General features: G+C 43.3%; 6 protein-coding genes across 6 annotated transcripts; 1 reads left to right on the forward strand and 5 right to left on the reverse strand.

Moving 5' to 3' along the window:
- Positions 1-6357: 6357 nt before the first annotated feature.
- Positions 6358-8212, forward strand: LOC132581628 (olfactory receptor 13H1-like; the record flags this gene model as incomplete). The annotated part of the gene is made up of 2 exons (XM_060252975.1): positions 6358-7259; positions 8185-8212. Coding segments are annotated over exons 1-2 (930 nt in total), but the record flags the coding sequence as incomplete, so codon positions are not given.
- Positions 8213-17377: 9165 nt separating this feature from the next.
- Positions 17378-18307, reverse strand: LOC132581868 (olfactory receptor 13H1-like). The gene has a single exon (XM_060253287.1). The coding sequence runs from the start codon at positions 18305-18307 to the stop codon at positions 17378-17380; it is 930 nt and encodes a 309-aa protein (XP_060109270.1).
- An 8301-nt stretch (positions 18308-26608) lies between these two features.
- On the reverse strand, positions 26609-27541 carry LOC132581869 (olfactory receptor 13H1-like). Its single transcript, XM_060253289.1, has one exon. It carries the CDS (start codon positions 27533-27535, stop codon positions 26609-26611), a length of 927 nt encoding a protein of 308 aa, XP_060109272.1. The 5' UTR covers positions 27536-27541.
- A 5103-nt stretch (positions 27542-32644) lies between these two features.
- On the reverse strand, positions 32645-33574 carry LOC132581870 (olfactory receptor 13H1-like). The gene has a single exon (XM_060253290.1). The coding sequence runs from the start codon at positions 33572-33574 to the stop codon at positions 32645-32647; it is 930 nt and encodes a 309-aa protein (XP_060109273.1).
- Positions 33575-41470: 7896 nt separating this feature from the next.
- On the reverse strand, positions 41471-42403 carry LOC132581871 (olfactory receptor 13H1-like). Its single transcript, XM_060253291.1, has one exon. It carries the CDS (start codon positions 42401-42403, stop codon positions 41471-41473), a length of 933 nt encoding a protein of 310 aa, XP_060109274.1.
- Positions 42404-59285: 16882 nt separating this feature from the next.
- LOC132581872 (olfactory receptor 13H1-like) lies at positions 59286-60212 on the reverse strand. Its single transcript, XM_060253292.1, has one exon. It carries the CDS (start codon positions 60210-60212, stop codon positions 59286-59288), a length of 927 nt encoding a protein of 308 aa, XP_060109275.1.
- Between the last annotated feature and the right edge of the window lie 11612 nt (positions 60213-71824).

Here is a 71824-nt window from a genome sequence, read left to right on the forward strand (position 1 = left end):
TTAGAAATGCTTTGGGTTGAAATAGAGGGCCCAAAAGGAAATTTAACTATGGGAGTTTGTTATCGCCCACCAAATCAAAAGAGAGAGGTCGATTATAATATGATGGAAGGCTTAAAGATAGCTGCTAAATGTAAAAACTGTGTCGTAATAGGTGATTTTAACTACCCACAGATTGATTGGGTCAATATGTGTTCTGGTCGAAAGAAAGAGATTGAGTTTCTTGATGCTCTCAATGACTGTGCTATGGAGCTGATGGTCTCAGAACCTACCAGGGGTGGGGCGATCCTGAATTTGGTGCTAAGTAATGCCCAAGACTTGGTGAGAGATGTAAAAGTGATTGCGCCACTTGGGAGCAGTGACCATAATGTTATTGATTTCACCGTTTGTATAAATAGGGAGTTGCCCCAAAAGACCGCCACAACCACGTTTAACTTTAAAAGGGGTAAATACACTGAGATGAGGAGGCATGTGAGGAGGAAACTGAAAGGAAAGGTACATACGGTCAAAACCCTTGGGGAAGCTTGGACACTATTTAAAACTATAATCCTAGAAGCTCAGATAAAATACATACCACAAGTTAGGAAAGGCACAAACAGGCATAAGAAAAGGCTTGCATGGTTAACAAACAAAGTAATGGAAGCTGTAAAAGGTAAGAAGGACTCCTTTAAGCGGTGGAAAACCAGTCCAAGTGAGATTAGTAAAAGGGAACACAGGCTGTGGCAAATCAAATGCAAGACTGTGATCAGGCAGGCAAAAAGGGACTATAAGGAGCATATTGCAAAAAACAAAGACCAACAATAAAAATTTCTTCAAAAATATTAGAAGTAGGAAACCAGCCAGGGAGGCAGTGGGGCCCTTGGATGACCATGGGGTAAAAGGATTACTGAAGGAGGATAGGGAAATGGCTGAGAAGCTAAATGAATTTTTTGCCTCCGTCTTCACTGTGGAAGATGAGAACTTTTTGCCCGCCCCAGAACCACTAATTTTGGAAGGGGTGTTGAAAGACCTGAGTCAGATTGAGGTGACAAAAGAGGAGGTCCTACAACTGATAGACAAATTAAAAACTAATAAGTCACCGGGTCCGGATGGCATACATCCTAGAGTTCTGAAAGAACTCAAAGTTGAACTTGTGGATCTTCTAACAAAAATCTGTAATCTTTCATTGAAATCTGCCTCCGTTCCTGAGGACTGGAAGGTAGCAAATGTCACCCCCATCTTTAAAAAAGGTTCCAGAGGAGATCCGGGAAATTACAGGCCAGTCAGTCTGACTTCAATACCGGGAAAGTTGGTAGAAACCATTATCAAGGACAGAATAAGTAGGCACATTGATGAACACGGGTTATTGAGGAAGACTCAGCATGGGTTCTGCAAGGGAAGATCTTGCCTCACTAACCTGTTACATTTCTTTGAGGGGGTGAACAAACATGTGGACAAAGGAGACCCGATAGATGTTGTTTACCTTGACTTTCAGAAAGCTTTTGATAAAGTTCCTCATCAAAGGCTCCTTAGAAAGTTTGAGAGTCATGGAGTAAAAGGACAGGTCCTCCTTGTGGATCAAAAACTGGCTGAGTAATAGGAAGCAGAGAGTGAGTATAAATGGGCAGTCTTCGCAGTGGAGGACGGTAAGCAGTGGGGTGCCGCAGGGCTCGGTACTGGGTCCCATGCTCTTTAACTTGTTCATAAATGATTTAGAGTTGGGAGTGAGCAGTGAAGTGGCCAAGTTTGCGGATGACACTAAATTGTTCAGGGTGGTGAGAACCAGAGAGGATTGTGAGGAACTCCAAAGGGATCTGTTGAGGCTGGGTGAATGGGCGTCAACGTGGCAGATGCGGTTCAATGTGGCCAAGTGCAAAGTAATGCACATTGGGGCCAAGAATCCCAGCTACAAATACAAGTTGATGGGGTGTGAACTGGCAGAGACTGACCAAGAGAGAGATCTTGGGGTCATGGTAGATAACTCACTGAAAATGTCAAGACAGTGTGCGTTTGCAATAAGAAAGGCCAACGCCATGCTGGGAATTATTAGGAAGGGACTTGAAAACAAATCAGCCAGTATCATAATGCCCCTGTATAAATCGATGGTGCAGTCTCATTTGGAGTACTGTGTGCAGTTCTGGTCGCCGCACCTCAAAAAGGATATTATAGCATTGGAGAAAGTCCAGAAAAGGGCAACTAGAATGATTAAAGGGCTTGAGCACTTACCCTATGAAGAAAGGTTGAAACGCTTGGGACTCTTTAGCTTGGAGAAACGTCGACTGCGGGGTGACATGATAGAGGTTTACAAGATAATGCATGGGATGGAGAAAGTAGAGAAAGAGGTACTTTTCTCTTTTGCACAATACAAGAACTCGTGGGCATTCGATGAAATTGCTGAGCAGACAGTTAAAACGGATAAAAGGAAGTACTTCTTCACCCAAAGGGTGATTAACATGTGGAATTCACTGCCACAGGAGGTGGTGGCGGCCACAAGTATAGCCACCTTCAAGAGGGGTTTAGATAAAAATATGGAGCACAGGTCCATCAGTGGCTATTAGCCACGGTGTGTGTGTATATATAAAATTTTTTGCCACTGTGTGACACAGAGTGTTGGACTGGATGCGCCGTTGGCCTGATCCAACATGGCTTCCCTTATGTTCTTATGATTCCAGCTGGCTTCTCTGTGTATGCTCATAGACCAGAGGATTGAAGTCTACTATTTCTGTAAGTTTGATGCTTTATTAAAATCTCCTTGAAAGTAAACCTGGATCTTGCATATTATTTTCTTGGGATATCCACAATCTTTAGAGCTTCTGGCCAAGGCTCCAAAGAAAGAAATTTCCTCTTTGTGTGTGTGTGTGTGTGTGTGTGTTTGCTTGTTTGTTTGGAAATTGCTATGCCTGGGATCCTGCCTGAGGTGGCAAACAAAAATAAACTACAGTTAAAACAAGTAATTAACTTGTTACTACTCAGCATTCAAATCACAACCAGAGCATAAAATATCAAACATGGAGCTTCTTAAAATAACAAAAGAAGCCCCCAAGGTCAGTGGTAGATAACAGAATTAGATGTCTTCAATTATTAACCTGTCCTTACCCAAATGCTCACCAAAATAGGAACAAAGAAACATACAACTGGGAGGGGTCCCAAGGGTCATATAGTCCAACCCCTTGCACAATGCAGGGAATTCACTACTACTTCCCTTTCTAATTCTCCAGTGACCCTTGCTCTATGTCCAGAGGAAGGCAAAAAACCCCCAAAACCCTCCAGGATTCCTGAGCCAATTCAAATAGTCCCTTTCCTGACTACAAAGTGATGATTGGCATTACCCTGGGCATCTAAGAAAGGGCCACGAGAGCCAAGAATTTGCTTTTCCCTTCTTATCCTCCTCTTATTATCTGTCTAAATTCATACTCATAGAATAAGCATTGCTTTCAGATGGCCATCCAGCCTCTGCTTGAAAACCTCCAAAGATGGAAAGCCCACCACCTCCCAAGGAAGCTTATTCCACTGAGAAACCATATCAGGTTCTTCCTAATGTTTGGCCAAAAACTTCTGAAATGTAATTTCAATTTGTTGATTCTGATCCAGCCTTCTGGAGAACACTGTGATTATTTATGTATTGCTGAAGCAGAAATGCACTTTCCCACCTTACTCTTCTTCATTAATTGGTCTCCATGGGACTTCCCAAAGACCATGTGATCCTCAAGGATGAGATCAGGAACTTTGACATACAGATACAATATAAGTGCTAGAGTACAATCATGACTGGTTTTGCTGGAATCCTTGACTGTTGACAAGTGAAATGGTCATTTCTTCTTTCACAGATTCTGTAAGAACTGCCAAGACATTTATATCTGTTACTTTCAAATTTCAGATAGGTTTTTTTACTGTGTTATCTATAATAACCTTTTAAATGTTTTTGGTTATACTTCGCAATATTGACCTAAGTCATGTGTTGATTTTTATGTGTTACAACTTAATGAAGTTGCTCGATAGAGAATGTATGCTAGAAAATAGTGCTTGGAGATATATATCTATATCTATATATATATAGATATAGATATTTTAAATTAAGGTTGGAACTGTTTTACAGTGACAACAGGCATGAGGGACTTTTAAAAATGTTCTTCTTGTAGAGAACAGGAGATTATTCTTTGCTGACTCTCTGTCATAACATGAAGTCAGTAACTTTCAGATTTCACAACGATTTGATTTGGGTCTGGGTCTTTCTTCTATCTATCTTACTGCCTGTCTGTGTCAAGTGCCCTCAACTTGCTTCTGACTTAAGGTGATCCTATAAATTATTGACTTCTAAAAAGTTTTACTGTTTGCCTTGCTCTGGTCTTGCAAAATGAGGACTGGGGCTTCTTTGATTGAGTCAATCCATCTCATGTTGGATCTTCCTCTTTTCTTATTACTTTCAACTTTTCCAAGCATTATTTTCTTTTTCAGTTATTATTGTCTTTTTCATAATGTTCCCTAAGTACAATTTTATTTATTTATTTATTTATTTATTTATTTATTATTTGTATCCCGCCCTTCCCACAAGTGGCTCAGGGCGGCTCAGTTTAGTCATTTTAGCTTCTAGGGAGAGTTCAGGCTTGAATTGATCTAGAATCCACATTGTCTTTTGGGTAGTCCATGGTATTCATACAACTGTCCTGCAATACCACCTTTCAAAGGAATCAAATTTCTTCCTGTCAGCTTTCTTCACTATCCAACTTCCACGTTCATTCATAGTAATGAGGGACACTATAGCATGAATTGCCTTGATCTTGGTCATGCATCCTTCCACTTAAGAATATTTTCTAGCTATACCTCCCAGTCCCAATCTCCTTCTGATGTGCTTGTCTCAGTCTCCCTTTTGGTTGATGATGGAGCCAAGGAATAGAAAATCTTTTTTAAAAATTCAATTTCTTCATCATCAGCCTTACAGTTGTATAATATCCCAGTTGTCATGATTTTTGTCTTCTTGATATTCAGCTGTAATCCTGCTTTAGTAATTTCTGCTTTAACCTTCATTGGGAGTCATTTCAAGTCTTCACTGTTTTCTGTCAGTTATGTGGTGTCATCTACATATTTCAAATTGTTAATGTTCCTTCCACCAATTTGCACACCATCATCTAAATCTAATCCAACCTTCTTTAGATGTTCTGCATATAGACTAAGTGATGAAGAGAGAAAATATATCCTTCTCTGACACCTTGGCCAATTGGAAACCATTCTGTTTCTGCATATTCTGTCTACATATTCCTAACTTGTGGTATATATTTCATCTGAGCTTCTAGGATTGTAGTCCCTTTGAAAGAAGAGTGAATGGAGTGAATGAAGGTGTGAATGAAGGTGTATACTCTTGCCTAGGTGACTGGTAGCTTTTGGCAAGTGTTAGTTTTTAAATGCATCCCAATGTAGAAAGGAGAGAGATCAACCCCTCTCTGAAATAATGCAAGGGGGGCGGATATGAGGGAAGGGACAGAGGGCACAAAGCAAGGGATAAAGAGGGCAATGAGTTCTTCAAGGGCAATGAGTTCCACCAAATTTATTAGCTATCTGAAGCACATAGGCAAACATCTGTCAAAGATTATTTGGATTTTACAAACTTTGCTGCTGTCACGGCTGGGGCTGGGTCAGGCAAAGTCCAGGGGCAGTCGGAGGTCTGTAGCCAGTAAGCAGGAGGGTCCAAGGCGCCAAATCTGAATCACTGTACAAGTATCACAGGTCCGAGGTCCAGAAGCCAAGGTCAGGGAATCCAGAAGTCACAAGCCAAAGTCAGGGAGTCCAGAAACCAAAGTCAAGCCAGAGTGGCTGCTAGAACGTCAGGGCAATGACTAGTTACTTCCACAAAGCCTCCTCCCAAAGCCTACAGCTATATAGCCCTCTGCTGGCTGTTGCCCATTTGGGCTAACTGCTGGCTCAGAGAGGCAGCCAGGATCCTGTTGCAACTCAAGCATCCTCACTCCTAGAAGGGCCAGAATCCTCTCAAAACTCAGGGCTCAGGGAGCGTCTTGCTTGTGAGCGTGCCGCCCTCCTCTGATCCCTGAGGTCCTGACGGAGGCGGTCACGCACACGCGCCACCCGAGAGGGCGAGGCAGGGGGGCTGGGATCTTCTCCAGCAGGAGGCAGGGGCACTGGTGCAGGTGGCAGGGGCACAGTTTCTCCTGCAGGCTCAACTTCCTCTGCAGGATCCCCAGCACCCATGACAGCTGCAGTGCAGGCGAATGCAACCTACACAACGCAAGTCATTCCAATTTAACCAACAGAGGTTCTCTGCAAAAATTGTTTTTACGTCTGTCCACATCATGGCATTATGAGTGCCATAGGTTCTGAACCAAGAGACTGTAACATAACTTATGTGTTTTCTGTATTTTTCAAGGCAACATGGAAGTCATGGGAAATGGAACTGAAGTGACTGAAGTTGTGCTTCTGGGTCTCTCTAGCCATCCCCAAGTACGAGTTGCACTGTTCTTTATCTTCCTGGCCATGTACTTGGTTGCTGTAGGTGGGAATGGACTCATTGTTACACTGATTGTGACCGATTCTCATCTTCACACGCCCATGTATTTCTTCCTTAGCAACCTTTCCTTCATTGACGTCTGCTATGTCACCACTTCCGTCCCACAGATGTTGGCACACTGCTTCACAGACAGGCCCACTATCTTGCTAGGCCGATGTTTAGCCCAGATGAGTATTGCTCTCTTCTTGGCAGTAGCAGAATGTCTCCTGCTCGCCATTATGGCATATGATCGCTATATAGCAATATGCAGCCCCCTGCGCTACAGTCTAATCATGAGCAGGAAGGTGTGCATCCTGCTGGCATCTGGTTTGTGGGTCTCCTCCTTCCTCTTGACCATCGTCCCTGTCTTTGGCATGGAAGGCCGCTTGTGCGGACGCAATGTGGTGAACCATTTCAAGTGCGAAGTCCAGGCAATGTTGAAACTGGTTTGCTCAGATACTCGTGCTAATGGATTGGTTATGATTATGACTAGCATCTTCACCCTGCTTGTGCCGCTCGCTTTCATCTTGGTGACCTATGGGCGCATTGGTCTGGCTGTGATGCACGTTCAGTCAGACCATGGATGGAGTAAGGCCTTGTCAACCTGTGGATCCCACCTGGTTGTGGTAGGAATCTTCTATGGCACAACCATGGCCTTGTACTTGCGGCCTCAGAAGAAGACTTTCACTAATGAAGAGAAGGTAGCATCGGTGTTCTATGGGGTTGTCATCCCTATGCTGAACCCCCTAATCTACAGCTTGAGGAACAGAGATGTAAAAGGAGCTCTGTGGAAGGCAGTTGCCAGAAAGTAGAATATTATTTCTAGCAAATGGAAAATGTTGTTGATCTGTAAGGTGCCACCAGACCCTAATTTTACCTTACCATTATGCTTGTAAAACCAAACATAATGGTTTTACTGATCAGTGACAATCATACCTCTAGTTTCAGAGTATAGTCATGTTATTCTACAGTAGCCAGTTTGGTGTAGTGGTTAAGTATGCGGACTCTTATCTGGGTGAACCGGGTTTGATTCCCCACTCCTCCACTTGCAGCTGCTGGAATGACCTTAGGTCAGCCGTAGCTCTGGCAGAGGTTGTCCTTGAAAGGGCAGCTTCTGTGAGAGCCCTCTCAGCCCCACCCACCTCACAGGGTGTCTGTTGTGGTGGGAGAAGATATAGGAGATTGTAAACGGCTCTGGGTCTCTGATTCAGAGAGTAGGGTGGGGTATAAATCTGGTCTTCTTCTTCTTCTATAGAAGTCCAGTAGCTTCTTAGAAACCAATAAGATTTTCAAAGGTATAATTTTTTGAGATCATCTTACTGTGTCTGTTACTTATCTAATGAAGACAGTTTTGACTACTGATAGAATAATAAATTGAATGAGCTTTGACTATCAAAATATGATACCCTGGAAATCTTTTTCAGGGCATGTAAGGCAGAATTGTCTAGGTTGGTCTTTGGAGGGTAACCATATGTTTTCCCTTTTTATCTTAATGGTATGGTGATAGGCACATATTTTATAGTTAAATAGTTTAATGCTAACGTTTTATATTGGAGATTTGGTTTTTTGGGCTTTTTTTCCTTATTGGTTTTAATGTTGTAAGTTACCACGAGATTTTTTGGGTGAATGGTGACTTTAAAAAATCCTGATTGATTGATTGATAAATAAATAAATAAATTTTTGGGTCTCTAACAGCACAATCTGAGGGGAAGGCGGAAAGTCTTTTGGGAGCAGACGAGCTGCTACGTGGGCACAGGAAGGGTTTGCGCTGACATATGACTGACTCTGCCACAGTGGAGGGGAGTTACGTGGATGGGGGGGTCGCCCGAGCACTGCTCTGCCCAAAGGCAGTGGCGCCTGCGGGCTGCGGCTGAGTGTGGGCTAAAGGGAGGCGGACCGCAGCATTCAGGCAGAGGAGGGGGTGGAGTTGGGGGCACAACCAGGTTTAGGCGGCTTCCTGAGCAGTTTGGCCCATGACATGCCCCCCCGAGAGGCACAACATTCACCTGCAAAAATAGCGGCGTGTCCTGCAGGCACTCGTTGAAACCAAAAACAAAAGTCGCCTCCGCCACTGTGGACGCTCGCAAACCCCTGAGGGAGTGCCGTGATTGCCTCACCAATCCCCTCACGCCTCAGCCTGGCAAGCCTCCTCCCCGGCACCCAATTGCAGCCCCCCCTCCTAGAAATACTTCCACTCTGCCTCGCACAACTCAGTTGTTAGGGACAGGTTTGCATGGTGGGAAGTTCTGCCAGCGAGCTCCCCGCCATACAGACTTAGAATGAGGGACAGGCAGGCACATTGGTGACAGGTTTTGCACCATGTGGTTGCTTTGACAGTATCTTTGACTTGCGAGGCTAACTGCTCTTGTTTCCAGGTCTCCACAGGTTCCAGGCTCCTGGAGGCTCTGCATGCCAGGACTGTTGTCCATGGCTGGGTAAGTTCCACTATCCCCCCCCCCCCGTCCTCCCCCTCCCCTCACTCTCAACCGCTCCGTGTGCAAGCGTCTCTGGCACTTGAACCCAGCAGTGGGCTCAAGCAGGGTGTATTTGCTGAGCCTGCTCCCCTGTGCTGCTGCCTGCTCTCTTCCCTTGGTCTGCCCTCTGCCGCATTCCCAACCCCTGGAAGGGCAAGGGGTGTGTGTATGTGTGTGGCAGCTGCCTTGATGCAGGGAGGTGGGTCAGAGACTGTCCCTTTAAGATAGCTCCCAGCTGAAATGCAGCCTGCTCTTCCAGCTGCCGCCCTGCAGGTGCTCTTGATCTCTGTCTTCATTTTGCAGGTGGGACTCCAACACAGAGGCTTCTGCGTGTGTTGCTCCACTGCCCCCCCACTCCCTCAGCTGCTTCTGCATGCCACTCGGAATGGAGCCCTGCCCACAGCGAGACTGCCCAGCGTGCTCCAGGGAGACTGTTGCACTCTGTCCGGAAAAATAGTCTGAGCTGTGCCCTCTGTTGTCTCTCCAGCTTGGCATCTGCTGCATGTTCCCTGCCATCAGGGTGGGCAGACTTGGTTCTTGGGGGGGGATGGGCTATGAGCTGCCACACTGCCCCCTGCATGCCTGGACAGGGGAGGGGGAGTGCTGCCCCTCAGCCTGCCCAGGCTGACGACCTACCCAGCTTCACAGGACTGTTGTGCACTGGGCACTTGGGGGGGGGGCTGTAGAAGTGGATGCATGCCCAGCGGCTTGCACTCTGAGTTCTACGGCCCCTAGGGGAGGTGTTCCTTGCACATAGTAGGGGGTGGCAGCAGGGCAACACCGAGGGGGGGTGCTCCAGGGGGTGTCTTTTGGACTTGGTCTGGCCGCTCCCAGACACACATTTCAGCTGCTGTCTAGGACAGCAAACTCCTGCACTTGGCACTTCCTGTTTGTCTGTGCATGCCTCTACTTGCCTGCCTGCCATTGGCAGAGTCTCTGAGAGTGAGAGGGAGTGGGGGGATTGACGGCCTCACAGGTACAGGCTTTCTGCCCCCTCGCCCGGTCACGTGCAATGGGCTGGCCAATCCTATGGTCCCGTGCAAGCCTGTGCCTTCCCCACCCCCACCTCGGCAGCGGCCCAATGGCATGCACCTGGGCGGAATCACCATGGTGATGGGTTCTCTCTCACTCGTCGGGTCGCTCTTCCCCCTCCGGGCATGGCATAACATCTCCCCTTTGGAAACCAACAAGCGGCGCCATAGATCTGCCCATGCCCGAGTGGTCGGCTGCCACGTATTTCTGGATTGGACTGCTCGGTGCTACTGTACTCAGATCTAAATAATTATATCTCTTGTGGTCTGATTGCTCAAGCTCACTAATTGTGATGAAGTTTAGATACTACTTCATTGAACAAATGGGAGCATATTGGTTTAATGGGAACAAATGGTTTATATTTTGAGAAATGGAATTGGGTTTGGGAAAATATGCACCTGAAAGTAATCTGCATGTGTTTGAAGGATTTTTTGGTAAACTACTTTTGTAATGGTATCTTACACCTCATGAACTAGTTATTATATACAGAAATACAACAGATGTATGGTGGAAATTTGATCGGGACATGCAGATTGGAACCATGTGGTGTGGACATGTCCAAACTTGACCTATTTTGGCAAGATATGGTTTAACTTTATGTGTGGTAATATACCACCAGATCATATAAGATCATTAAAAGTACTGATAGTTTCTTCAAACATCTCCACCACTCTGTTTATAGCTGCAAAGATGGTTATTGTGGCATACTGGAAAGATCGGTTTAAATAAAAGATTGGTTTAACCTTATTAGCTAAATTAAGGTATTACAAAGAGATGCAAATAAACAATTTCTGATAAACAGAGAATGCTGGGTAAATTTTATTATGCATTTTTATAATATTGGAAATAAAACATATCCTTTTACTCAAGGGGTTTTTTTCCTGGAAAAAGAGGCGCCGGAATCCTCAAGAACCACAATCTGCTTTGTTTTTTACCTAAACCTCAGGAAATTCTCTGATCCATGGATCGCTAGCAAGCGTGGCTAATGACATGGGAGTTTTAAGATCAGGACACCTGTGATTGGCAGATATCGCTTCAGGTCCACTATCAGTAATCCAGAGGTGTCCATCTACAAGGTCTATGGTGAGCCAGTGCTCACAAAAGAAAGGCATTCCTAAAATCCCCTGATCTTCCTTTTGATTTTCATAGGTGGTGTTGGGGGAGGGTGTTAAGGGTTCTTATGGAAAGGAAAATGTTTTCCTAGACTTTAGCTTGATGTGGCTTACCTCCAAACCCAGCAAAGGCTATAGTTTTCACAGTTGGCTTTCCACATGTGGCTAAGTTAGGGTGCAAGATATTAAGAAAAGCTCTAGTATCTACAAGAAGAGTGACAGGAGATTCATTCCTATCGGTCTTGATGCCTTTCTTTACTGTTGGCTTTCCCCAGATGTTGAGCACTAGTTTAACCACATATCCTTGGGGAAGGGGCATGGATCTCAGGTAAAAAGGTAAAGGTAGTTCCCTGTGCAAGCACCAGTCGTTTTCGACTCTGGGGTGATGTTGCTTTCAGAACGTTTTCACAGCAGACTTTTTATGGGGTGGTTTGCCATTGCCTTCCCCAGTCATCTACACTCCGCCCCCCCCCCCCCCCAGCAAGCTGGGTACTCATTTTACTGACTTTGGAAGAATGGAAGGCTGAGTCAACCTGGAGCTGGCTACCTAAAACAGCTTCCGCTGGGATCCATCTCTGGTACCACTGCAGTCCAACAAATTAAAAACAGGTTGCTAGATATTGAGCACCAAGTCCTATACAGTCTGGCTAAGAAAACTTGTTCCCCACTGAGTTTTGAGATCTCTCTTAGTAATGGGAAAATGGCCTCATATCTATCCGTCTTGCAGGTGCCACAGCAGCGTAGAGCTTTTCCCCTTGCCAGATGCAATGCCATGCCCTCTGCCATTCTTTATGGCAGATTTAACAAGACAGCCTACTTAATCAGATACTGTCTCTGTAAGCAAAAATGTGTGGAGTCAGTTACTCATATTCTTCTTTATTGTAATTTGTATACAGATCTTCGTCACAAGTATTTACATCTTCTTTTAGTTAGCAAGGTTAATTGTTCTGATGCACTTAAGGTCTATAATCTTTTGAACGATACTTCATCTAGTGTCACTGAAAAAGTGGCCAAGTTTCTTTATTCTGTTTTAAAGGCACATCAGAGGATCTCATAGAAATAGCTTATGTTTATGCTTTTCCTGATGTATATGTATGCAATCGTTCCATTTTATCTTTTTTTTTTCAAACCAATTTGCTCTGATATATACATCTATATATTTTATGCCAATAAAGGCTACTGTAATTTGACTTGACTTAATAGCATTTAGGGAGGGAGCCAGATCATTCAGGAATAAATTGAACAGATAAGGAGCTAGAATACAGCCCTGTTTGACTCCCCGATTAGAAATGATCTTTGGGGTTAACGCACCTAGACTGTTATATCTCACTTGACAACTATTAAAGGAATACATTTTACAGATAAGAAAAAGTAGGCCTTTATCCAGACCCATGGTGACCTGTTTATTCCAGAGAAGGTCCCTGGGAATAGAGTCAAATGCCCCTGCTAAATCAAGGAAGACCACAAACAGCCTTCTCTCCCCCGCCCCATACCATTATCAGATGGTTACGTTTTATGCAGTGGTCCAGTGTAGATCTGCCGGAGCAAAATCCAATCTGTTCTCTACTTGGGAGATTTTGCTCTATGGAATTTGTCTATGATTCAGGCATGGTCCCTGTTTTATCAATCACTGTGAAGAGAGTTGCCAGAGGAGAAGCCCCCCAGTCGGGATTGTTTGTAAATAGCTCTGGTGGGAGACCATCTGGGCCTGGAGTCTGCCCTGCCTTCAACTGATTGATTAGATGATTAATCTCATTAGGACTAACAGGAGGCCATTCAGGTAGATTGGGAGGGATCTGTTCTTGCTGATCCGATACAATGGACAGAGGGTCAAAAATTAAGTGCTGGAAGTGGTCTATCCAGACCTATCCAGACCTCAACGGGGATGGGATGTCTAAAACAATGGCTCTTCATGTCAGAAGCACCAGTAACCTATGACCAGAAAAGCTTACTGTTAGAGGCAGTAGAGGCACTAACAAGTAAATCCTAGTTCTCAATGCAGAATTGTCTTTTCTTATGAGCCACTGTATCTCTGAGCTTATTTTTCAGTTCAAAGTAGCTCAAAGGGATATTGGCAGGAAGGCTGTTACGATAACTGTGATATACTGTGTGCAGCTGGTGTTTCAGTTTTTGGCATTCCTTATCATACCATGGGTCTGACTTCCAAACAGGGGAACTGAGTTTAGCAGTCAGTTGTTGTTTATAAAAGTTAATTATGGCAGAGGTTATATTGCTATAAATTTGAAGGGACTCAGAAGGGTTTTCAGCTTCAACCAGTTGTTGGTTTAGTTATGTTAATTTACTTGTTTGAAGCAACTGGTTAATGCTCTCTTGAACTTTCTCTGACCATCTAACTCTTGGAGAGGCAGGCATATCAACAGGAGCCAGAGATGAATGGTTAACAGCCTCCAATTTTAGTAATGTAATCAATGGGAAATGGTCACTGTCCAAGCTCTCACCCACTAAAAAATCCACAATAAGTTTTCTCAGACAAACAAAAACATAGTCAACACACTACTGCCTACTCTGGAACTAAATGTGTACTCCCCCAGCAAGTCATGTGGTATAGACCCATTTAATATAGATCTATTAGAGGGGATACAAAAGTTTGCCACGAATACTCCCGCTGCATTAACATGGGGGTCTTTGGAGTTCTGTGAAGAAGAAGAAGAAGATATTGGATTTATATCCCGCCCTCCACTCCGAAGAGTCTCAGAGCGGCTCACAATCTCCTTTACCTTCCTCCCCCACAACAAACACCCTGTGAGGTGGGTGGGGCTGAGAGGACTCTCACAGCAGCTGCCCTTTCAAGGACAACCTCTGCCAGAGCTATGGCTGACCCAAGGCCATTCCAGCAGCTGCAAGTGGAGGAGTGGGGAATCAAACCTGGTTCTCCCAGATAAGAGTCTGCACACTTAACCACTACACCAAACTGGCTCTGTGGAAAAATCAAGAATTCAGAGAGGGAATCATGCAGGTCAAGACTCAGGGATTTACATAATGTGTAATTATCTTTACCTATTCTACCATTAAAATTGCCCATAATTATAAATTCAGCAGAGGGGTATTCCTGCTCAAGGTTCTCAATGTACATGCTGAAACTGTTCCATTGTGCTAAAAGGTCCCTCTATTTAGACAAGGGGGTAGATATGCATTAACCATTATTAATGTTAGGCTGACAGTTTAAGCAACTGGGCTAGTGAAGAACAGGGGGGTCAGAGAAATAGTTTCTGCTTTAATCTGGTAAGAGATTAAGCAGGATAGGCCTGCTCTACAGCACCCATTTGCTTAAGCTTAACTGCCAGCATGGAATAGGATTTATAACCGTCAAACTGTATTTCACTCTGAGCCCAAGTTTCATAGTGTAATATAATATCACATTGTTTGAGGAAAGTCCGAAAGTCTGTACTGGTCACCTTTTTATTCCAACCTGCAATATTCCAGGATAAGATCTTTAGGACTGGTTCTTGGTCACCTTTGGATAGTCAATTGGACTTCGAAATCTTATCCAGAACTCTCCTGTAGTCAAGAAATACACTGCCATTTTTGATGGAGTTTTTGGATGTCGTTAATGGGAGACGAACCTCTGAGGGTGGATGTAATAAATCATCAGAGTCGGAAATGATTTGGGGCTCTGCTGAAGATGGTGGAGTATGATCAGTATCGTGAGAGGATGGATGGGTTCCAAAGACACAACATGGGAATTTAACTTGTGCTTCCATACGAGGAACCAGTGAAATCAGAGCTGAGCTGGGCTCAGTAGTCAATGTACAATTGTCATTCACTCCAATCTGAGAAATGTCCTGCAGGGCCAAATCACAATTCTGATACGAGCTTGCTTGCATTACGAACCCCTTACTCTCGATTAGAAAGGACTACAGTGGGGATAGAGCAGTCTGCCTCCATGCTCTCATACAGTGTAGCATCTGCAAAACTAGGATCTCCCAGATAAGTGTCCACGCACTTAACCACTACACCAAACTGAAACAGAATGTCAACTTACTTCTGTTGTATACAGCACCTAAACAAGAAAGTTGTTCTTAAAATATTATGTACAGATAACTGTTTCATGAACACGTTCATTATTATTTTTCAGTTTTCATGTTGCTATACTGCTGGTTTTCTCTCATACTTGCATTGTGTAATTATCATCCACTATCACAATTGTTTTTTCTAATGAGAAATAAATAAAAAAATATTTTAAAAAGTACCCAAAGCTCGCTCTCTCTCTCTCTCTCTCTCTCTATATATATATATATATATATATGTGTGTGTGTGTGTGTGTGTGTGTGTGTGTGTGTGTGTATCCAGACCTGCAACGACCTCTCGGAGCCCTTCCCAATAGGCACAGGTGTAAAGCAAGGCTGCGTTCTCGCGCCAACTCTCTTTACGATCTTCTTTAGCATGATGCTTCAAAGAGCCTCAGTAGATCTAGATGATGACAATGGTGTCTACATCCGCTATCGCACCGATGGCAGCCTGTTCAACCTGAGGTGACTAAAGGCTCACTCCAAGACAATGGAAAAACTTATCCGAGAGCTACTATTTGCTGATGATGCTGCACTCGTCTCCCACTTGGTATCAGCTCTGCAGCATATGATGTCCTGCTTTGCAGAGGCTGCCAAGCTATTCAGCCTAGAAGTTAGTCTGAAGAAGACAGAAGTTCTCCACCAGCCTGCACCCCAGGAAGATTATCACCCTCCCTGCATCACTGTGGGTGAATCAGTTCTGAAGACAGTCCAGCAGTTCAGCTACCTGGGGTGCATCATCTCCTCAGATGCCAAGATCGACAAGGAGATTGACAACAGGCTGGCAAAGGCAAACCGTGCATTTGGCCGACTGCACAAAAGAGTGTGGAGCTACAAGCATCTGAAAAAAGGCACAAAGATCAATGTTTACAAAGCGGTTGTGATGACAACCCTCATCTACGGCTCCAAATCGTGGGTTTTATACCGTCATCACCTGCGACTCCTTGAGCGCTTTCATCAGCGCTGCCTTCGCACCATCCTCAACATCCACTGGAGTGACTTTGTGACCAACACTGAAGTCCTCAAGCGGGCGGAGGTTACAAGCATCGAGGCACTGCTGTTGAAGACGCAGCTGCACTGGGCAGGGCATATTTCTAGGATGGAAAACCACCGCCTTCCCAAGATTGCTCTGTATGGCGAACTTTCCACCGGCCATCAAAATAGAGGGGCACCAAAGAAGAGGTACAAGGACTCCTTGAAGAAATCCCTTGGCACCTTTCGCATCAACCATCACCAGTGGTCTGACCTAGCCTCAGATCACAAAGCATGGAGGCACACCATCCACCAGGCTGTCTCTTCCTTTGAGAACGTACGCATAGCTGGTCTTGAGGACAAAAGGAGATTGAGGAAGAATCGCACTGCTACAGCACCAACCCCAAATCAGACTTTTCCCTGCAGCCACTGTGGCCGGATCTGCCTGTCCCGCATTGGTCTTGTCAGCCACCAGCGAGCCTGCAGCAGACGTGGACTACTGCACCCTCCTTAAATCTTCGTTCGCGAAGTCAAGCCGAGAGAGAGAGATCCAGACCAAACTCTTTATGCAACCTGGTGTTCTAGGATCTGGTCTTCAGATGACATTTCTTATAATCTGAGAATTTTGGTTAGAATGTAGAGATATCAAGAATCCAATCTCTACACTATTTCCATTCTAGGTTAATATTGATTAAGGTTGACTTGTGTTTACACTAATATTTTTATCCCAAGGGTTTGAGTATAATTTTTGGATATCATTTCCTGCTAATGCCATCACTGTATGGACAACTTTAGATTAATTTCCATTATGAAAGCCAAATATATGTAGAAAATAGCTGAAATCTCTATAAGGAATATATTTATACATGTTTCTATCTTTGTATGCAGCAAGCTATCAGCAGTGGTGGGGGCTATTTATTGTAACAATTTAATGTTATGTTGTTTTAATTGTTGTGAGCCGCCCTGAGCCCTCCAGGGGAGGATGGGATGCAAATATAATAACCTAAATAAATTGCAAAACAGGGACATGATGGTCATTACAGCTGGTGAATTACACAAAATTCAGCAGACACTGGCTGCAATCACATGCATTAAAAATGCACTTTCAATCTGTTTTCAATGCACTTTCTAACTGGTTTTTGCCAGTTCACACAGTAAAATCTAGTTGGAAAGTATATTGGAAGTGCAATATTTAATTGAAAGTGCAATATTTAATACACGTGATTGCAGCCACTGCGTATGAAGAAGGTTATCATAAGATGATGTGGAGCAATATGGCGCTAACCTTTATTCTGACCTTTTCCTTCCAAACACTCTCCTGAAAGCTCCTTTTACATCCCTGTTTTTCAAGCTGTAGATCACGGGGTTCAGCATGGGCGTTAAGACTCCATACGTCAGAGATATCATCTTATCTTGATCCAAAGAAGTTTTTTGGGGCTTCACATACATGATCATGATTGTTCCATAAAAGACACTGACCACCGCAATGTGAGAGCTGCAGGTGGAGAAGGCTTTCTTCCGACCTTCTTTGGATCGGATGAGCATTATAGCCCTGCCTATACGACCATATGTTACAACAATGAAGCCAAAGGGTGGGATTAAGAGGAAAAGGCTGGAAATGTGCATGAAGAACTCGCTAGCACGTGTGTCAGAACAGGCCAGTTTGAGGAACGACTGTAGTTCACATGCAAAATGGTTAATGATATTTCGTCCACAGAAGTCAGTTGGCTGCAGTAGCATGCTGATAAGGGTTACTATAAAGGAGAAAGACATGGACATAGCTACCAAAGTGATGCAAAATTTCCAGCTCATGATCTGCGTGTAGTGAAGGGGCTGGCATATAGCTGCAAAGCGGTCATATGCCATGATGGCTAGCAGGACACATTCTGTTGAGACAAGAAACAGACCAAAGTACATCTGGGTCAGACATTTGTAGAAGGAGACTGCAGGCCTGGAAAGGAAGCAGTTGACCAGGACCTCGGGAAGTATATTGTTGGAAAGGATGAAGTCGATTGAGGAGAGGATGCAAATAAAGAAATACATGGGCGTATGGAGCCGGGGATCAGCTATACTCAAAATGATGATGAGTCCATTTCCAAGAAAGCTTATGAGATAAGCGACCAAGAGGACCCCAAAGAACATGGCCCGTGCTCTGGGGTCTTCAGATAACCCGATCAGGATGAATTTAGTCACCACTCTCTCGTTTGGAGGTCCCATAACACTCTCTGGCTTGTCTCTTCTGTAGGAAAGAACAAATGAGTTGTTTAAAAGTTACACTGGCAGAGTTTTGCTTATGATAAAATACTGCAGTGCTTTGGAGAAGGTAATATTCTCTGCCTTGTCACCATCTAGTGTATTTTAGTGGATAATGACTTTAGTGAGACTTACGCACAACTGTAATTGTGGTTTATTGTAGAACCAAAGTGTTCCATGACATCTAAACCAGGAACTGTACTGGTGCCAATAACCAAAGATACTGTTATTTAGTACATACAGAGTGATAATAGATGGGTGTTTTAAGCTGCCCCAGGGATGGGAGGCAGGTGGACCAAAAAAGTGCATCCACACATGCACATCTGCCTGCCATCCCTGTCCTGACCCTGAGTCACTCCCATTCTGCTTGCTGGGGCACCTCCAAGGTGCCTCCCCAGCCATCTGGAAACCCAGCGAGTGTCCAGGGAGTGCCTGGGGAGCCATGGACAGGGCATGTGATCATTCTAGATTCCTGCGGATTGTCCTTCTTCCAAGTACCGTGGGGAAGCTCCCAGGTGCTCTATTTCCAGCTGGATCTCTTTGGGGCAGCTTCATGCCACCCTGAGTTGGCCTTCTGTTGTCAGTCACAATGTCATTTCTATCAATTCTATATTTAGATTCCGATTTTTAATTTGATTTCGACATGCAGATTTTGGTGTAAATCTGTATTGAAATAACTCTCTGATTTGGAAAGGATACTGGAAGTGCCTTCAGGGGTCCACTTCTCACTGTTATATTAAGTAAGCAAAGCCTTAAAATACTTGGGAAACCTTTATTTCTCAGTTAATTTCATAATGAAAAATGCCTGCATTAAGAATCACTGGATGCCTAAAAATATGTCCAATCTCTATTTACTTCTTACACACAACTTCCAAGTGTGAAATAGTTTTAGAATTTCTCTTACACATCTCTCAACAGACTCATGCCTCCTTCATTTATATACAGTGCTCAGTCCATCTTATTATTACAGTCATTGACCAGAACATTTTAGCCATCTAAAACAACCTTAGAAGTACCTTATAAAAAGTCAGGGACCAAATCCAACAATAGACCTCAATACAACCCTTGTCTTCCCCATTCCTTCAAGTTATACTATTACTACTACTATTACTATTATGCAACCCAATAACTTCAATTATATGGCATTGGGCTCATCCTCTTTCACATCATCCAGTTAAATATATGCTTCCACATGCCAACCATGCCTTTCTGCTGTCTACATTTGACAAACATGTCAGTCCCTACATAAGAGAAGAAATGGACTAGGAAAGTGCAGTATTCAGAAACTAGTAGGCAAACATTTTAATCTTCCTGGATCTACTATTGAAGTCTTCTTGGATCCACTATTGAAAGTCACTGTTCTAGAGCAACTCATGAAACTGGTGAATTAGAATTCACCAAGGAATTAAACAATTTATGTCTTTATGGCTAAGAGTGAAACTTGGATCCACATTTTAGAAACCTTAACAATGTATTCTTAACATGCTGTGTCACACATGCCATATCCCTTTCTTGATGTTGGTCAGTTCTCTCATGTTTCAAATTGCCTCTTCCTGAAGTAGTCTGTTATTTATCCAAGTTTATTACATTTTTGTTTATTTTTATAGCATGCAAAAGTAACTAGAACTCCTGGCCTTTCTTGTCATCCATTAGAAGACAGTGTGGTGTTGTGGTTAAGAGTGGCAGACTCAAATCTAGAGAAATGGTTATGATACTCCTCCACATGATGCCTACTAGGAGACATGGGGCCACTCATGGTTTTCTCAGAACTCTCTCCATCCAACCTACCACAACACAAGGTGCCTGTTGTGGGGAGAGGAAGAGAAGGCAATGGTAAGCCACTCTGAGACTCTTCAAGGTAAAGAAAAGCATGGTATAAAAACCAACTCTTCTTTTCTTCTTCTTCTATGAGTCACACTTAATCTATGATATCAGACCTCTCTTGGCTCAGCTCCTCCCCCTTTCCCTCTACCCTTCTGCCATTATCTTCATATGAGGGAAATGCTTTTGTTTCTTTCCATTGTATGTGAGGCAATGAGCTCCAATTTATGAAAGCTCATACTGCGATAAATGCTGTTGGTCTTTAAGGTGCCACTAGATTTCTGCATTGCTTAGTCTGCTGGGGTACAGTGTTTGTTGCAAGTGAAGTGAGCCCTCAAACAAAAAAGATCCAGACCTTTCCACAACCTGGGTCAAGCCAATTTCCTTTTATTGCTATAGCTTCCAAAAACTACACAGGTTCAGAACTTTATAGTAATTACAAAGTAATGTATGCCCAGACATTACTTCTGTTGGTAATAGAGCTTGCTTACCTTGTGTTAGTTGTCTCCCTGAAGTCTAAGCAAAACACTATCTTCTTCAATATGTGTTCTTAATTCCTAAGTATTTCAAAGAGAGAAATCAAGTGGTAAGAAAATCCCAAACTGTAGCAGCTGAGGCTTCAAATGAAGATTGGGGAAGCCAATTAAATGAAGTGCTCATTTATGAATACCTCAATAGTTCAAGGAGGTCTTCACAAAATGTCCTTCTGGGGTTTTGTTCAAGTAAACTTTCAAACTCTTTCTACCTAGGATTGATGGCTTAGAAGAATTATTTCCAGAATCATTTTTGATGATTTGATAATAACCTCAAGATTCAGCTTCTTCCTATACGAGTCCAAGGAATGAATCAGGAAGAAAGATGCTCTAGGAAAAATTGCTTATGCAGAATGTATTACCAGATCTGTTCTTCACTCCTATGAAGAGAACAGCTCTGCCTGTTCCTGCGAATAGAAGACAATGATTTTGTGGCTACCTGGTCTTTACTGTTCTACAAACTGAAATACTAAAGGTCCTTCTGGGATATGACAGAGAAATCTTAAATACGACTCCTAGGGAATCACTTCAACTGAATAGTTTTGACTCAGAGATTAATTACTGTTTCATCAGACTTAAACTTTATGAACACTGTAGAAGATAAGGGAGTAAGGAATAGTTATGTAAGCATTACAGTTAAGCATCACAACGGTGATCCATTTTAGTGGCCTCAGTCATTATCAATATACCTAATTCTCAAACTGAGACCATCTATGGATACTTAAATCCATGGACAGGGCTGGGATTTAAGTGGGGCAATCCTGGATTTAGTCCTAAGTAATGCCCAAGACTTGGTGAGAGATGTAAAAGTGATTGCACCGCTTGGAAGCAGTGACCATAACGTTATTGATTTCACCATTTGTATAAATAGAGAGTTGCCCCAAAAGACCGGCACAACCATGTTTATCTTTAAAAAAGGTACATTCTCTGAGATGAGGAGGCATGTGAAGAGGAAACTGAAAGGAAAGGTAAATACAGTCAAAACCCTTGGGGAAGCTTGGAGGCTATTTAAAACTACAATCCTAGAAGCTCAGATAAAATATGTACCACAAGTTAGGAAAGGCACAAACAGGTATAAGAAAAGGCCTGCATGGTTAACAAACAAAGTAATGAAAGCTGTAAAAGATAAGAAGAACTCATTTAAGCGGTGGAAAGCTAGTCCAAGTGAGATTAATAAAAGGGAACACAGGTTGCGGCAAATCAAATGCAAGACTGTGATCAGGCAGGCAAACAGGGACTATGAGGAGCATATTGCAAAAAACATAAAGACCAACAATAAAAATTTCTTCAAATATATTAGAAGCAGGAAACCAGCCAGGGAGGCAGTGGGGCCCTTGGATGACCAAGGGGTAAAAGGATTACTGAAGGAGGATAGGGAAATGACTGAGAAGCTGAATGCATTTTTTGGCTTCATCTTCAATGTGGAAGACAAGAAGTGTTTGCCCGCTCCAGAACCACTAATTTTGGAATGGGTGTTGAAAGACCTGAGTCAGATTGAGGTGACAAGAGAGGAGGCCCTACAACTGATAACTAATAAGTCACCAGGTCCGGATGGCATACATCCAAGAGTTCTGAAAAAACTCAAAGTTGAACTTGTGGATCTTCAAAAAAAATGTAATCTTTCATTGAAATCTGCCTCCATTCCTGAGGACTGGAAGGTAGCAAATGTCATCCCCATCTTTTAAAAGGGTTCCAGAGGAGATCCGGGAAATTACAGGCCAGTCAGTCTGACTTCAATACCGGGAAAGTTGGTAGAAACCATTATCAAGGACAGAATGAGTAGGCACATTGATGAAAACGGGTTATTGAGGAAGACTCAGCATGGGTTCTGTAAGGGAAGATCTTGCCTCACTAACCTGTTGCATTTCTTTGCGGGGTTAACAAACATGTGGACAAAGGAGACACAATAGATGTTGTTTACCTTGACTTCCAGAAAACTTTTGATAAAGTTCCTTATCAAAGGCTCCTTAGAAAGCTCGAGAATCATGGAGTAAAAGGACAGATCCTCTTGTGGATCAAAAACTGGCTAATTAATAGGAAGCAGAGAGTGAGTATAAATGCGCAGTCTTCGCAGTGGAGGACAGTAAGCAGTGGGGTGCCGCAGGGCTCAGTACTGGGTCCCATGCTCTTTAACTTGTTCATAAATGATTTGGAGTTGGGAGTGGGCAGTGAAGTGGCCATGTTTGTAGATGACACTAAATTGTTCAGGGTGGTGAGAACCAGAGAGGATTGTGAGGCACTTCAAAGGGATCTGTTGAGGCTGGTGAGTGGGCATCAATGTGGCAAATGAGGTTCAATGTGGCCAAGTGCAAAGTAATGCACATTGGGGCCAAGAATCCCAGCTACAAATACAAGTTGATGGGGTGTTCACTGGCAGAGACTGACCAAGAGAGAGATCTTGGGGTCATGGTAGATAACTCACTGAAAATGTCAAGACAGTGTGCGATTGCAATAAAAAAAGGCCAACGCCATGCTGGGAATTATTAGGAAGGGAATTGAAAACAAATCAGCCAGTATCATAATGCCCCTGTATAAATCGATGGTGCGGTCTCATTTGGAATACTGTGTGCAATTCTGGTCACCGCACCTCAAAAAGGACATTATAGCATTGGAGAAAGTCCAGAAAAGGGCAACTAGAATGATTAAAGGGTTGGAACACTTTCCCTATGAAGAAAGGTTGAAACGCTTGGGGCTCTTTAGCTTGGAGAAACGTCGACTGCAGGGTGACATGATAGAGGTTTACAGGATAATGCATGGGATGGAGAAAGTAGAGAAAGAAGTACTTTTCTCCCTTTCTCACAATACAAGAACTCATGGGCATTCAATGAAATTGCTGAGCAGTCAGGTTAAAACGGATAAAAGGAAGTACTTCTTCACCCAAAGGGTGATTAACATGTGGAATTCACTGCCAAAGGAGGTGGTGGCCACTGTGTGACACAGAGTGTTGGACTGGATGGGCCATTGGCCTGATCCAACATGGCTTCTTTTATGTTCTTATGACCAGGTGGAGATAAGGAGGATTTCCCTAAACTTTGTGGCATCACCAGTGTTTGCATAACTATCTAGAAGGCTGCATACAGACCGGCACTTTGAGTCGATTCTACCTTTCTCAATCTCCAGCAAACATCCACAAAGATGTGCTTTCTTTTCACACTGACCCTGTCCATCTCTGATAGCCCTGAGGAACTTTGAACAAAACCAGTTCCCAACAATTTTGGGCAACTGGACAATCTACAACTATTGAGAAGCACTACTGTTCCTTTGTCCTGTGGGACTGACCAAGTCACTGTGATCAGAGTCCAAGTGTTTCCCCTCTATGGAACAGCCATTAGATGCTAACTAGGAGTGGCAGCATCTCATCAGATTGGCCAGCCCAGTGACCTGGGAGATTAGAATGTGACTGCCCATCAGAAGCACCTAAGGACAGACTCATTCATCAATACCAAGTTGTTCACAATTTAATTGAACGTGAACAGGGTTTTTTTGTTAGGAAAATCCCAGCAGGAACTCATTTGCATATTAAGCCACACCCCTTGATGAAATCATTGGCTTATGCAGTGCTTTTTGAAGAAAAAGCCCAGTAAAAACTCATTTGCATATTAGGCCACACACCCCTGCCGCCAAGCCAACCGGAACTGCTTTCCCGTGCGTTCCTGCTCAAAAAAAAAAAAAAACCCTGAACATGAACATGCTTGGCTTAGGGAATTGGACAGGAAAACACAATGAGGACACTAGAAAAAAAAATCCATGTGGTGTTTGACATTATCCATCTGAGCAGGACAGAAGCAATCAAGGAAAGCATCCCTTTGTTAATTGGCTTTTCCCCCATATGGATAATCAGATAGAGGAGAGGATATTTATGAGCTACTAAACACTGAGTTAGCAAGGCAAAGGGGGCAATGTTAGACTAGCCTAGAGGGAGAAGCCCTACTGCCACAAGAGGTGGCGGCAGCTACAAACATAGCCAGCTTCAAGAGGGGGTTAGATAAAAATATGGAGCAGAGGTCCATCAGTGGCTATTAGCCACAGTGTGTGTGTGTGTGTGTGTGTATTTGGCCGCTGTGTGACACAGAGTGTTGGACTGGATGGGCCATTGGCCTGATCCAACATGGCTTCTCTTATGTTCTTATGTTCTTAATTCCCCAATCCCTAGATTTGAAACATCACTTCAAAATCTTATTTTTAGTTATTTTTCAGCATGTGCATTTTTTTTTAACTTTAAAGGCAACCTTTATTGGCATAACCAGGGGGAAAAAGAGAGAGAGAGAGAAATACAGGCCAAGATAGAAGTAAACAATTATTATGAAGATTCAGGGATGGAGATGGAGAAAGCTGTTTGACAACACATTTTAAAAAATTATAACAGTAATATGGAAAACCCTCAAACCTTAATATAGCCATCATAATCCAAAATATACAAGAATCCAAACATAGAATCCAAAAAGAAAGTTGTTTAACATAATTACCAATATCAGTTTATACTTATATCAATACTAACTTCTCCATAACTATTATAATCATTATTAGCCTTCTAATAAATTAATAAGCAAAATACCATAATTTTAATTTCTTCTCTAAACAATTAATTTATACACTACAACAATCACAAGCTTAGACTGTTCCTCAGGTTTCATTCTATTCTAGTAGTTTATGACTGGAGGCCATCTTTGTACCAATAATGATCACATTCAGGGTTTTTTTTGTAGAAAAAGCCCAGCAAGAACTCATTTGCGTATTAGGCCTCACCCCCTGACGCCAAGCCAGCCAGAACTGCGTTCCTGTGTGTTCCTGCTCAAAAAAAGCCCTGATCACACTCACCTATTTCCTTCCCTTAATGGCTTACAAACTGCCGTAATCTCCATAACCATGGTCAGGGGTGGCATTTTAGCAGGAGCTGCTTTGCATATTAGGCCACACCCCCTGGTGTAGCTAATCCTCCAAGAGCTTACAAGGCTTTTTGTAAACTCTTGGAGGATTGGCTGCATCAGGGGGTGTGGTCTAATATGCAAAAGAGCTCCTGCTAGAATTCCACCACTGACTATGGTTAACCAACACCTCCTATGTCAAACTCTGACAGATGGTAACATCTTTTATTTCCATGGGCTTGAGACTGACAACTTTGCAGCTACAACCAGCTTTCTTAGAACATGTCCTTATCTCTTATCTAATGATTCTTCCATTTGGCAAAGCAAAACAGTTTTGAACCAGTTTTGAATGTTCAGAGAAGATGGAGAGTATCCTTGATTTTTGCCATAGATGCATTAAGCAGCCAATATTGGCAGTGTCTTTTCCATAGAGAAATTAATGTGTCATCATACTGAAAAACACTTTTTAGCACACACATTCTGTGCAACAAAGAAGCATCCACAAAAGGCACATTATGGAAGGGACTTAAACTTAGTAGCAGAGCACCTGCATGGTGTGCAGAAGGGCCCAAGTTCAATCCCCGGTATCTCTGATCAATTAAAAAAAAAATCAGATAGGAGGTGAAGTGTACTTTAGACCCTGGAGATCTAGTGTCAGCCAGAGTAGCTAATACAGACCTGGATGGACCTATGGTTGGGGTCAGTATAAGGCAGCTTCACAGAAACAGTGATGTTCAACCTTAGCTGTTCCATCAACTGGTTATAAACTCTGCCTAACAGGCAGAAGAAGAAGACTATGACATTGGATTTATATCCCGCCCTCCATTCAAAGTCTCAGAGCGGCTCACAATCTCCTTTATCTTCCTCCCCCACAACAGACACCCTGTGAGGTGGGTGGGACTGAGAGGACTTTCACAGCAGCTGCCCTTTCAAAGGACAACCTCTGCCAGAGCTATGACTGACCCAAGGCCAAGGAGGAGTGGGGAATCAAATCAAATTCTCCCAGATAAGAGTCTGCACACTTAACCACTACACCAAACTGGCGTTTACATTTTTCTCCCAACTGCTTTCCAGAATGCTCCTTTCACGTCCCTATTCCTCAAGCTATATATCAGTGGGTTGAGCATGGGTGTCAGAGCCCCATATATTACAGAGATGATTTTTTCCTCTTCAGAAGGAGATTTCTGCTGAGGCTTCAAGTACATGATCATAATGGCTCCATAGAAGATACTGACCACAGTGAGGTGAGAGCTACAGGTGGAGAAGGCTTTCTTACGGCCCTGTGTTGAACGGATGCGCAATACAGTCGAGCCTATGCGCACATATGTCACAACAATGAAGCCAAAGGGTGGTATCAAAATCAAGAGGCTCGTGATTTGCATGAAGAGCTTGCTGACGTGGGTGTCAGAGCAGGCTAGCTTCAGAAAAGACTGAAGCTCACATACAAAATGGTTGATGATGTAGTTGCCACAAAAGGCAGTCGGCTGCAACAACACTGTGATAAGGGTTATCAGGACAGAGAGGGCCACGGACGCAACCACTAGACTGACACAAAGTTTCCAGCTCATGATCTGCATATAGTGGAGGGGCTGGCATATAGCGGCATAGCGGTCATAGGCCATGATGGCCAGCAGGACACATTCTGTTGAGACGAGCAACAGACCGATGTACATCTGGGCCAGGCATCTGTGGAAGGAGATGGTGGGCATGTACAGGAAGCTGTTGGCCAAGACCTCGGGAATGGTGTTGTTGGTGATGATGAGATCAATCCAAGAGAGGATGCAGAGAAAGAAATACATGGGATTATGGAGCCGGGGGTCAGCAATACTCAACATGATGATGAGGCTGTTGCCAAGAAGGCTGATGAGGTATGCCATCAAGAGGAACCAAAAGAACACAGCCTGTGCACTGGGGTGTTCAGATAACCCAATCAAGACGAAGTCTGTCACCATCGTCTCATTAGTAGTTCCCATGGCATCATTATCTCTTCTGCTAGAAAGAAAGAATATCAAAGATTTCAGGTTTTCACGGCTGGTAACATCATTAGGGTTTGTAGAATCTTTCGGGCTCAAGTGCCGTGTTCTACTGGAGAAAGTTTTTCTTCCAGAAGTTTCGTTCTCAGCTGCGGAGAACATCCTCAGTGGCGTTGCAGCCGGAGCAGGCGCTCTGACCTTCTTGGCTGCTGTGCATTGAGTGGGTACTCAATGGCTACTCAATGTACTTCTTGGCTGCTGTGCATTGAGTGGCCCACTCAATGCACAGCAGCCAAGAGGGTCAGAGCCCCTGCTCCGGCTGCAACGCCATTGAGGATGTTCTCCGCAGCTGAGAATGAAACGTTTGGAAGGAAAACTTTCTCCAGTAGAACACGGCACTTGAGCCCGAAAGATTCTACAAACCCTAAAGAAAGAATAAGTTGTTTAAAAGTGGCACTGGCCGAGCATTCATTTGTTTCATAACATGTTGAAGAGCTTTCTTGAATTCTGTTATTACCATTTTTATCTTTTCACAATCCAGTGGGCAGTATTGCACACTTAAGTCCCACTGCAGTTAGGAAGGTATAGGCACAACTGAATTTGTGCTTTATTAAGCACATCAAAAAACGCAGACAAAATGCCATATAAATCATGGACTGGATTTTGGTCAAAGGCAATAAAACTGTCATTGAATACATGTAATGTCTTCAATATTGGTTCTTTGTTGAGATTCAGATTTTGAATTTATTCTTACACGTGTATCTTGGAATAAATATTTGTGGAAATAACCCACAGATTCAGAAGACTGTGATTTTAATTTTTTTTGGATGCTTTTGATGTAGCATCTGAAAGCATATTGTTATCTTGTTAGCACTGCGATTGAGGCATAGCGTATTAAAATTATTCACCAAATCCTTACCACAGTGATTTATGTATATATTTATAACCTACTTTTTGCACCATTGGTGACCAAGTGGCTTACAACATTCTCTCCTCCACTTGATCTTCACTACAGCTACCCTGGAAGATAGGTAAGGAGGAGAGAAAGTGACTGGCTGAAAAACATCTTGTGAGCTTCCATTGAAAGTGAGGATTTGAACCTGAGACCTCCAGATCTCACACTAACTCTTACACCATGTTGATTCTGGATTCTTCACATTAGAATCAAGAAGGTAACTGATGTCCCAACATTTAAGAATTGTGGCACTTCTTTTTCCAAGTTTTGCCTGGTCACATATAGTCCCAAATATTTAATAGAGTTGGTGGCTGCTGAACACTTTGTGCTTTTTATAATCTCTTTTTGTTGTGTTAAAAAAATCATTATCATTTTTTCCTGTTAATTTTCCTGTTAAATTGCTGCTGTCTCTTCCTTTGAGAACACACGCATAGCTGGTCTTGAGGACAAAAGGAGATTGAGGAAGAATCGCACTGCTACAGGACCAACCCTAAATCAGACTTTTCCCTGCAGCCGCTGTGGCCGGACCTGCCTGTCCCACATTGGTCTTGTCAGCCACCAGCGAGCCTGCAGCAAACGTGGACTATTGCACCCTTCTTAAATCTTCGTTCGCGAAGCCAAGCCGAGAGAGAGAGAGTTTCCTGTTACTTCAAATCTTTGCTTGTTGGTTTGAGTATATCCCATGCATCCAGCTCCAGAATGCAGGGTCACAGCCCATATTTTGTGAAACATTCAAAAGCTTTATTAAATTGTCAAACACTTTTTTCTGCATCTAGGAATAGAAACACTGCTTTCTTTCCTGATTCACAAAATAGATACAATCAGCTGTATTAAGATGGGGGGGGGAACCTTAAAATCTCATGGCTGGGAAGAATCTCTGCAATCAAAATGAATATACTGTCAAAACTCAACATTTTGTTCCAAAAGTTACCCATACATATAGAAGAAAGACTATTGAAAGAATGGCAAAGAATAACTGCAAAATGCACAATACAAAATGTACAAATGTATAATGACACTCCCCCCAAACAGGACTGAGTGGGGCCATGGATTCTTCTCTCAAAACAGATGTTAATTTTCTGCCCCCAAACATTTCTTTCCTGTTATACTCAAGCTGAGTGCATTTTGCATTGTGCCTCGGCATCCTAACTCCCATCTTGCAACATCACACCTGTCTTCTTACTGGGATGTCAGGGTTCAGGGATCCCCATTTTTACTCATGTCTGACAAAGGGAGCTTTGACTCACGAAAGCTTATACCCCAAAATCTTGTTGGTCTCTCAGATGCTACTGGATTTGAATCTAGCTGACTTGACTGAATCAAGAATGACCTGCAGTACAACCCCAGAGCTACATCCTTCTAAGTCCATTGACATCTATGGGTTTAGAAGGGCATACCTTCTAATGCTTAGGATTGCATCGCTAATGATACTAATCACAGCTGATGTGGAGATGACAGAATTGCTCTCCCCCAGAGAAAGGTTAATTGGAAAATCAAAGGCCAGAGCAGTGGAACATGAATAGACACAGAAGGCAACCTCCACTATGGAAAGCTGATCTGAGATCACAGGAATTATTTAATTGATTTATCTCACATTGCAATCAGCTCTCTCTCAGTCAAACTCAGATCTCAGCTTTATGCTTCACTGGACTGGTTCCATCCACTCAAGAAAAAGATGATGATGATGAAGAAGAAGAACTGGGCTTATTGATCACCTAGTCCCTGCTAGAAGAAGAGAAATGATTGGATTTATACCCCACCATCCTTCCGAGGTTGGTAAAATGAGTACCCAGTTTTCTGGAGGGAAAGTGTAGATGACTGGGGAAGGTGATGGCAAACCACACTGTAAAAAGTCTGCTGTGAAAATATTGTGAAAGCAACACCACCCCAGAGTCAGAAATGACTGGAGATTGGACAGGGGGCTACCTTCACCTTTATTTACTACCCAAAGGAGTCTCAGAGTGGCTTACAATCTCCTTTCCCTTCCCCTCCTCACAACAGGCACCCTGTGAGGTAGTTGGGGCTGAGAGAACTCTCCAAGAAACTACTCTTTGAGCACAACTCTTTGAGTTATGACAAACTCAAGGTCATTCCTGCAGTTGCATGTGGAGGAGTGGGAAACCAAACCTGGTTCTCCCAGATAAGAGCCCAGTGTTACTGGATGATGTATAGTAATATTAAAAAACATCAAAGATAAAATAAAACATCTGGATGACATTAGTACCACAAATCTAAATGCCTCAGATGGCAAATTCTAATTGGTTCCAATTTCAGGCTGCTGATTGCTTTGTGGGTGGGGGTGGAAAGAGGGTCTAAGGCAAGCACAGAGAGCAGAAGAGGGTGGCAGCCAAGATAGTAACAGTCATTGTCCTTGACCAAAAGCCTGGTAGAACATCTCTGCCTTACAGGCCCTGCATAATTGCATAAAATCTGTCAGGGTCCTGATGGTGTTAGGCAGAGAGTTCTACCAGTTTGGGGCCAGGCAGGCCTCGGATTCAGTGGGAGCTCACAGGAGCGCAGCTCCTGAACCTTTCTGACAGTTCCACCTCCTCCTTCCCACCTTGTCCATCAAATAGTAGGTGCAGCTGCATAACAATCTCTGGATGAGCTCCACCACCTATTTTTCTACAAAGCGATCCCTGGAGCCAGGACTGAAAATTCAAGCAAGCTAAAAAAGAAATAAAACTATGATCCTCCGTTCAGGAGGTTTTGCTTACCCAGTGTGAGTTCCCCAGTGATATCAAGACTGAACACTGAGATCTTGAATAACATGTATTCCTCTCAAACTACTTTGGAAGAGAAGAAATTCAGAAATTGTGGCACTAGCCATCAAATCTTCCTTTTTATGATCAGGAATTCAATTAAAATCAATCCACTTTTTTATTCAATACCTTGTTAAATTTATAGCGGTTTTCACAAAATGTCCTTTTGGATTTTCCTCAGGCAAGCACTCACACTATATCTGGCTATGGCCATTGCCTTGGAAGAGTGAGTGTATTGATTTAAGTTTAATAAAATCAGTATCCATGGAAGCATGGAAACTTTGCACAGTATCCTTGATCTTCCATTTTTCCCGTTTAAAGGGAAAATGCTGTTCGGGCAAATTACAAAGATGTTCTGACTGCAGTGGTAACAAGAGAAACAAATTATAGTCACGAAAATAAAGCACATCTTACATGACATATTCATGCAGATACATTTAAATTACTGTGAACAGATTAACTTCAAAAAGGTTAACTTGCTACAGCTCCAAGTCCAAGTAAGAGAGAGAAGGTCCTGTACAAGATAAAACAGAAGACAAGCAAGGGCCAAAGAGTCTCAGCATCTAACAGATGAGAGATTGGGGCCAACTGCCCAGTCTATCAAGTGAGATAAGATCTTAATTGGCATCTTCTTCACTGTGTTACTGGAGATCCTTCTGGAATATGACTCAGAAGTCTTCAACAGAGTTCCCAGGGAGTTACTTCAAATTAGTATTTTCAAACTCAAAAGATTAATTACTATTTCATCTGAACAAAACTGCAAGAATACCTTAAAGAAAGGAAGGAGTGATTTGGTAAACATTATGACTCCCAAAGCAACCCTGGTGGCCTCAATAAAATCTGTTTTATAATTGTGATATAATAAACTGTCTCTCTCCCTCCCATTCTGTCTTAAGTTCACAAAGAGTATTTGGGCATTTTAATAAACGTTATTCTTTATTGTTCATTTATTTAAAATATTTCTACCTTCTGCAGCTCAAGGTGTCTTACAATACAATATGAAATGATACAAGGTGTCTTATGATACAAACAAAAACATAAAAATGCTCAATATACATAAAAAACACAATTTAAAACCACAGTTTATTAAATCAATCCAATGCCATCCTAAATAAAAAATAAAATGCTAAACTAATCAAATGCTGGTCATTACAGCTGATGAATTACACAAGATTCAGCAGACACTGGCTGCGATCACATGTATTAAATATTGCACTTTCAATCTGTTTTCAATGCATTTTCTAGCCGGTTTTTGCCAGTTCACACAGTAAAATCTAGTTGGAAAGTATATTGGAAGTGGATTGAAAGTGCAATATTTAATACATGTGATCGCAGCCACTGCGTATGAAGAAGGTTATCATAAGAGGATGTGGAGCAATATGGCGCTAACCTTTATTCTGACCTTTTCCTTCCAAACACTCTCCTGAAAGCTCCTTTTACATCCCTATTTCTCAAGCTGTAGATCACGGGGTTCAGCATGGGCGTTAAGACTCCATACGTCAAAGATATCATCTTATCTTGATCCAAAGAAGTTTTTTGGGGTTTCGCATACATGATCATGATTGTTCCATAAAAGACACTGACCACCGCAATGTGAGAGCTGCAGGTGGAGAAGGCTTTCTTCCGACCTTCTTTGGATCGGATGAGCATTACAGCCCAGACGATACGACCATATGTTACAACAATGAAGCCAAAGGGTGGGATTAAGAGGAAAAGGCTGGAAATGTGCATGAAGAACTCGCTAGCACGTGTGTCAGAACAGGCCAGTTTGAGGAACGACTGTAGTTCACATGCAAAATGGTTAATGATATTTCGTCCACAGAAGTCAGTTGGCTGCAGTAGCACATTGATAAGGGTTACTACAAAGGAGAAAGTCACTGACACAGCTACCAAAGTGATGCAAAATTTCCAGCTCATGATCTGCGTGTAGTGAAGGGGCTGGCATATAGCTGCAAAGCGGTCATATGCCATGATGGCTAGCAGGACACATTCTGTTGAGACAAGAAACAGACCAATGTACATCTGGGTCAGACATTTGTAGAAGGAGACTGCAGGCCTGGAAAGGAAGCAGTTGACCAGGACCTCGGGAAGTATATTGTTGGAAAGGATGAAGTCGATTGAGGAGAGGATGCAAATAAAGAAATACATGGGCGTATGGAGCCGGGGATCAGCTATACTCAAAATGATGATGAGTCCATTTCCAAGAAAGCTTATGAGATAAACGACCAAGAGGACCCCAAAGAACATGGCCCGTGCTCTGGGGTCTTCAGATAACCCGATCAGGATGAATTTAGTCACCACTGTCTCGTTTGGAGGTCCCATAACACTCTCTGGCTTGTCTCGTCTGTAGGAAAGAACACATGAATTGTTTAAAAGTAAACTGGCAGATTTTTGCTTATGATAAAATATTGGAGTGCTTTGGAGAAGGTTATATTCTCTGCCTTGTCACCATCTAGTGTATTTTGGTGGATAATGACTTTAGTGAGACTTACGCACAACTGTAATTGTGGTTTATTGTAGAACCAAAGTGTTCCATGATATCGAAACCAGGAACTGTACTGGTGCGAATAACCAAAGATAGTGTTATTTAGTACATACAGAGTGATAATTGATGGGTGTATTAAGATGCCCCAGGGATGGGAGGCAGGTGGACCAAAAAAAGTGCATCCACACATGCACATCTGCCTGCCATCCCTGTCCTGACCCTGAGTCACTCCCCTTCTGCTTGCTGGGGCACCTCCAAGGTGCCTCCCCTGCCGTCTGGAAGGCCAGGAAGTGCCCAGGGAGTGCCTGGGGAGCCATGGACGGGGCATGTGATCATTCTAGATGCCTGCGGATTGTCCCTCTTCCAAGTACTGTGAGGAAGCTCCCAGGTGCTCTATTTCCAGCTGGATCTCTCTGGATCTCTTTAATGCCACTCTTTCATGCGACCCTGAGCTGGCCTTCTGTTGTCAGTCACAATGTCATTTCTATAAATTCTATATTTAGATTCCAATTGTTAATTTTTTTCCACATGCAGATTTTGGTGCAAATCTGTACTGAAATAACTCTCTGATTTGGAAAGGATACTGCAAGTGCCTTCAGGGGTCCAATTCTCACTGTTCTATTAAGTAAGCAAAGCCTTAAAATGCTTGGGAAACATTTATTTCCCAGTTAATTTCATAATGAAAAATGCCTGCATTAAGAATCACTGGATGCCTAAAAATATGTCCAATCTCTATTTACTTCTTACACACAACTTCCAAGTGTGAAATAGTTTTAGAATTTCTCTTACGCATCTCTCAACAGACTCATGTCTCCTTCATTTACATACAGTGCTCAGTCCATTTTATTATTACAGTCATTGACCAGAACATTTTAGCCATCTAAAACAACCTTAGAAGTACCTTATAAAAAGTCAGGGACCAAATCCTGCAATAGACTTCAATGCAACTCTTGTCTTCCCCATTCCCTCAGGTTATACTATTATTATTATGCAGCTCAATAACTTCAATTTTATGGCATTGGGCTCATCCTCTTTCACATCATCCAGTTACATGCCAACCATGCCTTTCTGCTGTCTACATTGGACAAACATGTCAGTCCCTACATAAGAGAAAAAATGGACTAGGAAAGTGCAGTATTCAGAAACTAGTAGGCAAACATTTTAATCTTCCTGGATCTACTATTGAAGTCTTCTTGGATCCACTATTGAAAGTCACTGTTCTAGAGCAACTCATGAAACTGGTGAATTAGAATTCACCAAGGAATTAAACAATTTATGTCTTCATGGCTAAGAGTGAAACCTGGGTTTCCTCACTTATTGTAATACTTAAGAGCTCAACAGGACCCACATTTTAGAAACCTTAACAGTCTATTCTTAAAATGCTGTGTCACACATGCCATATCCCTTTCTTGATGTTGGTCAGTTCTCTCATGTTTCAAATTGCCTCTTCCTGAAGTAGTCTGTTATTTATCCAAGTTTATTACATTTTTGTTTATTTTTATGGCATGCAAAAGTAACTAGAATTCCTGGCCTTTCTTGTCATCCATTAGAAGACAGTGTGGTGTTGTGGTTAAGAGTGGCAGACTAATCTAGAGAAATGGTTATGATACTCCTCCACATAATGCCTACTAGGAGACATGGGGCCACTCATGGTTCTCTCAGAACTCTCTCCGTCCAACCTACCACGACACAAGGTGCCTGTTGTGGGGAGAGGAAGAGAAGGCAATGGTAAGCCACTCTGAGACTCTTCAAGGTAGAGAAAAGCATGGTATAAAAACCAACTCTTCTTTTCTTCTTCTTCTATAAGTCACACCTGATCTATGATATCAGACCTCTCTTGGCTCAGCTCCTTCCCCTTTCCCTCTACCCTTCTGCCATTATCTTCATATGAGGGAAATGCTTTTGTTTCTTTCCATTGTATGTGAGGCAATGAGCTCCAATTAATGAAAGTTCATACTGCGATAAATGCTGTTGGTCTTTAAGGTGCCACTAGATTTCTGCTTTGCTTAGTCTGCTAGGGTATGGTGTTTGTTGCAAGTGAAGTGAGTCCTCAAACAAAAAAGATCCAGACCTTTCCACAACCTGGGTCAAGCCAATTTCCTTTTATTGCTGTAGCTTCAAAACAACAACACGGGTTCAGAACTTTATAGTAATTTGCCCACACATTACTTCCTTTGGTAATAGACATTGCTTACCTAGTGTTAGTTGTCCCTCTGAAGTCTAAACAAAACACTATCTTCTTCAATATGTGTTCTTCATTTTTAAGTATTTTCAAAGAGGGAAATCAAGTGGTAAGAAAACCCCAAGCTGTAGCAGCTGAGGCTTCAAATGAAGATTGGAGAAGACAATTAAATGCAGTGCTCATCCATGAATGCCTCAATAGTTCAAGGAGGTCTTCACAAAATGTCCTTCTGGGGTTTCCAATTACTGTGAACAGATTAACTTCAAAAAGGTTAACTTGCTACAGCTCCAAGTCCAAGTAAGAGAGAGAAGGTCCTGTACAAGATAAAACAGAAGACAAGCAAGGGCCAAAGAGTCTTAGCATCTAACAGATGAGAGATTGGGGCCAACTGCCCAGTCTATCAAGTGAGATAAGATCTTAACTGGCATCTTTTTCACTGTGTTATTGGAAATCCTTCTGGAATATGACTCAGAAGTCTTCAACAGAGTTCCCAGGGAATTACTTCAAATTAGTATTTTCAAACTCAAAAGATTAATTACTATTTCATCTGAACAAAACTGCAAGAATACCTTAAAGAAAGGAAGGAATGATTTGGTAAACATTATGACTCCCAAAGCAGCCCTGGTGGCCTCAATAATATCTGCTTTATAATTGTGATACAATAAACTGTCTCTCTCCCTCCCATTCTGTCTTAAGTTCACAAAGAGTATTTGGACGTTCTAATAAACGTTATTCTTTATTGTTCATTTATTTAAAATATTTCTACCTTCTGCAGCTCAAGGTGTCTTACGATACAATACATGATACAAGGTGTCTTATGATACAAACAAAAACATAAAAATGCACAATATACATAAAAATACAATTTAAAACCACAGTTTATTAAATCAATCCAATGCCATCCCAAATAAAAAATAAAATGCTAAACTAATCAAATGCCATTGTAAATAAAATTTTACAATGGAACCAGTCTTTTGTTACAACCGAATAAGGGATATGTGCATACGTTTGTTTGCAATCTCAACAGAAATCTTATTCTTCAGAGCATACACCCTGAATTCACTCTGCATTCACTGCCTCAGGAGGTGGTGGCAGCTACAAGCATAGCTTCAAGAGGGGAATGGATAAGCATATGGAGCAGAGGTCCATAAGTGGCTATTAGCCACAGCTTATTGTTGGAACTCTCTGGGGCAGTGATGCTCTGTATTCTGGTGCTTGGGTGGGGGCACAGTGGAAAGGCTTCCAGCCCCACTGATAGACCTCTTGATGGCACTTGGGTTTGAGTTTTTTTGGTCCCTGTGTGACACAGAGTGTTGGACTGGATGGGCCATTGGCCTGATCCAACATGGCTTCTCTTCTGGTCTTACACAAAAGTTGTTAAATACAATATTTGGGAAAGAAGAAGATGCATTTATAAGGTTTAACCATGCAGAGGGAAATCATAGCAGAAATTGGAATATTTTGGCATTAATTATTTGCAGCAAAGAAATAATCCCCCTCTATCATCTTGATCCCCATTAACACACTCTCTTTAAGCCAGCCCAAACCCTGGATGCGTTACAAAATTAAAGTGGCTATGACTACCTAACCATCTGGGCAGATGTGTGCAAAGTATCCCAAAAATTCTAAATGGATTGGAAAATATGAGGGAAACACCAAGGATGAGAAATAAAGGAGACGCAGCAGAGGCAAGACCAAGGATTGGATCCTATGACATGATCACCTCTTGTGTTTCTTTCCAACTGTTGTGGAGGCTCTCCTCCATTGGGGCACTCATTTCCTTTGTGTGCAGAAAGTTAGAACTCCAGGGCAGACCCTTTTTGCTGTGCCAGCTAGGGGTGAGCCATTTGTGGATGGCTCTACCCAGAGGCAAGGGTGGTTCACCCATTATCTTGCAAAGGAGGGGTTGTGTTTGACCCCTAGCCCTGTCTGGGCCACTAGTTTTATTGCTGCCCTTGCCATTTAAATATGTTTGTAAAAATAAAGTGGCCCTTAGTTTACTCTACCCTTTGTGCCCATCTCTTTCTTAACATAAGAACATAGGAGAAGCCGTGTTGGATCAGGCCAATGGTCCATCCAGTCCAACGCTCTTTGTCACACAGTGGCCAAAAAACCAAATGTCATCAGGAGGTCCATCCATGGTACCAGGACACTAGAGGGCCTCCCACTGTTGCCTCCCCTCCCCCCAAGCACCAAGCATCACTGCCTCAGACAGTTCAAATGTTTTCTGTGGCCCCAGAAGGTAGGACCAGAACCTATGGGTTGAAATTAAATCAAAAGAGTTTCCGGCTCAACAAGAACTTTCTGAGCATTAGAGCGGTTCCTCTGTGAAACAGGCTTTCTCAGGAGGTAGTGGCTCTCCATATGTTTATCCAGTCCCCTCTTGAAGCTGTCTATGTTTGTATGCTTGTCTTCTTTCTGTGGGGGCAAATAAAAATAAAGCAGAAAAAGTTCAGAAGGAAGTGCAATAGTATATCTTTTCTTCTTGCTGTAAAGATGATTTTAGGTCCAAGTTTGCATCCACATGGCAACGATTCCCCTTTTATTGCTAGTACAAATATACAGCACCCCTACAGGAGTTCTGTGCACACTTTCCAACATCAGCTGCCATCCTCCCTCCCATCCCATGTTACTGGAGGACTTTTTTACAATCAGTACATTTTATAAAGATATAGTTCAGAAACATCATCTTATATCTAATTCTCATCCGAGATCTCAAAGTCTGGATACTTTGATTTGCCCTCTGGGTTCAGGTACAGAATAGGGTGATGTGTTGTACAAATCTGTGTCAACCCCGAGTTAAGGATGTGCACATTGAACTTCCCGAGTCAAAACCCCCTCCAAAGGGGCATTCTGTGTATTTGCAGAACAAAAAATGGGTTTAAGGAATTTTCTGGCAATACAGGGGAAAATTCACAAGCATCAGAAGCCATAGGGGATATTTCTGGCAATCTGTATCAGGTATTTTTAGAAGAAATGGCATTAAGTTTGCAGGGAACCAAGTCCATCCTCTCCCCTAAAAATATTTGAAGAGGATTGGAAAAAGGGGTCCAACTTTACTGACCCCTGTACAAGGTTTTCCCATCCATTGTGAGATTTATTTATCATATGACAGAGCTACACACAGCATCTATCTATCTATCTATCTATCTATCTATCTATCTATCTATCTATCTATCTATCTATCTATCTATCTATCTATCTATCTATCTATCTATCTATCTATCTATCTGTCTGTCTGTCTGTCTGTCTGTCTGTCTGTCTGTCTGTCTGTCTGTCTGTCTGTCTGTCTGTCTGTCTGTCTGTCTGTCTATCTATCTGTCTATCTGTCTATCTGTCTATCTGTCTGTCTGTCTGTCTGTCTGTCTGTCTGTCTATCTATCATGGTGGCCAAATTAGCAATTTCCTCATGGGGAGTTACTGTTGCCAATCTCCAGGTGAGGACTGAAGATAACTCAGAATTATGACTGCTATCCAGATGGCAGAGATCAGCTCCCCTTGAGGTGAGGGGGGAGTGAATGTCTTCACTTGGGTGGGTGGGAAGACAGCAAGGAGGGGGGGGGGCACTTGCCCAGAGCCTCTTTCTAGAGCCCATGGTATTTTTCTTCACAACAGGCCTTATTCCTAGTAATCATATAAAATCAAGTTGCTACAATGGGTATTTAGACCAATTAGGCAATCCCCCTAAATACTAATATTTAAATTTTCAATCTATTCAAACACAGCTGGGGAGAATTCAAAGAGCTCTGTCACATCTTCCTGGAAAGCACGATGCTCACATTCCTGTGACAGATGGAAACGAGATTGGAGGGCTTTACTACAATCGCATTCAGGTCCTGCTATTTGTCCCATGTAAACAAGTCTGCACAGCTGCCAAAGCCTGTTTGTATTTTATTAGCTGTCTTCCATACTTTACATAGAAAGTCAAATCCTGAGTGCCTCTTGTTGCTGTTTATGGAGTTATGGATATCAGGTGGAATTGATTGCATTCATGTTTACATTACCTAGATCGAAAATTTGCAACTGAAGGATTTGTGCTGATCTTATTGTTGGGTGTCAGGATCTTAATCCGGATAGACCCATGTCAGCCAGGTCTTTGTGAATAGGCAACTCTCTGTTTTCAGTGGTCTTTCTATATTCAAAAAGCTGGGAGCTCTATAGACATGGTTGGAAAGGATGACATGACCTGAAAGACTTCTGTCCTAGACCATGCAGAGCTGCAGCCAGCCTGAGTAGACAACGCTGGCTTTGATGGATCAAGGCTCTGATTCAGGGGTGGAAATCTAGCAGAAGTTCCTTTGCATATTAGGCCACACACCCCTGATGTAGCCAGTCCTTCAAGAGCTTACAAGGCTGTTTTTTATAAGCTTTTGGAAGATTGGCTACATCAAGGGTGTGTGACCTAATATGCAAAGGAGCTCCTGCTAGAATTCCACCCCTGGTCTGATTCAATATAAGGCAATTTCAGATTCACATGTTCAAAATTAACTATATAAACTATATGTCCTGATACATATGTGCCAGCATGGTCAGCAACATTACTTGGGGCAAATTCACCATAATGACACATACTCAGTTTAGACTGGATTGAACCACATGCTACCAGTGATAATAGGTGCATGCATGTGGCCGTTACCCATGTGCACCCTATCCTTCATATGGGATCACTTGAGTGTGTGATATAAAAGAGTTTTTGAAAGTAATATCATTACAATAAAGAGGAGACAGTTACAACTTCAAAAAAGTTCAATTTTATTCATTACATTCACAAGGCAGAGAAGGTAGAGAAGAATCAATCTCGAGATGCAATATAATTAAGAAAATGGTTCACAGTACAGGCATGAAAAAGTACTCATTTGGAAGAAGCCTAACATATTCCTGTTGTTATGGAAAGAATTTGACAGTGACCTTCCTGGAGACTTATGGCATCTTGGCAGAATTTTACTTTCTTTCCAAATATAGTAACAGAGCAAAATTGGAAGCCCAGAGGCACATCGACTGGGCAGCATCATCTAAATCTTGTCCTAAATGCCTTGTACACAAATAAGCCCTCATCAGCTCCTTCCCTCCGTATCAGCAGATAGGGGTGTACGAAATAAAATAAAATAAAATAGGTAAAATTCAATCCCTTTAACTTTTAAGTCTCCTTTCCCGCCATTATTCAGGAAGCCCAAATACTGATTTGGTAGTATTCAGGTGGCCATATTCGGTCCCTGAATAACATTAGAGAATCTGATTCGACTGTATTCGGGGCCAAATATGGCTGAATCAGTGGGTATTTGGGGCTGTTCCTCTCTGACAGCTCTAGAGAACAATTTAACAAAATAATTTCCCAGTGATTAAGGGCAATTGAGGAGAGATCTATGACTACTGAGAAACATTGCTGTTCCTTTGCTATGTGACATACCATAACCTACAATGATCATAGCACAAGTATTTCTCTTCTGCTGACTGGCCATAAGATGCCTACGAGTAGCACACCAGCATGGCCATTCCATCACTGTGGGAGATCAGGATGTGATCAGAATCCAAACATCTAGGCTACAACTCTTCATTTTGAAATTTTTCCTCCAATCACTTTCCAGAAAGCTGCCTTCACATCCCTGTTCCTCAAACTGTAGATGAGTGGATTGAGCATGGGAGTTAGAGCCCCATACATTACAGAAACAATTTTTTCCTCTTCAGAAAGAAATTTCTGTTGGGGCTTCACGTACATGACCATGAGGGCACCGTAGAAGATACTGACCACAGTGAGGTGAGAACTACACGTGGAGAAGGCTTTCTTGCGACCCTGTGCTGAGCGGATGCGCATTACGGCGAAACCTATGCGCCCGTATGTCACAACAATGAAACCAAAGGGTGGTATTAGGAGGAACTGGCTGGAAACATGCACAAAGACCTTACTAGTATGTTTGTCGAAGCAAGCCAACTTGAGAAAAGACTGTATCTCACATGCAAAATGATTGATGATGTAGTGGCCACAGAAATCAGTTGGCTGCAACAGCACTGTGATGAAAGTTATCAGGAAGGAGAGGGCTACAGTTGAAGCCACCAGGTTGATGCAGAATGTCCAGCTCATGATCTGCATATAGTGTAGGGGCTGGCATATAGCTGCATAGCGGTCATATGCCATGATGGCCAGCAGAATTGTTTCTGTTGAGAAAAGGATCATACCAACATACATCTGGACCAGACATCTGTAGAAGGAGATAGTGGGCATGTAAAGGAAGCAGTTGGCCAAGACCTCAGGAACAGTGTTATTGCTGATGATGAGGTCGATCGACGAGAGGACACAGAGAAAGAAATACATGGGAGTATGAAGCTGGGGATCAGCAACAATCAATATGATGATGAGACCATTGCCAAGAATGCTGACAAGGTATGCTGTTAAGAAGAAGCAGAAGAACACAACCTGTACTCTGGGATGTTCGGATAATCCAATCAAGATGAATTCAGTCACCAGTGTCCCATTTGGAGCTCCCATTATATGATCTGTTTTTTCTCTTTTGCATGAAAGGAAGAGCAAATCATTTAGAAGTGATCGAGTTTTGCTTATCCATTAAGTGTCAATGTGCTTCAATAACATGTCCTGCTGTTGTTAATTAATACATAACATGCCTTTTATAGTGGTTCCATATTTAACCCCAAATTCTGACTTGATTACCCACAAGCATATTTTGTCCTATTTTATATTGAAACTACTCATAGGTTTAGAAGCCAATGATTTTCAGTTTGGGGAAATTGCTACTGCTTTTAATTTACTACTACGACAAGGACGATGACTACTACTACTAATAATAATAATATCATTCAATCCCTTCTGCTACAGGGCTATGGGTAGGGTTGCCAAGTCCAATTAAAGAAAAATCTGGGGACTTTGGGGGGCGGAGCCAGGAGACTTTGGGGGTGGAGCCAGGAGACATTGGGGGTGGAGCCAGGAACAAGGATGTGACAAGCATAATTGAACTCCAAAGGAGTTCTGGCCATCACATGTAAAGGGACGGCACACCTTTTCAATGCTTTCCTTCCATAGGAAATAATGAAGGATAGGGGCACCATCTTTTGGGGCTCATAGAATTGGACCCCCTGGTCCAATCTTCTTGAAACTTGGGGGGTATTTTGGGGAGAGGCACTAGATGTTATACTAAAAATTTGGTTCCTCTACCTAAAAAAATAGCCCCCCCCAGAGCCCCCAATACCCACGGATCAATTCCCTATTATTCCCTATGGGAATCGTTCTCCATAGGGAATAATAGAGTGCCTAGTAGACATTTCCCTCCTCCCCCCACGCTTTCTAAAGGGGGGGAGGGCCTCCAAACCAGGGAATCCCCTACCCCCTCCCTCTCACACACACAAATACTTACCAGATTGGAGAACTCTACTTGCTGTGAAAACGAAAGAAAAAAAAAGGGAGGGGCTGTTCTCCGAAGCTCTTCCTGCTTCCTGCCCAGCCTTAAAGGGGCCACACATTTTACAAACGGCTCAGGATCTCAACAATATGAAGCCTGCAGGTATGTTCTTCCCCCCCTCCACCCCCCCACCCCCGCTTCCCGATTTCTGGGGGGCGGGAGATTAGGCTGCGAACCCAGAAGTCCCCCGCCAGAGCGGGGTTGGGGGGTTGGGAAGCCTAGCTATGGGCAATGTACAATAACAATAAAAACATAGATTATTGATTATATATAGATTCTTGAAATAGTTAATCAAAATCTGTCATTTTTTACACTGTGTTGGTGAAGCTCGTGGAAAAGTAATATCATTAAAGAATCACTGGATTTCCCAAAAACTTCCTATGAAGAAAGGTTAAAAGGCTTGTGACTTTTTAGCTTGGAGAAACGTCGACTGAGGTGTGACATGATAGAGGTTTACAAGATGGTACATGGGATAGAGAAAGTAGAGAAAGAAGTACTTTTCTCCCTTTCTCACAGTACAAGAACTCCTGGGCACTCAATGAAATTGCTGAGCCATTAGGTTAGAATGGATGAAACAAAGTACTTCTTCACCCGAAGGTTGATTAACACATGGAATTCACTGCCACGGAGGTGGTGGCAGCTACAAGCATAGCAGGCTTCAAGAGGGGATTAGATAAACATATGGAGCAGATTAGCCGCAGCATATTGTTGGAACTCTCTGTCTAGGGCAAGTGATACCCTGTATTCTTGGTGCTTGGGTTGGGGGGCAACAGTATGAGGGTTTCTAATGTCCTGGCCACACTGATGGACCTCCTGGTGGCACCTGTTTTTTTTTGCCACTGTGTGACAGACAGAGTGTTGGACTGGATGGGTCATTGGCCTGATCCAACATGGCTTCTCTTATGTTCTTATGAATTTAAACATTCATGATGGAGCTGTGCTTTGATTAAGAGCTCTTGGAGGACTATAAAATAGTCTTATCAAATAGGCTACCAGTCCATGATAAACCCACCTGACCCAAAGCTCAGTGGCATAACATCACCATACTTTACTTTTTCCTTGCTTGCACAGGAAACACAGACAAAGAAGTCTAAAGTTTCATTTCCTCTGGTTGGCCCTGGTTAGTATTTGAATGGGAAACCAACAAGGAATACCAGGGTCACTATGCAGAGACAGGCAATGGCAAACCAGCTCTGAACACCTCTTGCCTTGAAAACGCTATGGAGTAGCCATAAGTTTGACTTAATTTTTGAGAGTCTAAGTTTTCTTCTCCAGGAATTTTGACTCTCAAAAGTAGTATAGCCAAGGGAGTTTTATGTGACATCAAATGCCACCCCGAGCCATTTGCTGGAGGAGTGAGATACAGATTAACAGAAATAAAAATAATGCTTGAAGGTAGATCATTTTTTAAAAAAAAACCTCTAAGGTGACATAATACCGCTAAGAAAAAATATTAAGGATACATCAATTCCCAATTCTGACATATTATTTCCTTGCTATATTCCTCCCACAAGTTGAATCCAAGCAGATGACAGCCGTATAAACTAAGCGTGTTATTCTTTTAATCTGTTAAAAACATCTTCATTATTCTGCCCACCCTCTATAAATATAACTTATTTCGATTTCCATTTCATTGTATCTGGAGAAGTGGTTGTGGACATGAAAGCTCATACCTTAAAATTTTTTTTGTTGTTCTTAAAGGTGCCACTGGAGTCTAAATTTGCTCTATAAAGAAAATACAGATAAGGAAAAGTAAATACATACTATAAGCAAAAAAGTAAGAAAAAAATTCTCTCCAACATACCTTTTGTTGCATTAGATTTATGGTGACAGCAACTGGAATTATTTATACAGCAAAATGGAAAGCAGAACTCTGCCCAGGCTTAGAAAAGAGGAAAGATAAACTTGCTGTGTATGCAGTGATGGTGAAATTAACAACTTGTTTGAGAAACAGATCAGTTACAAAATTCAAGAAGAGATGAAATGTGTTTTATGTAAGCAGGAGACAAATTCAAAATGACAAGTAGTTTAAAATATTACATACACATGTATTGTCAGGGGTCGTTTTGTAGAAAAATAAGTGGTGGAGCTCATCCAGGGTTTGTCATGCAGCTGCACCCACTTTTCAATGGACAAGGTGGGGGGGGAGGAGGGGGAACCCTCAGAAAGCCTCCTGCTGAATCTGAGGCCCGTGTATTGCAATGAAGAAGCAGAACGAGAATTAATTTTAAATGTAAAAAATATTAAATATAAGTATATCCCAAATGAAGGTACCGTCACTGTATTAGTGTTTCGAAATTATTTTGTGTAATGAAGTGGAAGTTGGAGAGAAGTATTTTTTACTTTCCTGCTTGTCATTTGATTGGATGTTGTATGTTATATTTCTAATTCTTCTGTGCTGTTAATTTTAAATTAAAATAAAGTTCATTTTAAAAACAAATGGTAAAACTTGAGCATAGCCTGGGTTGGCTGGGCATGAGTCTGTGTCCTAGACCTACTTTCTTGTAATCATTCAGTGACTCAAAAAATCACAGCAAGCACACTCCTCTGAAGCAGACATTGTTATATACTTGGCTATGATTGGCAATCATTGGTAAACTGGTAGATGTGGGATTCACTACACCGGGAGAGGAGAGGCTATGTATTGCGCATACACTTTCCCTGGGGGGGGTAGGATACCCAGAGGGAGCCCCCCCACCCCCGCCCCCCCAGAGTTTGCTACGTCATGGTGTGTAGAGTTTGCTACGTCATGGTGCGTAGAGTTTGCTACGTCATGGTGCGACCGAATTGTCCGGCGGTATAACCAGATGGGCAGGCTGGGCCCACCAACCTCGCCAGCCTAAGAGAAGGAAAACTCTAACATCAAACCCGGGCAGATAGAGCTCATTAATGTAACACCTACCACCTGGAGGACTCGCTGCCGGCGTCCCGGCTTACTGGGCCATGGCAGATGACCCCCAGGTGAAAGGGTGGAGCCAGTACCGCGCACACTGCGTTTCACCTAAAAAATTCCTCTGCGCAGGCCTGAAGGGCATATCCACATACACAACCCACAACGCATCAAGTCCTGCAGTGATGGGCAAGGGGTGAAACGGCAGGTGGAAGGTGCCACTGGAAGCCGCAGTCCCAATCCTGCATGTAGGCGGTTCAGGGTATTGGTCGCCTGATGCTAACCCGGAGACGAAAACATTTTTCGGCAGCACCCTGAACGACCAAGCAGCCTTATCTAGGGACAGCACTGCTTGCTCCTCACGGAGAGGGGCCTAGAAAAGGTGGCCTAAACAAAGCTCGTCTCCTCCCCCCCAGTTGGCTAGCCGCGGTCAACGGGCATCCTTACTTGCGGTCAAAAAATAAAAGAATCGCACTGCTACAGCACCAGCCCTAGATCAGACTTTTCCCTGCAGCCACTATGGCCAGACCTGCCTGTCCCGCATTGGTCTTGTCGGCCACCAGCGGGCCTGCAGCGGACGTGGACTGTTGCACCCTTCTTGGGTCTTCGTTCGCGAAGCCAAGCCGAGAGGGTAGATGTGAAGCAGCAAATTATTTTTTTTTCTCAGAACCTGCTTTGTCCATCTGTATTAATCTGAGGGACAATTGTTACAGTTTTATATATCAGTGTATCTAACTCCATATAGATTTAATCAAATTTACAATATTACTACATATTGATGTTGCAATATAGTTCATTCGGGTCTGAATTTCGCTAAGCATATGGAGCAGAGGTCCATCAGTGGCTATCAGCCACGGCATATTGATGGAACTCTCTGTTTGGGCAGTGATGCTCTGTATTCTTGGTGCTCAGGGGTGGGGGGGCAACAGTGGGAGGGCTTCTAATGTCCTGGCCTCACTGATGGACCTCCTGATGGCACCTGGGTTTTTTGGCCACTGTGTTACACAGAGTATTAGACTGGATGGGCCATTGGTCTGATTCAACATGGCTTCTCTTATGAATTTAAACATTCATGATGGAGCTGTGCTTTGATTAAGGGCTCTTGGAGGACTATAATGAAAGAAATCAATCAAATGCTGATACAAAATTACAAGAGGGACCTAAGGGTTGCTCATTAATGGTACTAGATGATAATGTTCTTTCTTAATACCAAATTATACCCTACAAAGCCAATGTATCATGCCTAAGAAGTATTGGTAATTGGGAGGACTGTTCTCATCCATTAGCTCTGTGGTTTCTTCAAGGCAGAATGAATGACTATCTCTTGCAAAATCCTCCAAGTCAATCAGAATTGCTTTTTTTCCAAATTGAGATACCACTTAGCATCAATACATCCATCATCTCTTTCTTATAAAAACAGATTAATGGCAACCCTTCTGGACTTGACACTGATTTTAAAAAATTTCAACATAGATTGAGATGTTTTAACTGAGACCCAGTTTAGTCTTTACCTCTCCTGAAACCGTAGAAGATTTTTTGAAACCAAAATCCCCAATATGATTTTATAACCAAGTTGTTATAACCATATCACTCTTCCCTTCTGAGTTATCATATTTATAATAATAATAATCCAATTTTCAATCAATCTGTGCCTTCTTTTGTCACTGGTTACAGTTTTATCAAAAATCTGTGATACATTATTATACTATGTATGTACAATTTTGAATTAATTACTGCTATGAATCTATAATTGATAGTTTAACCACATGTGGTATATTCATTATTTTTTTTAAAAAGTATACCAGGTAATACATTCATTTTTTATCACAGAGGTCTCATCCAACTATGAGCTTAGTTCGGAAGTTTGACTTCAAAATTAGATCTGTGTCTTATCTCCCACCTCAACATTGCTTCTCTCCAAATTAAGATATTCCTTAGCATAAATACACCAATCACCTCTTTCTTATACAAACACTTTAATGGCGACCCTTCTGAACTTGACACTGATTTAAACATTTTTCTACACAGACTGAAATGTTTTAACAGAGACCAGTTTATAGTCTTTCTCTCCTGGAACCATAGAAGATTTCTAAAAATATAGTCCAATTTTCAGAAAATCTGTGCTTTCACTAGTTTACAGTTTTATTGAAAATCCATCATACTTTACTGATATTACATACAATTTGAATTGATTACTGCCATGTATCTATAATTGATGGCTTAACCACCAATGATATATTTATTAATTTAAAAAAGTATTCTAGGTAATACATTCATTTTTATCACAGAGGTCTCATCCAACCATGAGCTTACAATTAAAATTTGATCTCAAAATTAGGAGTGAGTCCAGGTAGAAACAAAATCACTAATGCTTACAGGGGCATAGCAACAACCTCCTCTATGGAAGGCTGAATAATTATTTAACTGATCACACACATCCTGTCCCAGCTACTTAATCAATACTTCTCAGCTTTATGCTTTGAAAGGCTGACTTCATTTTTGTTCCAGTGAAGTCTTTTCATGCTGTTTTATTTCCATGCCCTAAAGAAAGGGCCAAATAAAGTTAAAAATAATTACTTACAAGGAACATAAAAGGGAAACAGAAACAAAGAGCGTTTATGCACACATTCTTTCTGTTGTTAAAAGTCTTTTCTTACCCAGTGCTATTTCTCTAGTGATTTCCAGAAAGAAGATTGAGATCCTTCCTGAATAGTAAGTATTCTTCATTTCAAGGTACTTTAAAAGACAACAATCAAGCTGCAAGGGGGAAAAACAGTGCTAACAACCTAAATTTACTCTTTAAGGCCAGAAATTCAGTTAAATCCCATCCAACTAAATCATTAGTTCAAGAGGGTCTTCACAAAGTATCCCTTTGGAGCTATTTTCCCAGAAAAAAACACACCGGCTGAAGGTGAGTGCGAAAACGCCCACAGTGATAGTTTCTGGCTATGCATGGCACCTTGAAAGAGAGAGTTCCAGAAGTTCCAGAAGTTTTCTTGTCTGGTCCGAGCGCCATCAACTGACCCTTTCCTCCAACTCTGATCTATCTTCAAGATTCCATGTAGTATCTTACATCCATTCAAAGAATGGATTGGCAAGAATGGGGGGGGAAGTTAATCTTTCCCCTTCTTTTAAAGTTCTGAACAACATTGCCTACATTGATCACGTTAGAAGATCTAGCAGGAAGAACAGCTCTGTCCATACCTGGAGACAGAAGAGACAGAAGATAATGATTTTCAGGCACTTGCTGCTTAGGGTTTTGCGAGTTGCGGTCCCAGAAGGCCTTTTGAGATGTGACCTAAAAGTCTTCAGTAAAACTACTAAGGAATGACCGTCATATTCAAAGATCAGTTCTAATTACAGCTGACTAAAACTGTAAGAACACTACATGGCATAGGATGGTTCAGTAAACATTACAACTCCCAAAGGAAGTAAATAAATTTTAATAAAATCTACTGTCAGTGTGATTCAATAAGTTATTGGTCTCCCTCCTCCCTCTCTTCCTAGGTTACAATAAGGATGTTCTTAAGATCACAAAATTTACATACCAATGTATTTTCCAGTGGAACCAGACTGTTGTTTCCACTGAATAAGAGAGCCATATATGTGTGCGGCCCTATGACTGGAAAGGGCCACCTTTTTCATCGAGCCCTATCCACAAACCACTGCTGCATGTGCCAGCCACCCTCACCCAGCTATCATAACTCCTAGCTGCATTTAGTTGACTGGTCATTCTAGCTTCTTGAACTTACGGTTGCCAGACCCCTGGTCAGGGGACTCCAATCTGCTGGCCCCAGTTGGCTGTCAGGGGAAACCCCACGCCAACATGATAACATCACTCAGAAGTGATGTCATTATGCTGCCAATGTCGCACCATGACGGTCTGGGTTTTGGGCAGACTCTATGGTTTTGTAGCAAAAAACCATTGAGTTTTTGTCCCCAAACCTAGAGAGTTGTGTGCAACGTCAGTGATGTGACATTACTTCCAAGTGACATTGTTGTGCCGTGTGTGTGTAAGATTCCTGGACCGGGTCCAGGATCCTCCCCAACAGGCAATGAGGTAGGACCTGGCAACCCTACTCTTGGTTCCCCACACTGGCTCACCCATCCACTTAGGTGTCCTTGACCCCTCTGTCAGTCCCTGTCCTATCCCAGTTTCACACCTAAATGCTATTGGTTGAATTGATTTACATTGTGCAATCTTCCTTGAGTCTCACTTGAGAAAGGCAAGCTGTAAATAACATAAAAATAAGTTATAAAAATATGCATATAAATAAAAAAATTAATAACAGATCTTATCTCTTCAGAGGGTTTCTGAGGTCTTTGGAAGGTTTCTGGCGTCAACAGATTATAGCTCTGTACCTATAATATGTGGAAACACTGGGACCAATTCAGATTGCATCTACTAATTGATTTACACCAACTGAGCAACTGGCAACTTTAAAACAGGGGTGGCCAAATTGCAGCTCAGGAGCCACATGTGGCTCTTTGACACATCTTGTGTGGCTCACAAAGCCCCCACCACCCTGTTGGATGGCTTGGAGAAGACATTTCTCTTTAAATCACTTCTCCAAGCCAAGCCAGCCGGCAGGTTGGAGAAGGAGAAGAACTGCAGATTTATACCCTGCCCTTCTCTCTGAATCAGAGACTCAGAGCGGCTTACGATTTCCTATATCTTCTCCCCCAACAACAGACACCCTAAGAACATAAGAACATAAGAACATAAGAGAAGCCATGTTAGATCAGGCCAATGGCCCATCCAGTCCAACATTCTGTGTCACACAGCGGCCAAATATATATATATATATATACACACACACACACACACTGTGGCTAACAGCCACTGATGGACCTCTGCTCCATATTTTTATCTAACCCCTTCTTGAAGGTGGCTATGCTTGTGGATGCCACCACCTCCTGTGGCAGTGAATTCCACATGTTAATCACCCTTTGGGTGAAGAAGTACTTCCTTTTATCCGTTTTAACCTGTCTGCTCAGCAATTTCATCGAATGCCCACGAGTTCTTGTATTGTGAGAAAGGGAGAAAAGTACTTCTTTCTCTACTTTCTCCATCCCATGCATTATCTTGTAAACTTCTATCATGTCACCCCTCAGTCGACGTTTCTCCAAGCTAAAGAGCCCTAAGCGTTTCAACCTTTCTTCATAGGGAAGGTGTTCCAGCCCTTTAATCATTTTAGTTGCCCTTTTCTGAACTTTCTCCAATACTATAATATCCTTTTTGAGGTGCGGCGACCAGAACTGCACACAGTACTCCAAATGAGACCGCACCATCGATTTATACAGAGGCATTATGATACTGGCTGATTTGTTTTCAATTCCCTTCCTAATAATTCCCAGCATGGCGTTGGCCTTTTTTATTGCAAACGCACACTGTCTTGACATTTTCAGTGAATTATCTACCATGACCCCAAGATCTCTCTCTTGGTCGGTCTCTGCCAGTTCACACCCCATCAACTTGTATTTGTAGCTGGGATTCTTGGCCCCAATGTGCATTACTTTGCACTTGGCCACATTGAACCGCATCTGCCACGTTGACGCCCACTCACCCAGCCTCAACAGATCCCTTTGGAGTTCCTCACAATCCTCTCTGGTTCTCACCACCCTGAACAATTTAGTGTCATCCGCAAATTTGGCCACTTCACTGCTCACTCCCAACTCTAAATCATTTATGAACAAGTTAAAGAGGATGGGACCCAGTACCGAGCCCTGCGGCACCCCACTGCTTACCGTCCTCCACTGCGAAGAATGCCCATTTATACTCACTCTCTGCTTCCTATTACTCAGCCAGTTTTTGATCCACAAGAGGACCTGTCCTTTTACTCCATGACTCTCAAGCTTTCTAAGGAGCCTTTGATGAGGAACTTTATCAAAAGCTTTCTGGAAGTCAAGGTAAACAACATCTATCGGGTCTCCTTTGTCCACATGTTTGTTCACCCCCTCAAAGAAATGTAACAGGTTAGTGAGGCAAGATCTTCCCTTGCAGAACCCATGCTGAGTCTTCCTCAATAACCCGTGTTCATCAATGTGCCTACTCATTCTGTCCTTGATAATGGTTTCTACCAACTTTCCCGGTATTGAAGTCAGACTGACTGGCCTGTAATTTCCCGGATCTCCTCTGGAACCCTTTTTAAAGATGGGGGTGACATTTGCTACCTTCCAGTCCTCAGGAACGGAGGCAGATTTCAATGAAAGATTACAGATTTTTGTTAGAAGATCCACAAGTTCAACTTTGAGTTCTTTCAGAACTCTCGGATGTATGCCATCCAGACCCGGTGACTTATTAGTTTTTAATTTGTCTATTAGTTGTAGGACCTCCTCTTTTGTCACCTCAATCTGACTCAGGTCTTTCAACACCCCTTCCAATATTAGTGGTTCTGGGGCGGGCAAACACTTCTCATCTTCCACGGTGAAGACGGAGGCAAAAAATGCATTCAGCTTCTCAGCCATTTCCCCATCCTCCTTCAGTAATCCTTTTACCCCATGGTCATCCAAGGGCCCCACTGCTTCCCTGGCTGGTTTCCTACTTCTAATATATTTGAAGAAATTTTTATTGTTGGTCTTTATGTTTTTTGCAATATGCTCCTCATAGTCCCTTTTTGCCTGCCTGATCACAGTCTTGCATTTGATTTGCCACTGCCTGTGTTCCCTTTTATTAATCTCACTTGGACTGGTTTTCCACCGCTTAAAGGAGTCCTTCTTACCTTTTACAGCTTCCATTACTTTGTTTGTTAACCATGCTGGCCTCTTCTTATACCTGTTTGTGCCTTTCCTAACTTGTGGTATGTATTTTATCTGAGCTTCTAGGATTATAGTTTTAAATAGTCTCCAAGCTTCCCCAAGGGTTTTGACCGTATTTACCTTTCCTTTCAGTTTCCTCCTCACATGCCTCCTCATCTCAGAGAATTTACCCCTTTTAAAGTTAAATGTGGTTGTGGCGGTCTTTTTGGGCAACTCCCTATTTATACAAACGGTGAAATCAATAACATTATGGTCACTGTTCCCAAGCGGCGCAATCACTTTTACGTCTCTCACTAAGTCTTGGGCATTACTTAGGACCAGATCCAGGATCGCCCCACCTCTGGTAGGTTCTGAGACCATCTGCTCCATAGCACAGTCATTGAGAGCATCAAGAAACTCAATCTCTTTCTCTCGACCAGAACACATATTGACCCAATCAATCTGCGGGTAGTTAAAATCACCTATTACGACACAGTTTTTACGTTTAGCCGCTATCTTTAATCCTTCCATCATATTATAATCGTCCTCTCTCTTTTGATTTGGTGGGCGATAACAAACTCCCATAGTTAAATTTCCTTTTGGGCCCTCTATTTCAACCCAAAGCATTTCTAAAAGGGAATCTAATTCTCTGACCTCAGTCTTACTGGACCGTATATCCTCTCTGACATACAGAGCCACCCCACCTCCAACCCTTCCCTCCCTATCCTTCCGATATAACTTATATCCAGGAATCACTGTGTCCCACTGATTCTCCTCATTCCACCAAGTTTCTGAAATTCCCACAATGTCTATGTTTTCTCCCAACACTAAACATTCCAATTCACCAATTTTACTTTGGACACTTCTAGCATTTGCATACAAACATTTATAATTTCCCAGGCAAGCTAGGCCCGCCATCTCTGTCCTGCCGCCTCGAGACTCTGGCAGACAGTCCATACTATTTGTCACCATCACAGTGGACAACTCTGATCCGTTACTCGGTAGAAAAATAGAAGCCAACCCTTCATCTCTTTGAGATGAGTCCTCCCGAACCAGAGACATTCCATCTCCTGTCGGCTTTCCCCCAAGATTTAGTTTAAAAACTGCTCTGCCACCTTTTTGATTTTAAGCGCCAGCAGCCTGGTTCCATCCGGAGACAAGTGGAGACCGTCTCTTTTGTACAGCTCCCGCTTGTTCCAGAAAGCATCCCAGTGCCTAACAAACTTAAACCCTTCCTCCTTACACCATCGTCTCATCCACACATTGAGACTTCTAATTTGCGCCTGTCTCTCCTGCCCTGCACGTGGAACAGGTAGCACTTCCGAGAAGGCCACCTTGGAGGTCCTGGCCTTAAGTCTCCCACCTAGCAGCCTAAATTTCTCCTCCAGGACCTCACGACTGCATTTCCCCACATCGTTGGTGCCAACATGCACCACGACCACAGGCTCCTCCCCAGCACTGTCTATCAGCCTATCTACTACACGCGTAATGTCCGCTACCTTCGCACCAGGCAGGCAAGTCACCATACGGTCAATACGCGGTTTCGCCACCCAGCTGTCTACTTGCCTAAGGATCGAATCACCAACTACCAAGACCCCCCCTCTCCCCCTGTCCAGGGATGGTTCCTTGGCGTGAAAGGATTCCCGCTCACCAACCGAAGAAGAGGTCCCTTCTGAGGGCGCATTCCCCTTATCCTCAGCAAGGTGCCCTGTTCCCTCTAGACCCTCACGCTCTCTGGCAGCAACGGGGCTGCCACATTCAGAGCGGGGCTCATCTAATACGCCCCCAAGAGTCTTCCCCAATTGCCTAACTGACCGTCTCTGCTTCTCCAGGGCAGTCACCTCGGCCTCAAGGGTACGAACTCGTTCCCTGAGGACCAGGAGCTCCTTGCATCGAGCACACACCCAAGACTTCTGTCCTGTGGGCAGATAGTCATACATGTGACACTCAGTGCAAAACACTGGAAAGCCCCCACCCCCCTGCTGGCATTCTACCTTCATGATATATATATTAAATATACAGTCCTCTTTAAATGCTGTTATTTACGTGGCTCCCCTTCTGGAAGATCAACTTACCTTATTGGGAGAACAAGGAAATCAGGGATCTGGGTTCCTGGTCCTTAGGAAGCCCCCAGGCAAAGAGCCACAGGCCAAGAGCCCTTTAGCTCTCTTTGGCAAGGCGCAGCTTAAAATGCAAAGAGGGTGGAGCAGACCACTCCTAAGCAATCATCAACAATTACTCTCAATCAATCAATCAATCACTTTCACCTTTAGCCCACTCACCCAAACGTACAGCAGTTCCCCAGCTATCACAACTCAGCCTTTTCAGCAGTCACCCAAGCCTCAGAATGAAGTCTTTCAAAACGCAGAAATCCTTAGCAACTTCTCCAGCTGTCTCAGCTTATCAGAGCTGCTCTGCTCTGTTCTGTTCCTCTCAGGCCTCTCTGAGATGTGCTCAGCCTTTGGCAAGGCGCAGCTTAAAATGCAAAGAGGGTGGAGCAGACCACTCCTAAGCAATCATCAACAATTACTCTCAATCAATCAATCACTTTCACCTTTAGCCCACTCACCCAAACGTACAGCAGTTCCCCAGCTATCACAACTCAGCCTTTTCAGCAGTCACCCAAGCCTCAGAATGAAGTCTTTCAAAACGCAGAAATCCTTAGCAACTTCTCCAGCTGTCTCAGCTTATCAGAGCTGCTCTGCTCTGTTCTGTTCCTCTCAGGCCTCTCTCTCTCAGGCCTGTGAGGTGGGTGGGGCTGAGAGGGCTCTCACAGCAGCTGCCATTTCAAGGACAACCTCTGCCAGAGCTATGGCTAACCCAAGGCCATTCCAGCAGGTGCAAGTGGAGGAGTGGGGAATCAAATCCGGTTCTCCTAGATAAGAATCCATGCACTTAACCACTACACCAAATTGGCTTTTAAAGTTAAATGCATTTAAAGTTAAAGTTGCTTTTTCCCATCTCTCCCTCCCCATCTTTCCCTCCCTCCCTCTCTTCCTGTCTTGTGTCTCTCAAGCACCTGAAGTTCATGCCTGGCAGCTCTTAAACATCCGGTGTTTATTCTATGTGGCTCTTAGGTTAAGCAAGTTTAGTCACCCCTGTTTTAAAATATTCTCTTGGGGTGACCCAGGAAAGAACTGTAAGTGAAAGGTGTATGGCAGGGGCTTTCTTCCTGTCCAACATTTTAAAGGCTCGGTATTAGCAAAAATATCCTGACTTGGATAGCCCAGAACAGCCTGATCTTATCAAAACTCAGAAGCTCATAAGGCTCAGCCCTGGCTAGCATTTGGTGGGAGACCTCCAAGGATACAGCAGAGTGCCTGCTTTCTCTTGGGCATGGGGAAGTGGAGTTGAGTGGCAGAGAATCAGCTTTGCTTGTAGCAGACATAGGGTTCAGCCCTTAGCATATCCATCATAAAAAGGATCTACCAATAAATAGATGATGTGAAAGACCTCTCTCAAGACCAAATGTCTAATTCAGTATAAGTGAATAAGAGTGTGGAGCAACAAGCATCAAGCATCTGAAAAAAGGCACAAAGATCAATGTTTACAAAGCAGTTGTGATGACAACCCTCATCTACGGCTCCGAATCGTGGGTTTTATACCGTCATCACCTGCGACTCCTCGAGCGCTTTCATCAGCGCTGCCTTCGCACCATCCTCAACATCCACTGGAGTGACTTTGTGACCAACACTGAAGTCCTCAAGCGGGCGGAGGTTACCAGTATCGAGGCACTGCTGCTGAAGACGCAGCTGCGCTGGGCAGGGCATATTTCTAGGATGGAAAACCACCGCCTTCCCAAGATTGCCCTGTATGGCGAACTCTCCACTGGCCATCAAAATAGAGGGGCACCAAAGAAGAGGTACAAGGACTCCTTGAAGAAATCCCTTGGTACCTGTCGCATCAACCATCACCAGTGGTCTGACCTAGCCTCAGATCGCAAAGCATGGAGACACACCATCCACCAGGCTGTCTCTTCCTTTGAGAACGCATGCATAGCTGGTCTTGAGGACAAAAGGAGATTGAGGAAGAATCGCACTGCTACAGCACCAACCCTAAATCAGACTTTTCCCTGCAGCCACTGTGGCCGGACCTGCCTGTCCCGCATTGGTCTTGTCAGCCACCAGCGAGCTTGCAGCAGACGTGGACTATTGCACCCTTCTTAAATCTTCGTTCGCGAAGCCAAGCCGAGAGAGAGCTTTGTGTGTAAGACTGACCTAGATTGCCCAGGCTAGCCTTATCTCATCAAATCTTGGAAGTTAAGCATGGTCAACCCCAGCTGGTATTTGGATGGGAGTCCTCCAAGGAATACCAGGGTCATGACATGGAGCCAAACAATGGCTCTTACCTTGAATGTCTCTTACCTTGAAAACTCTACAAGGTCACCATAAATCAGCTGTGACCTGAAAATGAAAGGAAGGAAGGAAGGAAGGAAGGAAGGAAGGAAGGAAGGAAGGAAGGAAGGAAGGGAGGGAGGGAGAGAGGGAGGGAGGGAGGGAGGGAGGGAGGAAGGAAGGAAGGAAGGAAGGAAGGAAGGAAGGAAGGAAGGAAGGAAGGAAGGAAGGAAGGAAGGAAGGAAGGAAGGAAGGAAGGAAGGAAGGAAGGAAGGAAGGAAGGAAGGAAGGAAGGAAGGACCCTCCATGGAGGAATGGGCGGGATATAAATAAACTAAGAATAATAAAAAAGAAAGAAGAAACTACCAGAACTATTAAATATCCTAATAGGATTCTCTTAGGATCTAGTGGTAAATTATCACAAATAAACCATATCTTGATAAAATAGGTCAAAGGTGGACATGTCCATACCACGTGTTTCAACTTTGCATGTCTTAATGAAATTTCCAACATACATCTACCCTGACCTGGATAGCCCAGGCAAGCCCGATCTCAGAAGCAAAGCAGGGTTGACTCTGGCAAGTACTTGGATGGAAGACTTCCTTGGAATACCAGCAGTCAGAAGGACAGGGGCAGGCTTTATTCAGCCACCTCTCTGAATATCCTTGAAGACGCCAGTATGGGTCAGTCACCAGAGGTCATCATGAGGTGTAAGATACTATTGCAAAAATACTTTACAAAAATTTATTTCAAATACATACAGATTAGTTTCAGGTGCACATTTCCCCAAATCCAATTCTATTTCTCTACACTTAAACCAGTTCAATAATTGTCTTCACATTTCTTCATGTAGCTTAATGGAGTAGTAGTATCTAAACTTAATATCTATTAGTCATCTTGAGCAATTATGCCACTAGAGATATGATCATCTAGATTTGAGTGAAGAAGAAATTTAGAGACAAAAAATTATTTATTTATTAGGGGGTTTTGTACTCACTGTTCACCCAAACGATCTCACAACAACTTACACTAAGGTGAAAACATCGTAAAAACAAATAACAAATATAAACATTAAAATATTAAAATATGTGTCAATAGGAAAGGAAAGGTCCCCCGTGCAAGCACCAGTCGTTTCCGACTCTGGGGTGACGTTGCTTTCACAAAGTTTTCATGGCAGACTTTTTATGGGGTGGTTTGCCATTGCCTTCCCCAGTCATCTACACTTTCCCGCAGCAAGCTGGGTCCTCATTTTACCAACCTCGGAAGAAGAAGAAGAAGATATTGGATTTATATCCCGCCCTCCACTCCGAAGAGTCTCAGAGCGGCTCACAATCTCCTTTATCTCCCTCCCCCACAACAGACACCCTGTGAGGTGGGTGGGGCTGGAGAGGGCTCTCACAGCAGCTGCCCTTTCAAGGACAACCTCTGCCAGAGCTATGGCTGGCCCAAGGCCATGCTAGCAGGTGCAAGTGGAGGAGTGGGGAATCAAACCCGGTTCTCCCAGATAAGAGTCCGCACACTTAACCACTACACCAAACTGGATGGAAGGCTGAGTCAACCTCGAGCCAGCTACCTGAAAACCCAGCTTCTGCCGGGGATTGAACTCAGGTCATGAGCAGAGTTTAGGACTGCAGTACTGCAGCTTTAACACTCTGCGCCATGGGGCTCTTATGTGTCAATAACCATACCATTAAAAAACAGCCCAAACGTGGTTATTCTCCAAAGGCCAACCTAGGCAATTCGGCTTTCAGGGTATGTGCTTTTGATAGACAAAATCCCTCTATCAAGTAGTCAAATCTCTCTTAATCAGATATGTATGAGATATAGTCAGATAATCTCAAAGATGTTACTGCAGACCAACATGGCTACCTTCTGAAACTAGAGATATGATTGTTACTCTTCAGTAAAACCATCATGCTTTCTCTACAGGGTAAAGTTATGGTCCAGTAGCTCCTAGAAGATCAACAACATTATCCAATTGGTAGCAACAATATTCTACTTTCTGGCAAGTGCCTTCATCAGAGCTCCTTTTACATCTCTGTTCCTCAGGCTGTAGATTAGGGGGTTCAGCATAGGGATGACAACCCCATAGAACACTGATGCTACCTTCTCTTCATTAGTAAAAATCTTCTTCTGAGGTCGCAAGTACAAGGCCATGATTGTGCTGTAGAAGATACCCACCACAAGCAAGTGCGACCCACAGGTTGACAAGGCCTTACTCCACCCATGGTCCGACCGCACGTGCATCACTGCCAGACCAATGCGCCCGTATGTCATCAGGATGAAAGCAAAGGGCACGAGCACGGTGAAAACACTATTCATCATCATAACCAAGCCACTGGCACGGGTATCTGAGCAACCAAGTTTCAACACTGCCTGGACTTCGCACTTGAAATGGTTCACCACATTGTGTCTACATGAACGGCCATGCATGTCAATGGCAGGGATGATGGTCAAGAGGAAGGAGGAGACCCACAAGCCAGATGCCAGCAGGATGCACACCTTCCGGCTCATGATTAGACTGTAGCGCAGGGGGCTACATATTGCTATATAGCGATCATATGCCATAACGGCGAGCAGAAGACATTCTGCTACTGCCAAGAAGAGAGCGATGCTCATCTGGGTTAAACATCGGCCTGGTGTAATAGTGGGTCTATCTGTGAAGCAGTGCACCAACATCTGTGGGACTGAAGTGGTGATGTAGCAGACGTCAATGAAGGAAAGGTTGCTAAGGAAGAAATACATGGGTGTGTGAAGGTTTGAATCAGTCACAATCAGTATAACGATGAGTCCATTCCCACCTATGGTGACCAAGTACATGGCCAGGAAGATAAAGAACAGTGCAAACCGTACTTGGGGATGGCTAGAGAGACCCAGAAGCACAAATTCAGTCACTTCAGTTCCATTTTCCTTGTCTTCCATGTTGCCTGAAAAAGTAGAGAAATATGCTACATTACAGTCACTCGTTCACAATCCACTGCTTTTATAGTGCTGTGATCCACTGTTGATTGAATCGGAATGATTAAACTGAAATGACCTAAGTAGTGTAGGCGCATTCACCTACTCTGAAGCACAGTTTGTGAAATCCAAATAATCATTGACAGATGCTTACCTATGTGCTTAGGATAGCTAAGAAACATGGTGGAACACATTTCCCTTGAAGAATCTGAATATTTATCCCCAGGGCTTTTTTGTATCAGGAACTTCTTTGCATATTAGGCCACACACCCCAATGGAGCCAATCAACCAAGAGCTTACAGGGCTCTTAGTACAAGACCTACTATAAGTTCCAGGAGGATTGGCTACATCAGGGAGGAGTGGCCTAATATGCAAAAGAGTTCCTGCTATAAAAAAGTCCAGTTTATCTCATTCTTTCTGCTCTCAGTATCTTCCCTTCTTGTCCTCCCTTTGTTTATTTCAGAGATGGGCTGACAACTGGCCTCTCTACATTGAAATACATTTAAATACTAACATTTGCCAAAAGCTACCAGTCACCTAGGCAAGAGTGTACACCTTCACTCACTCCAGTCTTAAGAACATAAGAACATAAGAGAAGCCATGTTGGATCAGGCCAACGGCCCATCAAGTCCAACACTCTGTGTCACACAGTGGCAAAAAAATTTATATACACACATACACTGTGGCTAATAGCCACTGATGGACCTGTGCTCCATATTTTTATCTAAACCCTTCTTGAAGGTGGCTATACTTGTGGCCGCCACCACCTCCTGTGGCAGTGAATTCCACATGTTAATCACCCTTTGGGTGAAGAAGTACTTCCTTTTATCCGTTTTAACCTGTCTGCTCAGCAATTTCATCGAATTGGGTCTTCTTTCAAAGGGCACTCCCTAATGACTCGTTCATATTTGACTTGATCCTCCTTCTCTGGCCACAGTCAGCATATCACAGTTTCTGTGGATCTCTCTTGCCCTTGAGGGTGTGGAAAAAGCCTTCTCTTATTGTCACCCTGATTGAGAACAGTTCATCTGTTTGATGCTGTTTGATGCTAAATAAAGCCCAAGGGCTTTCTGCTCCTTCAACAAGCTGGCCCGAGTGCCCCCCCCCCCGGTGATGTTCAAGTGTGCCCGAGGCCCGAATCAGCTGCAGGGCTTGAGGCTGATTTATTCACTGATGTGGTGGGGGGAAAGTGGAGCAGGGAATAGAACTGACATCACTTGAAGGTGACACTCTATGAATCCTCAAAGACTCTGTGGTAAAGACTAGAGATTTGGAGGTTTCGAAAGCATCACCTATCGCTTCCAGGTCTTGACACAGTGCACTTCTTATCTTATTGGCAGGCAGGTGAACCGCAGACTGGCTGTTTGGCCAGCTTGCTGGAATGGTGGCGCTGGGGCTGGGGACATCCCTGGTGCCCCCATGATCTGGTAACTCAGGTTCTTCTGAGTAGACAAGCAACCCCTGCAGCAGGTCATTTGAATGTGCAATAAAGCAATATGAAGTTATTCATTTACTTATTTAATTCAATTTACTAATTTAATCCCATAGAACAGGCTCATTCCTGTAGAATGCTCCATGCTCCCAGCTGCAGAAATTCTATTGACCCCAAACCCACCTTGTCTTAGAAGTTCTTGTAGAGTTCTACAGCTAAGCTATGATGCCATCATGGATCGTGACACCCTCTTGAACCTGGGGCCATCTGCATTCTAAGCAGATGTTCTATTACTAAGCGACAGCCCATTCCCAATATTTGCACAGGGTTTACAACTGTTAGGTAGATTTCTTATCAACTGTATGGCCTGCTTGCTTCTGATTTCCCTTTTCTTTCACTTGCAGTACATCTTTCAGCAATTCTTATTTCTAAGGGAAAACAGAATTCCTTGTATTTTAAGTTATAATTTCATGCTTTTCAAATTTGTTAATTTACGGATTCTTTAAAAACATAAATATATGCAACAATTATATAAATAATAAATATATAGTTCCATTTTGAACATGATTCACAATGTTTAATTGATTCATTCTGGGAATGTCAATAAATTAAGTTGGTAAGCAGTCAGTTAAACTCATACATTGCATCTGAAGGGCCAAAGAAGATATATGTTGTTTTTAGAAGGTACGCACAATGTAAGAGGCATAATCTCACCTCATTTCTTTATCTAATTCAGGAGGAAATGCCTCATAAAATGGCAGTTTTGATGCTCAAATTATTATCACTTTTTAAAAAGTGTTTAAAAAAGTTCTGTCTGATCAATGACTGATCGAGTTCACTTTTGATTAGCAACACTGTGCAGCAACTGAAAGGTTAAAGTGATTGATTCAATCAAAGAAGTCATTAATTTATAGGATCAGCATAAGTTAGAAGTGATTTGAGGGTACTTGACACACATACAGAGCCAGAACAAGATTTAAATGTTGTGGAAAATTAAAGTTAAAAACCTCATTTTGTAATGGAGAGTCAGCCAATAATAATGTTCCTTTCTCTGAAAGAAGAGTATTAAAAAACCTCATGCCAGCTGAATAAAATGTTAAGTAAAATATTTCCAGTTTTTTGTTTAAATCTGAGCACTAGTTTCCAGCATACATTCTCTATCTAGCAACTTCATTAAGCTGATAACACCTAAAAGTAAATCAACACATGACTTAGGTCAACATTGTGCAGTATAACCAAAAATATTTAAAAGGTTACCATAGATAATACAGTAAAAAGTCCTATCTGAAATTTGTAAGTAAATAATATAGATCCCTTGGCAATTCTTACTGAATCTGTGAAAGAAGAAATGACCATTTCACTTGCCGACAGTCAAGGATTCCAGCAAAACCCATCATGATTGTACTCTAGCACTTATATCATATCTATATGTCAAAGGTCCTGATCTCATCCTTGAAGATTACACCATCTCTGGGAAGTCCCATGGAGATCAATTAATGAAGAAGAGTACAGTGACAAAGTGTCTTTTGTCTTCAACAGTACACAAATAACCAGTGTTTCCCAGATGGTTGGACAGTGTTAACAAATTGAAATTAAATTTTAAACATTTCAGGCTAAACATTAGGAAGAACTTCCCGATAGTTAGAATGGTTTCCCAGTGGAACAGGCTTCCTTTGGAGGTGGGAAGCTCTCCATCTTCGGAGATTTTTAAGTAGGGCCTAGGTGATCATCAGACAGTGACACTGGTTCTCTGAGTTATTGCAAATTTAGGTGGATTATAAGAGGGAGGGCAGGAAAGGAACTGCAAATTCTCAGCTTTCCTGGTCCTTTCATAGATGCTCAGGGTAATGCCTATCACCAATTCATGGTCAGGAAAGACTTTTTTCTCCAGGCCAAATTGAGCCAGGGATCCTGGATTTCCCCCCTTTCCTCTGGGCATAGAGAAGGGGTCACTGGGAGAATTGCGGGGAGGCAGCTGTGGTTTTCCTGCATTGTGCATGGGATTGGACTAAATGACCCTTAGGATTCCATCCCACTGTATGTTTCTGTGTTTCTATTTTGGTGAGAATTGGTGTAAGGGCAGTTTAATAATTGAAGACAAACTACAAGGCACCGAATTTTGTTGTCCACCACTGACATAGGCAGTGTGGTAAGGCTGCAGTATTTCAGTCTGAGCTCTCTGCTCATGACCTGAGTTTGATCCCAGTGGAAGCAGGGTTCCGGTAGCTGGCTCAAGTTTGACTCAGACTTCCATCCTTCCGAGGTTGGTAAAATGAGAACCCAGCTTGCTGGAGGGAAAGTGTAGATGACTGGGGAATGCAATGACAAACCATCCCGTAAAAAAAGTCTGCCATGAAAATGTTGTGATACGACGTCACCCCAGATTTGAAAACAACTAGTGCTTGCAGAAGGGACTACCTTTTTCTTTTTGTCATTTTAAGCAGCTCCATGTTTGATATTTTATCCTCTGCGTTTGATATTTTATGCTCTGAGTGGAATGCCGAGTTAAAACAATTTTATGATTTGTTTTAACTGTATTTTATTTTGTCAGCCATCTTAGGCAAGATCCCAGGCACAGAAATTTCCAAAATCCTGCAACAGCTGGAAACCTCATTTTCCTCTTTAAGACCATGAACTCAATTAAATTCCATCCAACTAAATCATTAGTTCAAGGACGTCTTCACAAAAATATCCATTTGGAGCTATGTTCCTGGTAAACGCACACAGTGATAGTTTCTGGCTATGAATGACACATTGAAAGAGAGAGTTCCAGGAAGTTTTTTGTCTTATCCCAATGCCATCAACTGATGCTTCTTTAACTCTGATCTATCTTCAAGATTCCATGTAGTATCTTACATCCATTCAAAGAATGGATTGGCAATAATGGGAGAAAGTTCAAGTTTCCCCCTCATTTAAAGTTCTGGGGGAACATTGCCTATGTTGATCATGTTAGAAGATCTTGCAGGGAAAACACCTCTGTCCATACCTGGAGACAAAAGATAATGACTTTCTTTGGGTGTGGGATTGCACTCCATGTACGGTAGATGCCTGATTCTGCAGCTCCTTCCGTCCCCTCTTTCACCAACTAAAAAGCACCACTTACCAATGAAAAAAATAAATAAATACAGATAGGAAGGACTGGAGTACCAAAAAAAAGAGAGAGAGAGCCTGGGATTGGGAAGTCAGCTCACACATCGCTGAAGACCTATTTTTTTCATGGAGATTCAAAGGCTACAGGGAGTGCTGCTGAAAAACTAGTAGCCGATAATAACAACAGAGGTGAAAACCCTCTAGTAATTAAATTAGACCTGCAAGACTTTGAATCCAGAATGATCTTCCAGATTTTTAAAATAATCGATCTGCTAGTGGAACAAATGAAGGATTTTAAAGCCTCAATGTGGATCATTTCCCAGACAGCTGACACAGCATTAGAATTGGGAATCACTTTGCAAACTGAATCCCACCAGTTCCAGAAAATAGAAACTTGGAATAAATCTAAGATTCTTGAATTGGACCTTCAAGGACAATGTAAGAAGCTTTGTTTTCAAGGTATGGCAGCGGGAGACGAGGGGAATACAAATCTAGCCATTTTTATGGCTTCATGGTTGGCAACAACCCTACATCTTGAAGATGACCTTTCCCTGAACATAGAATTCACCTACAGAGTCAGCCCAGCTATTGACCTTAAAAGGAAAGTCCAAAGAGACATTCTAGTAAAATTTTCTCACTCACGTACTTGGGACAAAATTTTAATAGAAGCCAGACTTAAGGGAAATATCCCCTATAAAGAAACATCCATTCAAGATTTCCAAAACCTTCCAGTGGGAGTATTGCATGACCAAAAACTTTTGAAATCTATAGTCAATGTCAATCAACTGCAAGAGAAGAAGTTGAAATATAGATGGACTTTCCCAGTGACACTAACTGTTATATGTGAAGGCAGGAGATTACAGGCACAAGATTTGGATAAGGGGGTAGCTTTACCGAAAGAACTTCATCTTGAAATACCACAGAATTTGCTACCCCCAGCACCATCTAAGCAAGAGCTGAAACATAGGACTGCCAAACCTAGGAACCTCCCCCCAACGTTCCCAGCTGATCGGCGGGGGGCGGGGTCAGCCTTTAAAGAGCCCGGGAGGTGCTTCACCACCCCTTCCGGGCATTAACATTGTAAAAATGGAGGGAGGAGGAGATGCTGTGGGGGGGGGGGAGGCCGAATTCAGTGCCCCCACCCTGATGGCCCTGGGGCCACAGTGGGCAGGCCGGACCTGGGGCCAGTCCCTGGTGCCGAAAAGGTTGGAGGCCACTGCTCTAGGGCAAGGGAATCCAGCCAACTGGGAGTGGGAGTCTCAGACCACCCAAAGGAGGCATTTTGGATCATCATCAGGATATCCCTCTTGGGTCTTGGATGGTTGCTTTCTTGACCAGGCACTCTCCCTTTCCCATGCTTTCTTTTGCTGCTATCACTCCAAGTGCCTCCTCCTCAGCTCCCTAAATGATTGCCTTTATTCCCTCTGTCCCCAGGCCCCTTCCCCTGAACCAATCCTACCACCCAGACCATCAGCTTCTTTAAGCACAGCTATGGTTTCCATGTTCACCCAGGTGCTGCTCGGCATTCTTAGATGGGAACCAGAATCAGCTGCTCTTCTGTGGGGTCTTCCACCCCTGCCAAGCTGCGAATCTTCCTCTGGAGATGGTAGCCTTTTTTGAGGGGGGGGGGGGTTGGGTGACTTACCAGGTTGCTTGGTTGGGAGCCCCCAGCTGTCAGGCCTCAGGACTTTGGGTGTGAGGGTGTCTGTCCACACTAGTGGCTCCACGGAGATGTTTAGTGCTCTGCTGGTAGACTCTGCTGGTATGGAAGGGTGGCTTGGTGGCAAGCAGAAGGCGGTGGAGTCTGGGTCTGGGGCTTCGGGAGTCAGACACAGGGTTGTGACATCGAGGTAGGCAATGGCAAACCACCTCTCTTGCTTTGAAAACCCTACAGGGTCACCAGGGGGTTTTTTGTAGCAGGAACTCCTTTGCATATTAGGCCACACCCTCTTGATGTAGCCAATCTTCCTGGAGCTTACAGTAGGCCCTGTACTAAGACCCCTGCAAGTTCTTGGAGGATTGGCTACATCAGGGGGTGTGGCCTAATATGCAAAGGAGTTCCTGCTACAAAAAAACCCCTGAGGGTCACCGTAAATCATCTATGACTTGACAGCAAAACAGGACAGCAAAATTAGCCTATTCGTGAATGAACCCTAACTAAGGCAGACCAGAAATGTGACCAAGAGTATGAGTCTGAATGTAGAGTTCTGTAGGATATAATGGCTAAGAAAGTAGGATTGCTAACAACCTGGAGGGAAAAAAATGTCCTGTCCCTTTATTATGTCACTTCTGTGTCATGAAAAGCTTCATCTGCCCATTCCCACCCATTTGTTTTTGGCCAACTGATTTATGGCTACCCTGTAGGACTTTCAAGGCAAGATACCTTCAGAGGTGGTTTGTCATTGCTTGGCTTTGTGTCATGATCCTGGTGTTCCTTAGAGATCTCCCATCCAAATACTAGCCAGGGCTGGCCCTGCTTAGCTTCTGAGATCTGACAAACAGGGCTTTTTTTAATAGCAGGAACTCTTCTACATATTAGGCTACACCCCCTTGATGCAACCAATCCTCCAAGAGTTTACAGGCGGCCCTGTAAGAAGAGCCCTGTAAGCTCTTGGAGGATTGGCTGCATGAGAGGGGTGTAGCCTAATAGTCAAAGGAGTTCCTGCTACAAAAAAAAAAAAAGCCCTGCTCACGAGATCAGGCTAGCCTGGTCTATTCAGGATAGGGCTTTTTCAGCCTCTGCTAATGGGGTGATGCTTTTTTCCTCCAGCTTGTTGGCAACATTATAAAAAAGAAAGGTTATTTTTGGTGGAAAATTCAAACTAGGTGATGTGTAAATCACCCAAGCAGCTTTTTGATATCAAAACTGATTTTTTTTATTTTTGTAAAATTAAAAACAAACATTACTGTTGCATATATTGTCTTACATAGTTTAATCCAAAAAGGGGCAGGGGGAAGAAGAGGAAAAGGTTCATGGACATTTATAAAAAGCAAAAAGGTACGTCTTATGTCTAATTTTCATGTCAGTCCATGATAAAAATTGCCCAGCATTCACAAAACTTCTCTGTCATAAATTGTTTGCATCCCTTTGTAATACATTGATTTAGTTAATAAGGCTAAACCAATCTTTTAAATCAATCATTTATTTAAACCAATCTTTCAGTAAGCCACAATAACAATCTTTGCAGCTGTAAACAAAAAGCTGGAGACTAAAAGTCTGTTTGAAACTAACAGTACTTTTAAATATTCTAACAGAATTCTCTTAAGATCTGTATTATACCACACATAACTAAACCATATCTTGACAAAATAGATCAAGTTTGGACATATCCACATAACATGCCTCAAATTTGCATGTCCCGATCAAATCCCCAATGTACATCTGTTGCGTTTCTCTATATAGATGCAATTTGCTCCCTCGGCTTGACTTCGCGTCTCTCTCTCTCTCGGCTTGACTTCGCGAACAAAGATTTAAGAAAGGTGCAGTAGTCCACGTCTGTTGCAGGCTCGCTGGTGGCTGACAAGACCAATGCGGGACAGGCAGGTCCAGCCACAGTGGCTGCAGGGAAAAGTCTGATTTGGGGTTGGTGCTGTAGCAGTACGATTCTTCCTCGATCTCCTTTTGTCCTCAAGACCAGTTATGCGTGCATTCTCAAAGGAAGAGACAGCCTGGTGGATGGTGTGCCTCCATGCTTTGCGATCTGAGGCTAGGTCAGACCACTGGTGATGGTTAATGCAACAGGTACCAAGGGATTTCTTCAAGGAGTCCTTGTACCTCTTCTTTGGTGCCCCTCTATTTCGATGGCCGGTGGAAAGTTCGCCATACAGGGCAATCTTGGGAAGGCGGTGGTTTTCTATCCTGGAGATATGCCCTGCCCAGCGCAGCTGCGTCTTCAATAGCAATGCCTTGATGCTTGTAACTAGGGATGTGCATTCGGTTCGGCCGAACCGTATTTACAGCCGAATCAGCACTGATTTGGCTGTATGCGGAATAGGCTGCAGCTGATCCCCATAGGCGCCCATTATACGGCAGCCGAATACGGCTCGCCGTATACTTACGAATAGCTATTCGTAAGTATACGGCTGTCAATTCAAAAGGCGGCAAAGTAGCTTCTGCAGCTTCAAAGGAGCTGCTTGCCTACTTTCGCGCCTTTAGTGGCCTCTTCCCGCCTCTCCCTGGGATCAGGGAGGGGGGAGGGGGAAGAGGAGCCCCAGCAGCCAATCCAAAGCATGCATTTGCAAAATGCATTGCAAATGCATGCTTTGAAGGGCTTTTTAAGGAGTCTTCCTTCCTGACTGGACTGACTCCTCCATTGCTGCTGTGTGTGAGAGATTGTGCAAAGGTCTTGGCTTAAGGTGCTGCCTGCAGCTCTCTCACTCAGCCTTACCAGACTTCCCCTGGACTAGAGAAGACAAGGTAAGACCCTCTTGGGGTTCTTGTTTTTATTTATTGTTGGTAAAAGGACTTTTTTAAAGACTTAGAGTCCCTTTACTTATCCAGATTTGGGTGGTGGTGGTGGTGGTGGGGTAGCTTATTTGGGGGTTTCTGCTTGGGGAGGGGGCCTGGGGTGGGGGGGGTTTGCCAATTTGCCCATATCTTAATTTAGTGAGAGGACTTTTAAAAGTGCAGTGTCCTTTTACTTCTCCTGATTTGGGTGGCTTGGATTTCTTGGGGTTAGGGTGAAGCGTTTTTTTTGGGGGGGGGAGGGGTTGGCAAAGTTCCTGTATTGTTAAAAGTTAATTTTTTACTGTTCTAAAAGTATTCAGTGTTTGATTTGTTGCTGCTGTGTTGTGCTGCTGCTGTTACTCTTTTCTTTGGGTTCTTGGGGGGGGGGGTGCTGTTTGGCCTAATTTCCATTGTTTAAAAGGTTTTAGGGGGGGGGGGGTGTTGTTGACTTATTTGGCCTGAGCTTTCTTGTTGGTGAAAAGGCCACTTTTTTAACACTTGGCCTTTTGTGATTCTGCTGGTTTTGTTTTGGTTTTTTTAAATTGCCTCTGGTTGGTGTGGGGGTTGGCGAGGGTGTGTGTGGGCTGGGTCACTTTCTTGTTTTTATAGAGTAGATTGTGTGTTCTGTGGCAGGGAAGCTGGCACCTGGGTGAGAGACCCAGAACCAGCAGGTTTGTTGTGGTTGGCCAGCTCTCCCCGTGTTGTTTGAGGCAGGGCTGGAGAGCTGGCATCTGTAGATTGTGTGTTCTGTGGCAGGGAAGCTGGCACCTGGGTGAGAGACCCAGAAACAGCAGGTTTGTTGTGGTTGGCCAGCTCTCCCCGTGTTGTTTGGGGCAGGGCTGGAGAGCTGGCATCTGTAGATTGTGTGTTCTGTGGCAGGGAAGCTGGCACCTGGGTGAGAGACCCAGAACCAGCAGGTTTGTTGTGGTTGGCCAGCTCTCCCCGTGTTGTTTGGGGCAGGGCTGGAGAGCTGGCATCTGGGTTTGCTGCAGCCAGGTCTGCAGAAAAGACCTTGAGCAGATTGTGTTTTGTGTGGCAGTGACGTTGGCAACTGGGTTTTATATTGCTTCCAGGCCTGCCCTGCAGGGTTCATAGAGTAGATAGAGGGATGTAGTGCATTTGGGTCCTATAGAGATTCTCTGATGTGGTTAGGTTTGGCTTTGGGTGCCCCAGGAATTGGACGCCCTGGTCCAATTTTTTTTGGCCTTGTGGGTTTTGTGTGGGACAGTGCCCTGAAGCTGCACAGCAGTTTGGGGGGCTCTCCTCAAAACCCCCTGCTCCCCAGAGCCACTTTTCCCACGACAATTACAGCGAGGAAGTGGCTAATTGGGCTTTCCCCATCATTGTTAGCAATGGGCCTTTTGGGGAGCCCAAAGACAGGGACCCCCTGGCCCAATCTTTTTGGGACTTGGGGGGTTGGAGGGGAGAGTCCCCTGCAGGTCCCCTGCAAATTTGGGGGCTCGCCCTCAAACCCCCTGCCCCCCAGTAGCCTCTAATTATGCCCTATGTTGCCATTGATTTCAATGGCCCATAGGGTATAATGATGGAATAGGGGCACCCTCTTTGGGTGCCCCTGGAATGGGATCCCCTGGCCCAATCTTTTTGGAACTTTGGGGGGTTGGAGGGGAGAGTTCCCTGCAGGTCCCCTGCAAATTTGGGGGCTCTATCTCAAACCCCCTCCCCTCCATGCGGCTTCAAATATACCCTATTTGCCATTGATTTCAATGGCCCATAGGGTATAATAGGGCCGTATATTCGGTAATAGCCGTGCATCTACCGTATATGCGGCTATTCCGAATGCGGTATTCAGGAGTATACGGGGATTCCGAATTTCCCCCCCCCCCCATATACTTCCGAATCCGTGTCAATCCGAATTTTTTTTTTTGCACATCCCTACTTGTAACCTCCGCCCACTTGAGGTCTTCAGTGTTGGTCACAAAGTCACTCCAGTGTATGTACTGGAGTAAAAAGTACTTCACACAAAAAATGCTTTCAAAGACATGCAGATTACTTTTAGGTGCATATTTTCCCAAATCCAATTCCATTTCTCTAAACTTAAAACACTTCATTAATTTTCTTCCCATTTCTTCATGTAGCTTAATGGAGTAGTAGTAGCTAAACTTAATAACAATTAGCCCACTAGAGATATGATTATCTACAACTGATTGCAGTAACACCTTACAGACCAAAAAATTATTTATTTATTAGATTCCGCCCCCCCCCCCCCGTTGCTGCTCACCCAAAGATCTTGCAGCAACTTACAACATTAAACCAAGAAAGTAAAAACTTCATAAAACCAAATAACAAATATAAAATATTAACATTAAACTACTACACTATTAACAGCCCCGCGGCGCAGAGTGTTGAAGCTGCAGTACTGCAGTCCTAAGCTCTGCTCACAGCCTGAGTTCAATTCCCGGTGGAAGCTGGGTTTTCAGGTAGCCAGCTCAAGGTTGACTCAGCCTTCCATCCTTCCAAGATTGGTAAAATGAGTACCCAGCTTGCTGGGGGGAAAGTGTAGATGACTGGGGAAGGCAATGGCAAACCACCCCACAAAAAGTCTGCCGTGAAAACGTGAAAGCAACGTCACCCCAGAGTCGGAAACGA

Source organism: Heteronotia binoei, chromosome 13 (genome assembly GCF_032191835.1).
Source record: "Heteronotia binoei isolate CCM8104 ecotype False Entrance Well chromosome 13, APGP_CSIRO_Hbin_v1, whole genome shotgun sequence".
Classification (NCBI taxonomy): Eukaryota; Metazoa; Chordata; class Lepidosauria; order Squamata; family Gekkonidae; genus Heteronotia; species Heteronotia binoei.

Bases quoted from the DNA above. Each gene is read 5' to 3' on its own strand.
- LOC132581868 (XM_060253287.1), bottom strand. From the start codon at position 18,307: ATGGGACCTCCAAACGAGAGAGTGGTGACTAAATTCATCCTGATCGGG.
- LOC132581869 (XM_060253289.1), bottom strand. From the start codon at position 27,535: ATGGGAACTACTAATGAGACGATGGTGACAGACTTCGTCTTGATTGGG.
- LOC132581870 (XM_060253290.1), bottom strand. From the start codon at position 33,574: ATGGGACCTCCAAACGAGACAGTGGTGACTAAATTCATCCTGATCGGG.
- LOC132581871 (XM_060253291.1), bottom strand. From the start codon at position 42,403: ATGGGAGCTCCAAATGGGACACTGGTGACTGAATTCATCTTGATTGGA.
- LOC132581872 (XM_060253292.1), bottom strand. From the start codon at position 60,212: ATGGAAGACAAGGAAAATGGAACTGAAGTGACTGAATTTGTGCTTCTG.